Here is a 71504-nt window from a genome sequence, read left to right on the forward strand (position 1 = left end):
TTTTACTCGGACACCCTGATTCAATAATTTGCTGAAATGAGAGATTTTGGTTGTACAAATCAGCCTGCTGGTATGTATATGCAGTATGTTTTGTTTTTAAGTTTGTTATAAATAAAGGTACTTAACATGCAACTCCCCACTCACATTTTTTATCCATGAACCATTGTGATCCCCATAAATTATTTCCAAGGTCAAGCAGGGATTGGTATTGCAACTATAGGAACTAAACATTACAATGCAAAAAAAAATGCTCAGACGTTTGAATACATTTCAAGAGTAAAAGTAAGATTTTATTGACACACAAGTGGCATTTTTATACAGCATACAACACACAAGTTTTATGAGAACTAGAAGCTTTACAGAAGCTCAGACAATGAAGAGGGTTGAATGTGTGAACACTTCTCAACTGTGCTGTTCGTGATGGCAGACTATGGTGTATTGCCTTCTCTAACAGCACAACAAAACAATATTGTGTCAATTCTAGAGCAATAGAGGCAGACTTATTTACAAGTTTAGGAGCTAAGTAACTTTTTCATTCAAAAATATATAAGCACATTCAATGACCCATGTCTATTTTCAAAAAGTTTTAATGCCTTGATTTACCCCCCCACCCCTCCCAATTCACAAACTTCCAAGGATTTCAAGGACCTGTGGGAACCCTGTCAGGGCTCCAGACTAACTTTTTACACTAGGTGCACCAGCACATAATTTAGGTGTACCCAAATTTTTCACCACGCCTTTTGGACAACGCAATAATACATTTTAAGTGTTACCTTCTTTGTGATTTGGTATACATATTGGCAAATTATTAAATGATACGCTCAAAAGATTTTCATGCCAATAAACATCTGTTAAAGTCACTATCACCAACTGAGTTAACACAGTGAGGATTGAGCCTATGGCCCACTGATGGAAGCCTTTGCATTTTAAGTATTGCAGCATTTATGAACTGGGTGTCTGTGATGTGATTATCACCTTACATTATGCTCCTAAATTAAAAAAGGAGCACGAGAAAGAGAGACCCTACAAATTCCAAGGTGCACCAGTGAGTGTTATGAAAATATTTATACGCACTGGCAGATTTTAAGGTGGGGAAAATGCGTGTAAATACACACACTCTGGAGCCCTGCCTGTCCTGTATATACATCTGTATTTTTGTACAATGTATTCTACATCAATCACTCAATTCCACAAGCAGACATTTTGCCTCAAAGAATAACAATCATTCACTGTCGTTGCTGTCGCTGTCTGAATACGCCCCAAGCAGGCTGAGAGATGAACCATTTTGAGCGGGGAGGGGCTTAATTTTGGGGGAATCGGCTGTCAATGCCTTAGAATCTGTAAAGCAAGAAACAATAATTAGTTATTTCAAATCAAATGCAGATGTGATCTAGCTGAGTTGCGTTGCATGTAAAAACAAACCTTCAGATTTGTGCTTATAGTAATAATAGGAAACATTGTTTGGTGAGGCAAACCACATCACCAAATACAGTATAAATGCCTTGTTAACATGCAGTGTTAAAGTAATCAATTCAGGACAAGAAACAAAACACTGAATGTGTCACCTGTCTTTGAGCTGGGAGCAGCAGGGGGCAGCATAGGACCAGATTTGCCAACAGCTGCTGCTGGTTTCTTCCTCACAACCAGGGATCCCAGAGTCCCGCCACCTCCCAACTTCCCCACACTCCTCTCCCAGCTCTCCACCTTGGCCCTCTTCACTCCTCCAGGTGAGGGCCCCTGTGGAAACAAGAGACAGCCCCTTACTCCCTGCTCAGACTATCTTCTTTACAAGTGTTTGTTTTTACTTTGGTTCACAGCCTTTTTCTGATTGAACACTGACAATTTGGGCTGTTTCCTTGGAGTGGCCTTGTACTAGACTTCAATTCAAATAGATTTCACTTTCAATGGAGAGAGCTCCATTGGTGTAAACTTTTTAGTCTAGGCCTAATCTGTCTCCAAGCATTGATTCCTTCAAAACATTTAACCCCTTAAATGTAGATAATATATTTAGGATGTTTTCAGACTTCTAAATGACCTACAGATACTTTGAATTCAGGCAAGTTTTCATTCACAGAAAAGTTTATTAAATTATGATTGTCTGAACTTTCTAAAACATATTGTATTGTTTCATGTGTCTTTGCAAATACCATTTGATCCACGTCTCTTGCCATGGATTTAATTACAACACACATTTGGAAGTGCGATTGGTGACCGCACACGTCCCATGTTACTTTTGCCTTCTGCCCACTGCCCAGGGACTATGGATGGTAATTTATTTATTGAGCATTGCCTATCAAATAAACATTTTGGTGGACATGAGTGACCATACCTGTGCCTCTGTAGGTCTGTCAGTGGTGAGGATGTCTGTGGGTTTGCCTGTACTGGATGTGTTTGGCTGTGTGCTGCTCTGCTCCTCCTGGTCTGAATCCGAGTCAGAGTCCCTCAGTCTTTTCATTAGAGCGCGGTCCAACATCTCTCTGAGGCAAATGGAGGGAATCAATTTGAACTGAGTCAAATTACTTGCTTGTTGTTTATATTGAATATAAGAATTCACATGACAAGTATAATTTAGTGTCTGAGAAACATGGGCACAGATTTTTTTTCTTTTCTAAGAGCATTAGAGAATAAAGTTTTTGGAGGTGGTGGGAAATGTGGAATTTGAGGTGGCTAGTAAATGACTCATCTACTTCAACATGTAAGAAAGGCAACACATCTTAGATCTTTGTTTGAAATCTTCCTCACTCACTTTGTCTCTCTCTCATCCTCTTCTTTTTCCCTTTCCCTCTCTCTCTTCTCCAACTCTCTGTACTGGCCGATCATTCCCTCGAAGTCGACCTGCGCCTGCCTCTGGTTCAGCTCCTTCAGCTCCTGAAGATTCTCCAGAACCTCCATCTCCATCTTGGAGTCACGTGTGCGGTTCTCCAACACCTGGAAGACGATTGGAACACTATCAACTCCCCATTCCCCATGCCTGGGTTTTGCTCAACGAATGCAGTTTCAGAAAGTCCGACTCGTAACAGCAACTATGACAGGAAACATAACACGAACAACAGAAACAGTTGTTTACACCAACCTTCATGGGGTTGTTCAGCTCCTCCTCCTCTCTATTCCTCTGAATTTTCTTCTCTTCTTCCTCAATTAGTTTCTCTGCCTGGAAGTTTCGTGTGGCGCCGTGTTCCATGGCATAGTCTGTGTTCTCTGGGTCAGTCTATAATCAGGACATGAGATAAGAGAGAGTGAGAAATTATGTTACATAATGCTGGAGACGAAATGTAACAATTTGTATTTTGGGACAGAGATTATTATTATTAGTGCTATATTTGCAGTACATTCAAAGTACTTGTTTGAATTGCTCAATAATGTAATAATCAGTGTAATGAAAACTCTCACCTTAAAGGTAATCTCGGCCAGACATCTAGTACATTTGATGTAGAAACGGAAGATGGGCAGTCCCATGTACAGCTCATTCATAACAGTCTCTTTACGGGCATTGAACTTCTTCCCCTTGTAGATGTACTCACCACATGTTTTACACCTGCAAACAGCCAGAGAAGCAAGTATTATAGTAAGTAGTGAACAAGTATTACACTCTTAGTGACAGTGAATGATATCTCAGTCTACGGTAACAATTTACATTACAATTGCCTCATTCCAGTGTATTAACCCGTGGAAAAGTATTATAAGTACACACTATTATGACTGTGCAGTTCAGGTACTTGATGAACATTTACCCAATACATAATGTACTTACAATGGTCTAACACACACCGACACATGGACTAGATAGACATACCTCATATTGAATGGAGCCATCAATCTGACCACATATTGTCGATCTTTAGGGAGTTTAAGTTTTGGTATTTTTGATGGATCAAAATCAGGAGGATAGTATTTCTGTGGAAAGCAAAGCACATTGCATTAATATACAAAAACGGATAAAAAAAAGAGCCACGGCAAGCAGTTGCAACATAACTAGAGACTGAGTACAGTTTCCTACAGCTTTTAACATAGCCGCGACGCACAACTAAAGGAAACGTCCTTTATAGTTGTGCGTCGCGGCTACAGTTTAGAATGACAAGTTATAGTTGTGAGGACTAAACATAGCTAGCGTTAAGCCAACAAGCTAACAGTGAAGAAGTAGGCTAGCTAAAATGCTACATAGCGTTAGCTAACTTGGTCTAAATAAAGGCTAACGTTAACCCTTAAATTATTTTAAGAGAAGAATGTCGTCGACGTTGTAATACTGTAGCCTACTTACATTCAATACTTTTCTTTCAGACATGGCTGATTTTGGTAGAAACCCAACTTAGGAAACAAAAGTAGGTAAAAATGTATCAGCTCAGAGCTTCTCGCAGTAGTCTGTCTGATAAACTTCCGGTTCCGGGTGTCTCTTTTTTTTACTACCGTGGAAGAAGAGTTCAGGCTGCTGCTGCTCCCTGTAGGTGGAGGAGAGTACTTGTTACTACTAATAATAATACAACGACAACAACAACAACAATAATAAATATAGCCGCAAGCGGCGATGCGGGGTCCAAGCTTCCGGTGACTTGGGGGGTGTATGTCAGATAATATAGACACTGAATTGCACATTTAGTCAGAGTTGGTATGTGCACAAGTGCACAAAGTTTGGTTGAGATTTGGTGACCTGACCGGGTTCAAGCAGTAGTAGCAGTAGTAATAGTAGTGTTAGTGTATATGTGTGTAAGTGTGTATATGTGTGTGTGTATATATGTGTGTGTATATGTGTGAGTATATGTGTGTGTGTGTGTGTGTGTGTGTGTATGTGTATATGTGTGTGTGTGTGTGTGTGTGTGTGTGTGTATGTGTGTGTGTGTGTGTGTGTGGCGTGTGTGTGTGTGTGTGTGTGTGTGTGTGTGTGTATAGGTGTATATGTGTGTGCATGTGTGTGTGTGTGTGTGTGTGTGTGTGTGTGTGCATGTGTGTGTGTGCGCGATGTTATGTAGAGGAAGGATGACATCATAGATGACAGCATAGATGACATCATAGATGACATCATCAGTGATGTCACAAGACTGTCATCGGTGATGACATAGTGTCAAAGTTTAAACATTTATCATTTCAAGACGGTTTCACATATCCAAATTCTTTGTAAGTCTTTAGATCAGGGAAGTCCAGAGATGACACAGAAAAAGTTTGGGCTCATTCAGGCAAATGGCCTAGGACGAGTTCGTTTATCAAAAGTTTAAACATTTATCATTTCAAGACGGTTTCACGTATCCAAATTCTTTGTAAGTTTTTAGATCAGGGAAGTCCAGAGTTGACACACAAAAAGTTTGGGCTCATTCGGGCAAATGGCCTAGGACGAGTTCGTTTTTTTTTTTTTTTAGAAAGTCCAAGATGGCGGAAAATCTAGCAGACTTAAATGGGCGTGGTCTATATGAATAGATGCGTATTGATCCAGGGAATCCAGCAGATGTGGAATTTTGATTCTACGCCTCACGGTTCAGCAGTTATGGGTCAATACGCAAAAGGGTCTGTTATAGCGCCACCATCTGGCCAATATGGCTAATTTTTTGTCTTTGAGTAGTGGGGCACATTTCCAACCTATGTGCAAGGTCTGGCTACTGTAGCCCTTACAGTTTTTGACGTGCATGCTGTTTTAGGGCGGAATAATAATAATAATAATAATAAACGGAACAGATACAATAGGGATCCACGCACTTCGTGCTTGGACCCCTAATAAGACGTCATTGATGATGTCATAGACATTGTGACATCATAGTTCTGTCACTTTTGTGACTGACGGACAGACACCGTCCACCCACCCACTTATAGTATACCCCTGGGGTTGAGTACTATCAGTCTGAACACTTACTCTGGAGATGATGTACCACTTGTGCTCTTCTCCCTACTTATACTCCCACCACTTATAAAGCCTCAGCCAGGCGGTAATGCAACATAAAGGATGCCAACTGCAATAAAACACCACAGAAGAAGGATTTATTACATCACTGATGACATCACAATTGCTTGAGTGACATCACTGATGACATCACAATTGCTCAAGTGACATCATTGATGACATCACTGATACATGACAATCGTGGCATCACTGATACATGAATGATGATGAGCAAATTGCACTTGGAGACCTAACTGTGAAAATTGAACAATATCTTGAAGTGGTGATCAAATAATCATTACAGAAATCAATGGCAAACCAGAAGTGGTTACATTGAAGCCGAAGGCCTCAAATATATTGAGTGCATTTTTGCATGCATCTAGGAAGGACAATAGTGATGTTGATGAAGAAAAAGTGTGTCTTGTGAAAACCGCTGCCAGACTGGTAAAGACTGACATAAAAGATATCAAGATTCCCAGAGATGCATATCCCTCAAAATATATCATCTGCCAAAGGAAACATGGAAAAACCCTTCAGCTTCTCCTCAAATAACTGTTTGCTGGCAGGAACTGTGAGTGAACCATAGCTGCAATAGGACAGGCCATGCGGGCAGCAAGGGCAAGGGTTCTCATCACGCCATTACAGATAGGACTGACAAATGCATCACCAATTTGGATCTAGATTTTTGGTGAAAACACTTGGTAACCTTCGATTCTGTTCCTCATATCAGGAGGTGAAAATGTTGAGTCAAGTGCAGCTGCTTCGTAAGGAACATACTGTACATACCTCCCTGGCAATGTTGAAGGCCACTTCATTCAGTACATTGCTGATAATGTTGACCATAACATCAGAACCATTGATGGCCACAACACATTACATGGTATGGGCATTATAGCTGGAGTTACACCAGAGAGCCAAACCAGTACCTCTGATAGCTGTGACATCATAGCAGCAGTTGGACACATGAATATCCACATGTGAAAATCAGAGACCCCTGGCATTTCATCCATGTCATGGGAGGATTGAGAATGCCACAGGTGGGTGATTCTCATGAACATGGTACAACTCATAGCAAAACTCAAAGATATCAAGAAGATATCAAGTAGGATCTAATTTCACCATTCAAATTAAAATTATAATCCACTAGGCATCTTGCGCGCTACGCAAGCTCGCCTGCCTTGCAGCTCGCCGAGCTGGCCCTGCAGCTCACATAAGCAGCTCGGCCGCAATGCGGCCTCGCCCTGGTTGCTCCTTGATGGCATACTTCAGGGATGCTGGATCACCTGTCCTGGAGCTGGCAACATACAGCTGTCCATGGCTGAAGACTGAAGCCAGACTCCCACTTCTTTCAGTGTCTGCCCCTGGGACTTGATTTTGCTCTTATGACATCACTGATGATGTCACAACTGCTTTTATGACATCACTGATGACATCACAACCTCTTATGACATGACTGATGATATCACAATGCCTCTGACATCACTGATGATGTCACAATTTATGACATCACTGATGACATCATCACTGAGACTTTGTGTGTGTGTGTGTGTGTGTGTGTGTGTGTGTGTGTGTGTGTGTGTGTGTGTGTGTGTGTGTGTGTGTGTGTGTGTGTGTGTGTGTGTGTGTAAGAGTGAGTGAGTAGATTTATGATATCACTGATGATGTCATCATTGGGACAGATAGACAGACAAACAGACAAACAAACAGAGACCTAGCTCCCTTAGATAGATAGATGTGCTCATTTTTGATGTATTTCCAGACACTGTGAGGGAATAAATTAATTACCGGAACACATTTTTAATTGGAAATATGAAACAACAATTTATTTTTCAATGGCAAGCACTTCAATATGCTCAAGGGTAGTGGGTATCACCCAAAATGTGTATAATTAACAAATACGAAGTTGTAGCTAACATTGTGAGAAAAGCCATGTTGTATACATACTTACATGAGAAAATAAAAATCTGTTCTACTTAGAGACTCAACAACCATTTCTGTGGATTCCTTGCCCCCAAAAATGTGGAAATAGACACCAAATTTGTAATTCTAGGTCTAGTTGGAGTCAAGATATGGCAACATTTTTAATAATGGCAGGATTTTTACTACAGTGTTTCGGGCATCAATATAAACATAAAAATGTGAAAATAAATTCTGTTGCAATTAGTTTAAGGTCAAACCTTATTTCCCCTACACTGTAACAAAATGCTGTTAAAAAACAGCCAACCATAGCCTACAGTACTGTTTCCCATTAAAACAGTATTATACATTAGAATAACAGCATGCTGTTAAAAACAGTCACATTCTGATGGTAACATACTGTTTCCCATTAAAACAGTATTATTCTGTCAAATGCAATGCATTATGGGCAACATTGCCAGAAAATACTGCAATATACTGTTAGTGTTGCATTTTAGGGAATCAACAGGCAGGATACAGGAGAAAACACATGTGGAACACAGGTATGTGAATCAAACTTTATCCCTCTGAATCCTCCACTTTGTGAGCAAATCTTATGGTAAACGCTTTTTGGATTATTCTGTCTGCCGATGTTCTTATCTTTAAACAAAGTATCTTTAAACAAACTGTATTGTTTGTCAAGTTGTTTCGGTTTGGGAGTTGCCCTCTATTGCATTTTCAACTGAATGGCATTTACTTTAGTTGCTAAATTAACGTTATAACTTGGCATAGAAGTATTCAGTGACACACTCCACCAAGCACATTTGAAACTCAGCTGAAGTTGGACAACGTTAATGCCTTGTGTGCAGTGCATTTATTGTCCGACATTGTGTCTGATGCATGCGTATTTGGCTCCTACCTCTGAATGAACTCCAGTGTGCACGCTGCATCATGTTGATATTGAAGGTTGAAGTTGCAGTGGGAGAAGACACCTACAGTAAACACGCGGGCCATGGGGATATCATTCCCCGCCCACTGTGAGCCATTTGGAGCAAAGTCAGCCAAACATTAAGTGTTGCATAAAACAATTCTGGAAAAATCAATCGTTTGAGCGATGGCCAAAAACACTGTTCCAGAGTCGGTGGCCAGTTAGCCCCTAGCGAGAATGGATGTTTTGAGTGGGGTCCAAAGGCTTCCCAGGCCATGATTGTGAAAAACTCTTTGTGATTATACAATGCCAAAACACGCTTTGTTAGGATGATGTCATCATTCTTACTGTGATGTCATAGTTCACTCACTGATGATGTCATAACACAAGGTGATGTCATGTCCGGGACCTATAAAGGGTTTGCTCTCAGGTCCTCTGCAGTTGTTCATAGACTAAACTAATCTCGCGACAACACTCTGTAACCGTTCCCAACTTCGAACCTTGCAGACCCAGCGATCAAGTGCTTCAGCGTTCCTAGTTATCGAGACTTCAGTTACCAAGTGTGTCTTGGCCATCAAGTATCCGCGCGTAAATCCACCAGTCTCACAGCAAGTTACACTTGTTTAGAGGCCGCAAACCAATCAAGTGTGCAAAATCTGGCGTGTGTGTGTCCACAGTTAAATCACACAAACGCTTTTTCAGGAGTTTGCCCAGTCTGTCTGGCTCTTTTTTTTATTTTTTTATTATAGTGTTTTTTATTTTCAAACTTAGACAAGAAAATAACAGTATAATAACATTCAACAAAACATTCCCCAATCCCTCCTCCCACCCCTCCCTCACCACAGTTCATGGTCAATACAGTAGTTGTTTCCAACCATATGGCTGAAACCCCTGCAATACAGAGTCAAACAAAGAAAACAATACAAATTACATAATCTGAATGACTTTGTGTTGAGAGTAATAGTTGGGTATACTTATTACAGTTAGAGTGTGCGACATCAATTCTGGATCAATCAGTTGCAGATTAATGGTGTCCATATAGCTAATATACGGTTGCCATATGTTCGTGAACTGATTGTATCTATTTCTCAGAACATAGGTTATTTTCTCCAAAGGTATACATTTATTCATCTCTGAAAACCATTTTGACAAGGAAAGAGGGAAGTCTGATTTCCAGGTTGAAGCTACACACTTTCTTGCGACTGCAAGTGCAATCTCCACAAATTTAATACTATTGGAACTAAGATTCAAATCTGTGAAGTTGCCAAGTAGACACAGTTCGGGTTCTAAAGGAAAAGAGACCCCTGTAATACAGGACATGGTGTCACACAAGTCATTCCAAAAGTGCCGTAGTTTCACACATAACCAAGTGGCATGTAAAAATGTACCTTCTGTTGTACGACATCTGAAACACATTTCTGAGAGTGCACTATTGTACTTACAGTATGTAACTTCTGAGGAGTATAATAAAGCTGATGGAGAAAATTATAATTAATAAGTCTGAACCTTGAATTAATGGTGGCACACACACTTTCTCGACACAGATCTTCCCACAGAGCCTGATCTATGGTTGTGTTTAAGCATGACTCCCACCTTTCTTTTGATTTATGTATGTTTAACTTAGGGCGCTTTTCCATTAACAGTGAGTACACTCTACTTCTAAATTTGTATGAAACTTGGTTATCATGAAGTAGTTGTTCAACACTGAATAGTTCCGGCAAGGACATTTGATCTCCAAGCGTATTCCTAAGAAAATCCCTTAATTGAAGATATAAAAAGAAAATGCTTATTGTCAAGGTTGTAAGTATGTTTCAACTCCTCGAATGACATGAGTCCCCTCAATATAACAGTTTTCTAAATGGGTTATTCCCTTTTCATGCCAAAACTTGAATAGTTTACTATCATAAATCATAGGAAGGATTGTGTTTTGCCATAGCGGTGTTTTGGGCGATAAGTCTGTTTGTTGGCCAAAAAATTTACGAATTTCACACCAATTTCTTACTAAATGTATAGTGAGGGGATTCTTTGTTTTGACTAAGACACTTTTGGAATTCAGTTATGATGTTACATGGAAGAGTTTCACCTAATTCAAATAATTCTATTTGGGTCCAAGATGGCTGGGTCCAGTTCAAACAAAAAGGAAACAAAACGAATTTGTGATGCCCAGTAATACATTTTAAAGTTGGGGAGACGAAGGCCTCCAAGGCTGTAGTCCCATGTCAATTTGTCTAATCCTACTCTTGGAGTCTTGTGGTTCCAAATACATTTTCTTACTATTTTATCCAAGTGTTTAAAGAAAGGGCCAGATAAAGGTATAGGCAAAGACTGAAATAAATACATTAATCGTGGTAAGATGTTCATTTTGATACAGCTGATTCTTCCCAGTAACGATAGAGGTAGGTCTATCCACTTATTCAGGTCTTCTTCCAAGTTTTTAATTCAAATTGAATAATTCAACTTATAAAGGTTCTTCAAGTCTTTGTCCAGTGTTATACCGAAATACCTGAACCCCTGTGATGACCATTTAAAGGGTGTGGTCTGTTCCAGTCTACTGTAATCGAAACTATTCAAGGGGAGTATTTCGCTCTTGTCCATATTGATCTTATATCCTGAAAATGAGCTATATCGATCTAGTAATGTGTGAAGTCTGCTAAGAGAACTAGTTGGGTCAGTAAGGAACAAACAGATATCCTCAGCAAATAAACTTATTTTATGTGTTACCTGACCCACTTTAAAGCCCCTAATATTAGAATCTGTTCTAATAGCCTCTGCTAAGGGTTCTATTTCTAACACCAAGAGAAGAGGACACAAAGGGCAGCCTTGTCTGCTGCCTCTGAAGAGAGGAAATGTGGGTGATGTAGTACCATTACAATTAATCTTAGCCTGTGGCTTAAAGCCCCAATCAGTAAGATTTTTGACATTTTTTACTGTAATATAAGAGCTTTTTAGTCACAGGACATGGTAGATTGACTTGTAATAGGGAGACTCTCAAGTTTATTTATCCCACACCGCCCTCCATTGGCCAGCACTGGGACTAAGCAGGTTGTCTGCCACGTCCCGTGTCAATAAAAAAGAAAAAAGAAAAGGGTGCGCGCATGCGCTGTACAGCGGAAGCGCTGTCTTCAGGAAAACAAGGAAGTAACTCGATTCGGATTTGCTACGAAAATGATGTTTCACGGAACTATGGATTATTATTTCATCGCGTGGTGAGTACCCAATGTCACAACATGTACATAGAGCTTTCTGGCGCTGTGTTTTGTTGACTTTGAACGGCGATATCGTTATCGATACTATTGGACCCAGAGGGCGCAGTTTCCCCAATAGCAAAACTTGGAAAACTTACTGAATGGGGCTTTAAAGTAAAGAGTCTTAACCCAATTAATAAATGAAGTGCCAAAATTAAATCTGGATAGAACATGAAAAAGATATGGCCATTCCAGCCTATCAAAAGCTTTCTCAGCGTCTAACGACACTGCAATGCTTGGTTCGCAACTTGTGTTTGCCATATGTATTACATTAAATAACCTACGCAGATTGTTAGTAGAAAATCCTTTCTGTATGAAACCGGTCTGGTCTGTATTTATTAAGGTAGGTAAGTATTGCCCAAGTCTAATGGCCATTGCTTTAGAAATAATTTTGTAGTCCGAATTAAGAAGGGAAATTGGTCGATAGGATGAACATTTAAGAGGGTCTTTATTTTTTGGGGAATAACTGTAATGATAGCTGTGGAAAATGATTCAGGCTTTGCGTTTCAGAGGCCAGATTAAAGACCTTCATAAAAAGGGGTGCAAGTGCATCTTTAAATTCCTTGTAAAATTCGGGCGGAAAGCCGTCGTCACCTGGGGATTTGTTTGACTGTAGAGAGGATATTGCCTTATTTATTTCTAATAACGTGAAGGGTCTGTCTAGATTATCTCGATCCTCATTTGCAAGGTTGTCCAGTTTTATAGAAGAGAGAAAGGTGTCCATCTGCGAGGTGTCGTTAGACGCTTCAGAAGTATAGAGTTGAGAATAGTGTTACTTAAATAAATCATTTATTTCCTTAGGGTTAGAAGTTATACTGCCCTCATCTGTTTGAAGGGAGTTTATGAAAGCACCGGCCCGGGCAGGAGTTCGCCCAGTCTGTCTGGTTCTTTAAAGCCTTTGGTTGGTTGTTTGCAAACATGGAAAACGCCCGGCCGGGCAGGAGTTCGCCCAGTCTGTCTGGCTCTTTAAAGCCTTTGGTAGGTTATGTGCAAACATGGAAAGCGTCAAGCCGGGCAGGAGGCCGCCTAGTCTGTCTGGCTCTTTAAAGCCTATAGACTATTAGCCATTGTGCTGTAATATGAGCCAAATGTCAGAATCCACCCTATTACAGATTTATGATATCACTTATTATGTCACAATGTATGACATCACTGATGATGTCAAGAACTCGCGAGAGAATCCAGCTGGCTTGCAAGGTTAGCTAGTTTGGTTGCTAATACTCAGAACAACGCAAATAGGGATTTTCACCTATCTCAAGCGATGATTAGTTGTTGATTGCGATGTCGTAATATGTTTACAGTTTGACAAATCAAGGCAATCATTCATTGCAAGAGATTAATAGTCAGTAAACTGTAACAGATTTAATTAGGAAAGTAACCTACCTGTTTTACTGTCACTATTTTCATGATTAAGGGATTTTGCATGATTGTTCCAATCTGTCAGCTACCTATTCCTGTCTCACTTCCTACTTACACCTAGATGTGTGTGTGTGTGTGTGTGTGTGTGTGTGTGTGTGTGTGTGTGTGTGTGTGTGTGTGTGTGTGTGTGTGTGTGTGTGTGTGTGTGTGTGTGTGTGTGTGTGTGGTGGGGGGGGGGGGGGGGGGGGGAGCAAATGAGCGATCAATCATTATAATGAGATTAGGTGTGTCTGTCATGACGTGTGTGACGAGTGTGATCCCATCTTTTCTCTCTCTCTCTCTCTCTCTCACACACACACACACACACACACACACACACACACACACACACACACACACACACACACACACACCACACCACACCACACCAGACCCCCCCCCCCCCCCCCCCACACACACACACACACACACACCACACCACACCACACCACACCAGACCCCCCCCCCCCCCCCCACACACACACACACACTGCCCTGGGGGGGAGATTGAGGTTATTCATACAAGGAAATTGGATCCTGATTAGAGATTGGTGTCAATGAGGGTTAACCTGAGGTCTTTCAGCTTTATTGAACATAGGTGACATGAGGAGATGGACATAATAGGTTAGCAGCAAAAATGTACTGGCAAATGTACAAGGTGTGTAAGTATAGATGTAAAATACAGTTAACACCCTTTTTAGATTTGTATGTCAGTTTTCAAACCCCCCCCCCCCCCCCCCCCCCCCCATGACACACCAATCAAACATTCTCCAACAAACACAGACAAACACAGACGTGTGTTTGGTGTGCCATGTCTGTCCTTGTTGGGAATTGTTTGGCCAGATTTAGCATGTTCAATCCTTGTCTGTCCATGTTTAGCATAATGGTACACCAATCAAGGCGTAGGAGGAGTGACAGTAATGCATTATCCTCTCTCATTTTGTTCAGATTGAAAGTTTCAGATTCACAGCAGCTTGTGCAGCCATGAATTCACTTTTTACTGCTTTTCAATAATAATAAAAATCAGTAGGCCTACTTAGGCTATATCACACAGCACTAGACACAAAGACATAAACAGAAAATATAACAAAATAACAATAAGCTAAGGAAAGCTAAGGGGAAAGTAAAATATTAAGCATTGGCATCCGTCATAATGGGTTTATATAGGCTATGTGGTGAAAATTGTTACCCTGTATGACTCATCTATGAGTGAGATGAGATTGTTAAACCAAACAGGCGTAATTTGCATACATAGGCCACAGATTAAGATTATTTTAGGATATTCATGCTGTGAAAGTGATTTTTTTTTCTATATCATTAGCCTATTCTGAAACAATCTGAGAGCTTGTGACTGAAAATAGCATACATAATTTGCTTGAGTCAACATCAATGGTAACACTTTACAATACTGTAACACAAAAATTGGATAGTTACTGAGGAACGAGTCAGGAACGAAACTGTTCATGATTAGTTCATGAATAGTTAATAGGTAGTTCCTTAATGGTAGTTACTTAAGAACTGACCATTAGTTACCATGTTAACGAACCAGTAAGTAATGATTACTTCCTTAAAAAAACATTTGTTTTAATTTTTTTCTTTCGCTAGTTCATGAGTAGTTAATGGGTAGTTCCTTAATGACCCTTAATGGTAGTTCCTTGCTAGTTACTTAAGAACTGACCATTAGTTACCATGTTAATGAACCAGTAAGTAATGATTACAGACTATTAGTTACCATAGTTGTTACTAGGGAATTACTCATTAGTTAATGATTACTTCACCATTAGTTACCATATTTGTGCCCCCTCAAGTAAAGCAGGCCATCATACTTAGTTGTTAGTAGGGAGTTCATCATTACTTCATGATTACTTTACCATTAGTTACCATGTTTGTGCCCCCTCAAGTAAAGCAGGCGATCATACTTAGTTGTTACCAGGGAAGTCATAATTAGTTCATGATTAGTTACCATGTTTGTGCCCCCTCAAGTAAAGCAGGGCTTCATACTTAGTTGTTACTAGGGAATGCATCATTACTTCATGATTATCTTACCATTAGTTACCATCACCCTACCTATAACAAATAAATACAAGAGTTGTTCCAGGTGAGGTTTGAACCCTTGGCCCCAAGAACACAAGATTATTAGTCTCTACCAAATTAGCTATCTATTTGTTATAGGGTAGGGTGATGGTAACTAATGGTAAGATAATCATGAAGTAATGATGCATTCCCTAGTAACAATAAGCATGAAGCCCTGCTTTACTTGAGGGGGCACAGACATGGTAACTAATGGTAAAGTAATCGTGAACTAATGATTAATTCCCTAGTAACAACTATGGTAACTAATAGTCTGTTCTTAAGTAACTACCCATTAACTACTCATGAACTAGCAGAAAAAAAATAAGGAAGTAATCATTACTTACTGGTTCGTTAACATGGTAACTAATGGTCAGTTCTTAAGTAACTACTACATTAAGGATCTTTAAGGAACTACCATTAAGGGTCATTAAGGAACTACCCATTAACTACTCATGAACTAGCGAAAAAAAATATATATGTAGGCTATATATTTTTAAGGAAGTAATCATTACTTACTGGTTCGTTAACATGGTAACTAATGGTCAGTTCCTAAGTAACTACCATTAAGGAACTACCTATTAACTATTCAGGAACTAATCATTAACTATTCATGAACTAATGGTTAGTTCCTGACTAGTTCCTCAATCACTACCCATTTTTTGTGTTACAGTATTGTAAAGTGTTACCACATCAATTTGCCAATGACATTTAATAGCTAGGCCTACCTCAACATGTGTCCCGTAGCCTATGTGTTTCAGTGAACTGAGCATACTCTCAGGTGGTGGGGTTGATTCCCGTTGGGTTGCCCGTTTGATAAAAATGTATCCACGCATAATGGTGCAGTCCGGTGCTTTTGGATAAAAACCACGAAATAGCAAATGTTATGATGTAAATCCACCTCCAGCAACCGGATCCTTCCTTCCATCCATCCTGTTAGGTCAGCACCTCTCATAAACGTGCTTCCTGCGATATAACCAAAGATGCAAAGGTGCTGAACTGTGTCACTCGTGTCAAAGTCACCATGAATATTTCAGAGGCTGGCTGATGTCAACCGCAGCTGTAAAGCAGGTATAAAGAGTCGGTTCCTGTTTCCAAACCCACCGCAGACTTACTTTCTCCACCCGCCGAAGAGAAGGACTCCTCCCGCCTCCCTTTCAGCACCATGGTCAGCGCCCGGGCTCTCCTCCTCGCCGCCACCTGCTGCTGTGCCTATTTATGGGTCGCTCGTGGAGAAGACTCGTCCTTCGAGACGCGCTCGTTGGATTTCCCAATGAAAACCCAAGAAGAGAAGGATCTGGTAAGAGGTGTTAGGTGATATGGGTGAGATATGGAAAGCGAAATTAATGAAAGCTGTTGTGCTGTGTAGGAAAAGTTAATAGCCTAAAATATTTGGCTAATCTCTATAATTCCAAAATGTTCCAATGAATGATGGTACCTTTACTCTTAGTGATGAATTAATTAATTTATTAAGACAGTTGACAAATGAACATAATACAATCCATACACCGTTATTACAATTGTGAGGAATAAAACAAAGTCCATGACTTCCATGACTTGGGACTGTCTCCTTGGTCGACTGGTTAGTGTGTTCGACTTAAAAAAGAAATTGAGTCACTAATACCCCGGTTCGATTCGCCCCTACAGCCAGACTGCAGGGGGAGGTAGTGTCACTACCACCATCAACCCGGGTAGGCTATAGCACGCTGGCCCTTGGCCATTGAGATTGTCCCTTTATTAAAAACACTTTCCATTGTTGTCCTCGTATAAAACACTCAGTGGTCGGCCCAGTTGCACAAAATAATAATAATAAAACAATAACATCTATATAGCCTATATTTAAAGGGTAAGACGATACTCGAGTCTTTGGTAATCATCATCTACAGAGGTTGAATCATAAAGTTAAAGTACAACCCCCCCATGTACGTCACGTTAAAAACGAACTCTTCATAGCCTAGTTTTGCTAATTTCTTGTTTTGTATCGTTTTTTTCTCTATGCAGATTGAAGCTTTGCAAGAAGTTCTGGAGAAGCTGAGGAGCAAAGAGATGCCTTCAGAGAAAAAGCTTGGCTGGCTTCCTCAGGTGAGAGGACACATCAGAAATGAACTTTTAAATGTAGAATAAGAAAGTCTTTATATCTCCAAAATGGGTGTGTTTTCAGGACATGTCACGATGTGGTGGTTAAGCCACTTTACCAATAAATCAAGATTTCTGAATATTCTTGGTTGAGCAACCCATTGGTTTCTAACAGTAAAAATGTGCTTGAACTGAAACATTTATAACAAAATAACAAATGAATGAATGAATGAATGAATGAATAGAAACGTAATTGGATTGAACTTTTTGCAACATCATATTGGCTAATGCCATGTAGTAGATAATATAGATTTTTTTCTTTTAGCCTAATGGTTATATATCTGGTAACATATTTTTGCATTCTGAAAAAAGTCTATTAACAATATAAGTTCGCATGTTAATACATGTATGTTGTTTGTATCATTTCAGTGTGACGCAGGGGAGCAGTGCGCCGTGCGTAAAGGCGCGCGTATCGGCACACTGTGCGGCTGCCCTCGGGGGACGTCCTGTAACTTTTATGTTCTTAAATGTTTGTGAAAGAAAAAGATCACGGGGACGCATCAAAACACGAGGGAGTTGAGAGTGACATGAACACGTTCCCCTATAGGCTATAAGATATGAGGGCTGCTGATGCTGTAATTTCTGTTTGACACAAATAAAAATAGCTAAGTGTGTAATTTGTGAATTAATAAAGGACGCCTTTCTTTTTTAAATGTGTACTGGCATGAATTCAACGGTTTTATGTGTGCATCCATTCAATGATCTTGGCATAGTGCAAGCTAAAGCACTTTAATTGCAGGCTGTAGGCCTACATCAAATAGGAGCAACAATAATTAATAGCAGTAAAAGCAGGACCTGTGTGTGTGTGTGCGCGCGCGTGCGTGCACGTGCGTGTGTGTGTGTGTGTGTGTGTGGGGGGGGTCTACATGTCTCACAAATGAAAATGACCCGCATTATAGGTTCAAATCTACTAGATCTAGTTTATGTGCACAGACATAATAGCCTAGGTGTAACCTGCATTGTGACGGCACTTGCAGCAACCCATTTTTGAATAATGATCAGCAAATCAATCACTTCACACCATTGACAGTTCCGCTGCATTCCTGTAGTTGTCACCTCTATAATAAAATCTGCCGCACGGCTTTTCCAATGACATCATGCAAGTACAAGTTTCCAACATGGCGTCCAGCCGGGTGCTGGGGAGGGAGGTCCAGGAGGAGCAGAGACGCGCTGCGGCCACAAAGCTCGACGTCTGCCATCGCAAATTCTCTCTGCTCATCATCATCGGACGGGTCAGACACCCGAGCCTGACGGCGCAGATCACCAAGGACATTGAACGAGGTAGCCTATGTTTTTGTTATAGCTTCGTTTGGTTATTTCGGTGTAGCTAAATCATAAATTCAGATCCAGGACCCGTGATTCTTCCTCCGGTTCTCGTCGTGTGAATTTTCGCGGAAGATGCGAAACTGACCTCACAGCAGTGTTGGTGTAATTTCACCCGCCCAGGCAGCAACAGACAGCCAGGGCTGCGTCAAGCTGGTCCACCATCATCAGTCAGCATCACCCATTCCTCTGCCTCTGGGAATGATGTGATTAAAATCTGTTTGTCTCCTCTGTCCTCTGAGCTGTTTGCCTCAGGGTTTGGCTTATTTATATCATGGTTTCGGTGTAATGGCAAATGTTGCAGGACAGACATTCAGAGTAAACAGTCAGCAGCACTGTGAATGATAGGCCATCAACCTCTGTGTATTTATGTGCAGGCGTGCACACACAACATATAGTCAATATTAATATATGCCCTGCTGATTATACATTAGAGTATGCTTCTTTACTGTGTAGCTGTGGCTATAGATATGAGAGAGGCTCTCTCTGTGAGATACATAATAGATATGGAAAGAGAAATGGAAATATACTGAGAGAGAGAGCAAATAAAGACACAAGGGTGACAGAATGTGTGTGTGTGTGTGTGTGTGTGTGTGTGTGTGTGTGTGTGTGTGTGTGTGTGTGTGTGTGTGTGTGTGTGTGTGTGTGTGTGTGTGTGTGAGAGAGAGGGGGGGGGTGACAGATAGAGAATCTGAATTCTTAAACACCTTAATTTTGTCCTTCTTAAAACAGAAAGTCAGATATAACATTGATGATAACATTGAAAGAAATATTAATCAGTTAGGATAACAGTGATCCAAATGTTAAAAGGAGGGTTAAGAGACAGAGAGAGAGAGAGAGAGAGAGAGAGAGAGAGACATTGAGAGAGTGTGAGAGTGAGAGTGTAGCACCATGTGACCGTGTCTCTCGTGTCTCCAGGTATACGGTCATGGGACGTGGACCTGATAGCCTGTAACCTGAACCTCTATCTCCAAGAATTCCTCTCTCATCACACGGTCTCATTCAAGGGTGCAGGTAAGTTAAGTTGTGTGTGAAACAACAATGTGTCTGTTCCATAGTTGGCAGGCCGAACTCTTTTACCCTGTTGGGTTCAGAAAGGAACGCCGGTCCTCATGGTAACCTGCGAGGTCAGCTTGTCTGGGGTCAGTGAGGAAGGAAGGAAGGAAAGTGTAGGAGCGGTCTGTGGATTGTTAAATATGGGTGGGCCCTCTGGACAGTAAACAATAGAGACCAGCTCTCGCCCTATATGTGTGAGTGTCTACTGCCTTTTGGTCTACCAAGCCAAGGACAGGAATGGTAAATGCAAACAAACATCAGAGCCACATGCAGTGACTGATGCACATACTAGCCCTGTTCGAAACTGGTCCCTATTACAGAAATAGTGGACTGCATCGTGTGTTGGCCATTTTGTACTTGTGTCAGAATTCTCAACTGTAAATTTGATTCACAAATTGAGTCCACTATAAAATACCCACAATGCACTGCAATGTCTAGTGAACAGCAAATGTACCCTACATTTTCTCCCATATACCACAATGCAATGCTATCATGTTTACCAAAGGATAAGAAGAGTTAGGTAGTGCCCGAAACCCGTTTGATCATTCCCCAAGTAGTTCACTATGATAAACACTACATGGGGAATAGTGAATGAGTGAACCATTCCAAACACGGCTACTGAGCACAAAATGGCAGCCAGGGAGCCTGTATGTATTGTAGTGGATTTTGTATTGATATCTTTGGTAGCAAACTGAAGCACAGAGAGTTTAGTGCTGGTAAAATGAAGGATTTTGGTATTTTGTGAGAGATTGAGGGAGAGAGAAGGAGGGAGGCAGAAAGAAACGCGGTGACTTATGTGTTGAATCAAGTCAAGTCAAGTCAAGTTTATTTGTATAGCACATTTCATACACAGAGGCAATTCAAAGTGCTTCACATAAAATGGTTGACAGGAAAATAAAAGAATAAAAGAAGAGAATAAAATTGACATTTAAAAGCATCACAACAAAACTTAAAAGAGTATAAAAAGTGCATTAAGCAGCAGGAGCAGCAGTTGCAAAAAGAGCTAAAAACCTATAGAGGACTCATTGGGTTTGCATAATAGAATAAATCAATTTATCTATATTGAGTCCCCCGACATCATGACTATAAACATGACTAGTACACAAACATAAAACTCAGGTCTGGGTACGGTGTCCTCTTTTCCTCTATACTGCAGTTTGGCATCTGTTGCCCGTCGACAAACAGGCAGTTTTCTTCTCTAAACCTTGCTTAAAACGAGTACGGCTCTAGTAAGCTCCCCTTACGCGTGCATCCCTCCTGACGCATCACCTCACCCTCTTGTGAGTATATCCGTAACCATCCCCCAGACCTGCAGCGCAACACTCAGGTCTGGGTACGGTGTCCTCTTTTCCTCTATACTGCAGTTTGGACGCCAATCATACCCCCGCTTGTACCTTGCATCATCTGTTGCCCGTCGACAAACAGGCCGGTCTTTTTCTCTAAACCTTGCTTAAAACGAGTACAGCTCAAGTAAGCCCCCCTTACGCGTGCGTCCCTCCTGACGCATCACCTCACCCTCTTGTGAGTATATCCGTATTACGGAAACCATCCCCCCCGACCTGCAGTTTTTAGCAGTAATTGCAATCATCTATGTTTTAAAACCAATTGTATAATAGTGATTGAGAAGCAGCTGTCAGCAGTTAAAAGCGACGGTAAACATAAAAGTCTTTAGTCTATTTTTAAAAGTAAGTAAAGTTGGGGCAGATCTGAGGTCTTCAGGCAATTTGTTCCAGCTAGCAGAAGCATAGTGGGTAAAATGCGGCCTTCCCATAATTTGATTTGATCCTAGGGACAGTTAATAAACTGGACCCTGCTGACCTGAGAGGTCTAGACGGTTCATAGCGTGGGAGCAATTCAGCGATGTATTTTGAGCCTAGGCCATTAAGTGATTTATAGACTAATAACAGTATTTTAAAATCTATTCTATGACACACTGGCAACCAGTGTAAGGACTTAAGGACTGGAGTGATATGATCAGCTTTCTTAGTCTTCGTTAGAACTCTAGCAGCAGCATTCTGAATGAGCTGAAGTTGCCCAAGTTCTTTTTTGGAGAGACAAGAGAAAAGGCTATTGCAGTAGTCTAACCTACTATAGATGAAGGCGTGAATTAGTTTTTCTAGATCCTGTCTGGACATGTAGCCCCTAATTCTTGCTATATTTTTAAGATGATAAAAAGCTGATTTTCTGATTGACTTAATGTGGGAGTTAAAGTTGAGATCGGAATCAATAATAACGCCAAGATTTTTGACTTGATCCTTAGGCTTCAGGGATCGAGACTCAAGACGTGCAGTGATTTTAAGCCTTTGTTCTTTGGGACCAAAGACGATCACCTCTGTTTTGTCTTTGTTTAGCTGTAGGAAATTCTGGCGCATCCAGTTATTTATTTGGTCAATGCACTGGGACAATGATTCTATGGGAGCATAGTCAGCTGAGGAAAGAGTTATATACAGCTGAGTGTCGTCTGCGTAGTTATGATAGGCTACTTTGTTTTTTTGCATTAGGCCTAGAGGGAGCATATAAAAGTTGAAGAGAACGGGCCCCATAATGGATCCTTGAGGCACCCCACAAGTCATAGTAGTTAGGTCAGATGTGTAATTGCCAATGGAGACAAAGTACTTCCTGTCTTGAAGATAGGACCTGAACACTGGAGGACCATACCCGATAGCCCAACCCAGTTTTCCAGTCTGTCCAATAATATTGAGTGGTCAACAGTGTCAAATGCAGCACTAAGATCCAATAGCACTAGAATCGAATTTTTGCCTGAGTCTGAGTTCATTCTAATGTCATTTATGACTTTAGTAAGCGCGGTTTCTGTGCTGTGATGGGGCGAAAGCCTGATTGGAGTTTATCTAGGAGATCATTTGAGGTTAGGAATCTATTGAGTTGTAGGTAAACAACCTTTTCAATTATTTTGCCTATAAAGGGGAGATTAGATATTGGTCTGTAGTTACTGATTACCGATGCATCAAGGCTACGCTTTTTTAGTAGGGGTTTAATAACTGCAGTTTTCAAGGTCTCAGGAAAAGTGCCAGTCAAAAGGGAGCTATTAACTATTTGCAATAGGTCAGACGACAGGCAGCTATAAACGCTTTTAAAAAAGCTTGTTGGAAGGGTATCGAGACAGCACGAAGATGATTTAAGGCCTTGCACAGTTTCCTCTAAGACAGTGATCCTCACTATTTCTTCGATGAGAGCCGCACTGGCAGGACAAAGTCAATAGGAGAGCCACTTTTACCGCAAAACACCAAAAGCCACCCAAACCAAGCACATCTGCCTACCATTTTTTGTTTTTTTGTTTTCCACACACGCACGCACGCACGCACGCACGCACACACACACACACACACACACACACACACACACACACACACACACACATATATACCAGTTTCCCCTAGAAAATCTTTCAGGCCTGGAGGGATTTTGAAACCTACCCCGACCGCAACGATGGGGGCCGTCGCTGGCGACGCTGAAGTTTTAGCTAACCTGTTCACATCTATGTTCACAATGGCATCCCAAGTATCATCATACTATTATGGGATGCGATGCGAACAGTTGTATTATGGGATGTGCGTTTTCCAGGCAACGACACACGTTGACACGTTTTGGAACAGCGCTGCATGCTGGCACAATACTCCTAAAAGCAAAATGCTTATTGTTTTGAATGCTTTGGCACCTTCTATTACTGTCAACACCAGTATTGTTGTATTGTAATAATATGCCATAAAGGTTTATTGAAATTTTCGGGAGAGCAGGGGGGGGAAAAACCTTTTAAAAAAATCGAAAAAAAATCGGAAAAAAAAAGAAAAAAAGATCAATTTCTTAGAACCGCCAACTAAAGCTTCGAGAGCCGCCAGCGTCTCGCGGGCCGCGCAATGAGGAACTAGGCTCTAAGATGTCGTGGAATCAGAATTAGTATGTTTCATACTGCAGCGCATTCATGCCAGTGTCACAAAGCCACCATGGCAGAAAGCATAATAATTGGAAAAAATAGTCTCTCAGTGCTTTGGAATACCCATTGTTTTTGCTTCCTTGTGAAAGTTAGAGACTTTTCTTAGTTGGCTGACTCTTGTCTAGTTTGGCTGCATAATGGCCACCTCAGACACTCATCCAGTTCCCCTCAGAGTTGATTTCCTCTGCAGATTGAGTAGCTACATTTGGCACCTAATCCTCAAACTCAGCTGTTCCACTCTTCTTCCTTCCTCTTTTTTTTGCTCCGAGTCAATAAATCACTGAGCCTGTCTCTCTTTTAGTTCTCCTCTCTTCTCGCTCCCTGGTTGGATCTGTCAACATGATTCCTACATGACTCCCTCAGCTGTGACTTTCTCCATCTCCGTTTGCTTCTTTTGCTTCTCTCTATCCCCTGTGTCTCTCTGCCTCCTCAGGGCAGAGGTGTCTGCGCCATAACACCAGAGTGTTGGACACTCAGGTGCTGATCAGTCCGTCTCAGGAGCAGGTCCACTCAGAGGTGAGGGAGGGAAACCTGCTTCCTTAAAGGGAAAGAGTTTTTGAGACTAGCTTGTTGGTCAATCCAGCCGTTTAGTGATGACGAGAACATAGAAAATCATTCATGTTTCCCCTGTTAAGCTTTTTTAACCTCAGTGCTCCATGCTAAATCCTTAGCATACACTACCTTTCAGTAATCAAAAGCTATTAGTGTTTTCTATTATATGGTAATGTAGCCAGTTTGGAACTATTTCAGGTGAACAACCACCATGCGAGGGATTTTAGCTGTACACAGTCTCCCATTGACCACCACATTCCCTTCCTATCAAAACAATAGTCCCTGGTAGTTCAAAACACTGCACTATTTTATATCACATTTTGTGTAAATTTTTACCAATACCCTGCACATCATATCATAAAAAAACACTATTTAGCTTTCACTAAAGCTACTAAAAGTTCAAATTTTCTCACTTTTGAGATAATACAGTACATGCTATAGCCACAGTAGCCACCTATATTTTTTCTCTCTTTTGTGTTGATCTTTCCTTTTTCTCTACTTTTTTTTACTCACGGTTGGAAAGATAAAATTGTGAGACAATTATCTTCGGGAACTATACATTTAATAGCCCAGGCGAGGCACTCCCTACCCTGACCACACATTTCTCTCTCTCTCTCTCTCAGGTGTTTGGTCTGCTGACCAGTGAGTCGGCTCATAAGTTGTTGGTCTTGGCTGGCCAGAGTGTGGAGGAAAGTGGAGACCTGTTGTTTCACAGAGGACTGTTCTCGCCACACCAACTGAAACACATTCTCACAGAGCAGGTGTCACTCTTTTCCTCCCTGGTTCTTTATTTCTTTGCCTCCCACTTTGCCCACACAATATTTGTTACATTACATTTGCTGTACAATATAGACAGCTCATTGGCTCTAGCTATCATTTGATTAAATCACATGCTATTTTCCAAACATGGCCCTGTGGTGATGTAACAATACTAAGAATTGGTTGCTTGTAATTTTAGCGATCTACTCTTAGGCTTGCTAAGGCTTATTTTACTGTTGTACTTAGTCATTCTGATTAAGAACATTAACCAAATATATAAAATGTAAATGTACAAGCAAAATACCCCCCCCCATTTCAATGAAAAACTGTAGTCCATATGCTGAGGAATCCATTTCTGAGTCTCTGTCTTCCTCTCCTCAGTTCCGAGATCAAGAGAACGCCGTCTCCTCGCTCCCCTCCTCCAGGCTCAGTCTGACCCTCAGCTGTCCCAACATCGGCCAGTGGAGGAAGACCCTCCTGGGGCCCCAGCCCTTCCAAGGACCTGTCACACTCCACATCAATCCCCCCGAGGTGCTGCCCATCATGGAGGCCCTGGAGGACTTCACCTCTCTCGTCTCTGCTTCCCTCTCCTCCCTGTCCCCCTTTGAGCTTCTCCCGCCTCCCGGTACGGTGGGTTTCCTCAAGCTGTCGCGTCCCTGCTGCTACGTGTTCCCAGCCGGCCGCGGCGACTGTGCCTTCTTTGCCGTCAACGGGTTCACGGTGCTGCTGGACGGCGGGTCGGACTCTCAGGCCTGTTTCTGGAAGCTAGTTCGCCACCTTGACCGGGTTGATGCGGTTCTGTTGACCCACATCGGGACGGAGAACCTCCCGGGGGTGAACACCTTCCTGGAGAGGAAGGTGGCCGAGTTGGAGATGGGCTTGGATGTCAAAGGTAACAACAGGGATGGTGATAGTGATGAGGATGATGCAATTAGGAAATAATGTTATGAGAGTGAGATTGAGACATCTCCATCTGTCTTTCTCTCTCAGATGACTTGTCTAAGAGGCTGATCTCCCCAGAGCTTGGAGTTGTGTTCTTTAATGCCCCCAGCAGGCTGCAGGCGGAACAACAGCCAAGTAAGTGATGGATTACAGTCTATAATAAAACCCTTAACCTACTATAGTAAAGTATAGGCTATGTATAAGTGAATAAGCTATAGCTTATGGTAGCACCATGATTGAACAGGGAATGATTTTGCATGAGCTAGCATCCCTCTTGTTAAACAAATACATCTACCGCAACTGTTTTGCTAAATGTAAAAAGTATCAGTGATGATAGCAATAACAGACATACTACCATGTAATCTTGATAAATGCAAAAGTAAAGCATTGCATTACATTATGTCAATTAGCAGATGCTTTTATCCAAATCGACTTACAATAGCACATATTGTCACAACAGTAAAGCAATGGTGTTTCTCCTTTCAGATGTGGACAATGTGGTGAACAGCGCAGACCAGGCGACTCTAACCTTACAGCTGTTAAAGAAGCTAGACATCAGTCCACAGCCAATGTTTCGACCACGGGGGGTTCCCATCGAGCCGCTGACCCTGTTCCAGAAGATGGGGGTGGGACAGTTGGAGTTGTACATCCTCAACCCTGGAAAAACCAGCCAGGAGTACCAGACACTCATGCAAACCTGGCCTGACATGTCCTCAACGCCCGCATCCCAAACTCTCCCTGTCACTGCCTTGGCATCAGTGTGCGCCCTGCTCGTATGGCACCCAGCCTGCCCCCAGGAGAAGGTGGTCAGGGTGCTGTTCCCTGGCGTTACCCCACAGGTGAAGGTCCTGGAGGGGCTGGAGAAGCTGAGGGGCCTGGCCTTCCTCCAGAAGGCCACAGTGACCACTGGGGACTTGGAGGGTCTGGGGAAAGACAGACAGGCCAAGAGAACAGACAGCCAGGACAGCGATAGGTCAGTGGGAAAAGAGACAATACCCAGAGTAGGGAAAGAGAGAGGCATTAGAGAGACGGATGCACTGGTTCAGGAAAAGGTTAAGGGAAAAGGAAAGGATGCACAGGTTAAGGAAAAAGGAAAAGTGCTGAATGGAGCTGGAATGAGAGAGGAGAGCAAGAGAGATGCTGATAAAAGCCAAATCAAAGAGACAGGTGTAAAGCAAAAAGCATCATTGCCGGATAAGATGACTGCAAAGAAGGGTGGAGGGAGGGATGTGAAAAAGGATGAGAAGACTGTGAAGAGAGAGGAGAATGGCCCTAAGAGGAAAGAACAAGAGAAAAAGGAAGTTCTCCCTTCGAAACCAAAGAATGAAAACAAAACCAAGCTGAAAAAGGAAGCAAAAAATGGCTCTAAAACAGGGGGGAAGAAAACAAGCAAAGGAAAGGAGATGAAAACTGATTCTAATTTAGATGCAAAGAAGGCACATGAAGCACCAAATAATCAGTCAGCCATCCCCACCACAGGGTCTTTGTCAGAAAAACAAGAACCAGAGGGTGTTGATAAGGAGCAGCAGAATCCACAAATTGAGAAAGAGTCTCAAGAGAATCCCTGTGGCTCCAAAATGTCTACCCCTGAGGACATGACAGTTGATTTTCTCAGGCTCAGGGAGGAAACGGAAAGAGAAGAGGCAGAGGTGGTAACGGCAGATAAAGCAGAGGATAAAAGCAGTGAGTCAATAAATGAAAAGAACCTTGGAGGGCTCGCCGAAGAGACCGGTAATGATGCCCCTGAGATACTCGGGGAGGACGCTGCAGAGGGAGCAGGGATAGCAGACGCTGGAGAGAATCCTGATGTCAAGCTACTGATAGTGACTGCGACTGTTCACCAGCCTGGAACTGCTGACAAAGCAGAAAAGCCTGCCAAAGTTGTAGGCTTTCCATCTCCTTTGAACAAAACCCCCAGGAGCGAGCACGCTGACCAGCTAGACTTGACCCCGACTGAATACACTCTCCTGGACGGGGCTTTGAGAAGCAGCCCTGCCTCTCGGGCCTCTCCGGAGAACCAGGCTCACATCAGTCCCGACGAGGAGACGGTAGAGCCCGGCTCCTCGCCCGACTCACGGCCCAACAGCGCCGGCCACACTCCCTACTGTCTGTCCCCAGATGATGTGTGGTGCAACAGGGACACTCTCAGCAGGTTACAGTCCCAGACAGACACCACTGATGCCGCCCAAATATCTGGGTCCTCCAGGCAGAGCGAGTCGAAGAGCCACACGACATCAAACCCCAGAGAGAAGCACTTAAGTTTTCTCTCTCTGGGTTCATTTAAAGAAGGGGCCTCCGATCCCTCTCCCTCTGTCGCTACCACCACCACCACCACCACCACACACTCCATGCCGGCGGAGGTGAGCTCCCCCCAGTCTACAGAAGTGGACGAATCCCTGTCTATGTCCTTTGAGCAGGGCCCAACCACTGTGAGCCAGAGAGAGGGGGATGATAGTACCCATCACTCCCACTCCAACGGTGGCCATTTTGTGGACTGCGATTTCAGAGTGGGGATGTCTTTGCCATTGAAGAAGGCTCCCAGAACCGTGGGGCAGGGTTCGGAGATGGGGCGGCCACCAGGTCCTCCTAACGGCCTTCAGTTTGAGTCACCAGCTCACGACGTGGACCTGTGTCTGGTTTCGCCCTGCGAGTTCAAACATTTCAAGCCGCCCGACTCTAACTCAGGTGGCAGTGACCCCTCCAGAGGAGCCTTGGGTCCGCATCACCACGGCAACAACAACAACAACCTCAGAGACACATCCGCCAGCGAATCAAATGCCCCCCTCTGCACAGAAGACTGCCCGTCCACCACAGCGGACGGAGCTCTGGACTCGGATGAGGACGAGTCATGCAGCGAACCCACAAACTCCCTCCATGATCACCCCGCCCGTCATTCTCTGCCCCCGGACCCTCCCCCAGCCCCCCTCAGGGACAGCCCCCCTCTGCCCCCACAGCCAGATGCCTCCATGCCCGTTCCTCAGTCTGACTCTGAGGCTCATGGGAAGGGAGCAAAAGCAGCTGGCATACGAGGGAAAAGAACGCCCGGGGTGAGTTCCTCTTATTACCATTAGAGAAAAGGAAGTCTTCCTGTCTGTGTTTAACAGTGTAGTGTATGAGTTCATTCTCTCTGTTTTTGTAAAGTGGCTTTATTTTGGCTGCTATCAACACTTCCTACACTTCCAACACTTACTACAGATGAAACTGTTTTAAGAAATGTTATTATGCACTGGCAAATAAAGTAATAAACTAAACTAAACGCATTAGTCTAGCATTCCTCAGTTAAGAGATCATTGCTGGCATGAAAATAAAGCTTATAATGAGTTTTTGTGTCAGAACTTTTCTTACAGATTAGTTATGTTTTGGAGGATGGGGTAATCCTTATCCTTCATCTCCTCGCTCGAAGGAAATCCAACGTAAACCAGTCTATGCTCCAAATACAACTTTTTAATAGGGGACCTTATGAAGGCTAACCTTATGACGTAACTAAATAAAAACTGTTTGGGAGCATACTAGTGTTGCAGGGTCTAGGTTTGTGTTCACACTGTGTAAGATTTCACTCTTTCTTTACCAGGTTACCGAGGCCTCCCAGAGATCCGGCTCAGCGGGAGGCCCCACACAGACGGGGAAAGGCCGGATGGGGGCGCAAAGTGGAGGCATGAAGGGGGCCAGGGACAATCACTCTGTCACTCGTACCCTTTCCTCCAGCGGCCGCACCACACCGGCCAAGTCTTCACCCAGCCCAGGTACGAGCTGTGAAATGTAAACTTGATCAAATTGATTTCTTTGGTCTATTACTCTTTTATTTTCTCTCCTTTCTTTACTTTAATCTTAACGGTGTAGACTTAAATGTGCAGACCTTCACTAAAATCTTTGGTGTCAGTTCCTGAGTCTCCTCTCCTTTGTCTTACAGGCTCCAAGTCTAGTTCAGCTGGTGAAGTCAGTGTGTATGTGGACTTGGCCTACATTCCCTCTGGAGCCTCCTCTCCGACAGTCAGTGTGGACTTCTTCAGATGCGTTCGCTCTTCCTGTTACATCATCAGCGGGGACAGTCCAGAGAGGGCGGAGCTTATGAGACACACGCTGGACGCGCTGTTAGATGGCAAGGCATCCTGGCCCGACCCTATGCAGGTAGAGATGCATACTTAGATCAGCAATGCCCAACCTATGGGCCACGGCCCTCTGGTGGTCTGGGAGGTATTGCAAGTGGACCGCCAAATCATTACACTTTTTTTAATACATTAAACAACATAATACATAATAGAAATATTGTTTGTCTGCTTTCTTTATGGGGTAAAATCTAACAGCATCTGGACTGGGGTGAGAACCAGATATCAGGTTCATTCTGGCTTAATACAAAAGGCTAATTTCTTACTGAGTTCTTCAAGGTTGCGTTGTAACACTGCTCCCTTTATTATAAAATTGATAACCTTCTCAGGAACTCCATATTAGGACTTCCTTATGAAGAGGACAAGGCCTCAAAAAGAGAACTGCTAACACACACACACACACACACACACACACACACACACACACACACACACACACACACACACACACACACACCTGCCAACATTAGTTGGTAGTTGCTACACAGTACATATTTTAAGGCCCAATATAATAATAATAGTAGTAGGATAATAGTATAACTGCCTCCACACAAGGTAACAAGACAAACCTCCACTCTAATGCAACTCACAATGTAATAACAGTGCATATTGTATTTAATGTAACTAGAAACAGAGCGCGCTCCTTTCTAGCCTACCGTGCCTCGTCCTCATTGTCCTTCCCTTCATCTTCCTCATTGCTCATTTCTACCGATCATTTCTATGATCATTGATTTCCGTAAATCTCAACCTGCTATTTCTCATACCACCATTCAGGATATGGAAGTTGAGATCATCCCGGAGTACAAATACTTGGGAACCATTATAGACAACAAACTGAGCTTTGAATCAAACACTGATGCTGTCTGCAAAAAGGTCCAGCAGCGCCTGTTCTTTTTAAGAAAACTGAACACATTTAAAGTCTGTAATGTTCTAATGATTATGTTTTATCAATGCTTTATTGAATCTGTTCTCACCTACTGTTGTGTGGCCTGGTTTGGCTGCCTCACACTGTCCAGTAGAAATAGGCTGGCAAGGCTTGTCAAAGTAGCCAGTAAGGTGATTGGCGTGCAGCAAGCCCAGCTTCAGGACATCTACTTTCAGCGGGTAAGGAATAAGGCCAAACTTATTCTAGACTGTCCTGACCATCCACTTTACCAGGAGTTTGACCTCCTGCCCTCTGGCCGCCGTTTTAGAATGCCAAAAACAAGGACGCGGCACGCCAGAGCCTCCTTCATCCCTGTTGCTATCGACAGGCTCAATCTGCTAGGCTAGGATTATGGAATCCCTATTTCCCCCTGGGACTATGCACTCTTATGTTTTTATCTCTACTATTTTTACTATTTCTTTTACATATTTATTTAGCAGACTGATGTAAAATTTATGTTGCACTATTTACTATTTACTGTTGCTGCTTTATGGAGGCAATGTCCTCATTTTTTACTTGAACTCGATCACTCCTGGAGTGTGTGTCTTCTGTGTCACCCGATGTCTGCTGATGTTGACGTTTTTGTACTATATGTCCATATGCCTGCTGCAAACCAAATTTCCTTCGGGATATCAATAAAGTTGAAGTTGAAGTTGTACCGTACCTCGGTGATTTTCCCTTGAGTCGCAGTTCGCCCGGCCTCGCCTGCTACGCGTGCTCGCATACGCAGCTTGGCCGCTTTGCGGCCTCGCCTGCTCAACTGGTTAAGCAACGCAGTTGGGCAATTGTGCTCCACGCCACGCCATGCCACGCCTAGTCTCAACGCCAGACCCATGAGAGTTCTTACGCTGATACACTACGTTACTGCATGCTGCAAAGCTCTCTCTGGGTTTGGGACACTTTCCCTCAGCTGGCTGGTTATGGGAGGGAACCATTCACTTGGCCAGTGATATGCCAGTGGTGGATTCAGTCTTCCCCAATCAGTAACGACTTTGTGATCAGATGACACGGGAGGCGCAGCCCATTTTTCGAACCGCTCTATCATCTGTGCTACGAGCTGTCACTCATTCAATTTCAACCCGCCTTCAAAAACCAGCAGTGGTTGTGAAGTGTCACAGACTCACTTACAGTATGTACGGTAGTTCAAGATTCAAGATTCAAGATTTTTATTGTCACTCCGTGGTACAAGTATCACGTGTGAAATTCTTGTGCTGTGGACTCCGTTTACAACATAGTACAAATATAACAGGGCATATGAGTGCAAAAACAACAAGAGACACAACAAGCAATAAGGCAGTAGAGTGATACGACAAGTCAGAGACAGTGGCATATTCACTGCACATAGGTGCACATGTCATGTACATACTTGGACGTACTTAAACATTTTATATTTGACGTATTTGACGTACAGGTGCAAATAGTATACCTAATTAAACATACAATTAAACATTAGACATACATAATGGTAGCAGCTAGTGCGGTACAGTACAGCTACTACACTATTTGTGTATGTTAAGGAGTCTCGTGGCCTGCGGGAAGAAACTGTCCCTCAAGCGATTTGTGCGTGCTTTTGGGACCCTGTATCTCCTCCCTGAGGGTAACAGGGAGAACAGGCTGTTGTGGGGATGGTTTGTGTCTTTGATGATCTTCAGGGACCTCCTGAGGCACCGCTGGTTATACAGTTCCTGCAGTTCTGGCAGCTCACATCCTGTTACGTGCTGGGCCGCGCGTCTCACTCTTCGTAGCGCCCTGCGGTCCATGGTGGTACAGTTCCCGTACCAGGTGGTGAAGCAGCCAGTCAGCAGGCTTTCAATGGTGCCTCTGTAGAAGTCCCTAAGGATTTCTGGCCTTAGCCCAAATTTCTTCAGGCGCCTGAGTCCGTGTAGTCGCTGTTGGGCCTTTTTGACAACAGTGGCGGTGTGACCGGCCCATGTCAGGTCCTGGTGGATGTTAACTCCCAGGTACTTGAAGCTGTCCACCCTTTCCACCACTGTGCCGTGTATATGTATGTAGTATCTGGAGCACAGCGATTCAACATAATATTTGAGTCTGGGGGGAGACTACGCCATGACACGCAACACCACACCATCCCGCTCTCCAATTATAGGGTGGTGAGATACATTAGAGCACGAGTCGTCATGTTATGTGCAGTTCTTATGAGATGAGAGTAAAGTCACTCTGCCATTGTGACGCTCACACACACCTGCTTTTCCTCTAACATCTAAGTCAGGTTTATATAAAGACCGTCACCCTGGTTTAATAGCCTATACCACTTTATAATGGCGCTTCTTATTTCCTTGCTCTCCCTCTCCCTCCCTTTTCTCTTCCTCCTTCTTCATTCCTCTCTTCTCCTCTCCATGTTTCTCTAGGTGACAGTGATCCCCACCTTTGAGTCGCCGGCGATGCAGGAGTGGTACCAGCAGACCCTGGATAGGCAGAGGAAGCTGAGCATCACCGTCCTGGGCTCCAACAGCACCGTGGCCATGCAGGACGAGACCTTCCCTGCCTGCAAGATAGAGTTCTGAGACAGGCTAGGCGATGCAGAGGTGGGGGGACGGGGGAGAATGTGAATTGAAGGAGGGAACGTAGGGAGGTGTGCAAGAGAGAGACAGAGAGAGAGAGACACACACACACACACACACACACACACACACACACACACAATCAGGGCTGAGGAAAGAGGGAAATAGAGAACTAGAAACAGAGCAGGAGGGATTAAAGGGGCAGTAGATGAAAATATGTGGTCCTTTCTTGGAAGGACATGGGGTTAGAGACTGAAAATGCAATACTATGTAGATGACACCCTCCTGCTGCCTCCGCTCCCATCCCCTCCTCTTCCATTAGTTTTAGGCAGTCTGCCTTTGTGCTGAAGAACCAACATTTCTCTTTTATGTAGACACACAACTTTCCACAGTGAACACACATCCTAGTGAACACACATCCCAGTGAACACACATCCTAGTGAACACACATCCAGTGAACACAAATCCTAGTGAACATACATCCCAGTGAACACACATCCTAGTGAACACACATCCCAGTGAACACACATCCTAGTGAACACACATCCTAGTGAACACACATCCCAGTGAACACACATCCCAGTGAACACACATCCTAGTGAACACACATCCTAGTGAACGCACATCCCAGTGAACACACATCCTAGTGAACACACATCCCAGTGAACACACATCCTAGTGAACGCACATCCCAGTGAACACACATCCTAGTGAACGCACATCCAAGTGAACACACATCCTAGTGAACGCACATCCCAGTGAACACACATCCTAGTGAACACACATCCCAGTGAACACACATCCTAGTGAACACACATCCCAGTGGGGGAATACTGCATGGATTCTATGCCCCATGACCCTGTGCAAACAGGAGAGGAGAACACGTCGGCTGCAAGAGAAGCATGTTGCCGGGCTGCATTTGTACATCTAAATGAAAAAAGCTGATATCATAGATTAGTCAAAATACTTGGATGGATTTAAAGGCACTATGTGTAGGTTGTTTCTCCTCAATATTGTACACTACACTATTTCATAGAATTGTGATTGCAGTGTTTTGTGCATTTTCAGGCCTGTGTTAAGATTTCAGAGTCTCCCCATTCTGCTGCTTTTGATGCATCGCCTACCAGTCCACCTGAGAGATATTCAACAAGTATTCAACACATCAAAACACGCCTAAAATAAAGCAGCAAGCAGGTGATTGAATGTGTGTTTATAAAAGCATTGGTCACATCTTTCTAGAATTAGACTTGTGTGATCATCACCGCCCGGACACCTACTGTATTTTGTTATCAGAGAATCCTACACATGGTACCTTTAATGAAATCACATTCACGGTGTATGGTGAGGTGTTTGGTGTAAGCACTGTAAGCGGATATAACATGAGGTGCACTGTGTATTGTACTCGCTTTTCAGTAGCCTATATTGTTCCATTGTGGTTTCACTGTCGGCCGCAAGATCTATGTTGAGTTAACAGACTCACAAATATTCTCACCAGACATGATGACTGTCCACCATTAGTGATAATTCCCTGCTGATTATTCAATCTGAATGTGCATTGACAAATCAATCGACAAGGTTGGAAGTAACAGATTACATGTAGGCCTAATAGCATTACAGTAATCATATTAGAGTGGTAACCCTAATCCAGTACAGTTACTTTAAAATGGTTAATCAGTTACCAGGCAACAAATGCTGTTAAAAGTAGGTGATCAGTACCTTACTCAGAAACATGTTTAAAGGGTTAACATATATATTTTGATTGTGGATATAATCATGTATTATAGATTAAAAAAAAACTTTGCACAACATGAAATACTGGTTTCGTAATAGAGGGTGGTTGGAGTAATCAAATTGATTACACCACTAGTTACAATTTCAAGCAATTAATTGAATATCAATTTCCCCCTCACTTCCTGTCCCAGTCCTCGAGAATGGATGTAATATTCTGGCAGTTTGTGTGCGCGTGAGGGAGTGCATCTTTAGGACTATCTGTGTTGCTGTTTTGCCTTTAAAAGGAATACCTACTTCACACAAATGTGAATGTGACATATTTCCTTATTTCAACACCAAAGCATGAGATCGCAGACAAAAGAAAGAAGTTCAGTTCAGTTCAGTTCAGTTCAGTTTTATTATATCCCGAAGGAAATTAGATTTGCAGAGGTATCAAGACACAATGAACAAAGAAAACAAAAAAACAAACAACATTAGACAACATCAAATCAATAAACATGATAGCTGCAATATCTACAGGAATGAACAAGTTTGAGCAGAAGAAGGAGGACATTTCTCCTACAATGCACTGACAACGATGTGCAAAAATGCACTGTTAATGCAATCAAGTGCATCAACGGAGACAGTAAAAGTAGATTAAAATAAATACTACCAAAAAAATACTCTCAATAAAGTATGATACATTAAAGTGCATGGTAAAAAAGCCAGGACAATAAGGTGCATAATACTATAAAAAATGTTGATAATAAAAAACAACGATGTAGACTACTTCAAGTAGTATGGGGATGTACAAGTGTACAGACAGGGTGTACATACATACATACAAGTCTAGCCCAGGAGATTAAGCCTGTCAATAGCGACAGGAATAAAAGAGACCCTGGCACGCCGCGTCCTGGTCCTAGGCATCCTAAAACGGCGGCCAGATGGGAGGAGATCAAACTCCTGCAACAGTTTTATTCCAAAATGCTACTATGTATCTTTCTTTCTTTTCCTTTTTTTGGGGGGGGGGGGGGGGGGGGGGTCACTTCCTGCTTTCTCCCTGTACCAGTGCTGTGAAAAATATCAATGGCGGTGGACGGAGAATAAGGTTACTTTTTTGATCCCGTTTGAATTGTGCCACGGGGTGCGAACGCTAATTTTGTCAATTTAAAACATAACTTTGCATGTCAAAAAAGTCACAGTTTGTCATCAAACTGAAACGTAGGGGTTAGTTTCGTATAAAAACTACATTGCTCGTGGCATGTCACAGAAAGTGACGTCACTTAGGCGACAATGTATGTAGTCTTTCTGTTTTATAACTTCTAGTGCAACAGTTTGGTGACAAACTGTGACTTTCTTGACATGCAAAGTTATGTTTTAAATTGACAAAATTAGCATTGGCACCCCGTGGCACAATTCAAAAAGTAACCTTATTCTCCGTTCACCGCCATTCATATTTTTCGCAGCGCTGGTACAGGGAGAAAGCAGGAGGTGACGTTTCAATTTGGCTCTCTATTGCTGTTTCCCAGGTCCCTTATGATTCCCAAAATATATATAATATATCAACAGGGGGGAAAGCACATATCTGTCTTTTGTTTTTGTTTATCATACTGCTACAACTCTGTAATCATGGACAATGATTACTTTGAGCCCCTGCAGTAGCCAAGTGAATATGTGTGTCATGCATGTAAAAAATAATGTATGTTGTTTCATTCATGATATTCATGAGGACAGATAGCAAAGCACTGTGAGAAGGCAGAGGCAGAGTGGATCAGAAACTTTACTGCTAGCTAACATTGCAGGATGAATATTGAGAGGATTGAGAACATTTAAGATTTAACCTTTTACTTTGTATATTGTCTGTAAGTAGCCTACATAACAATGTTAAAATGTATGGGTTGTGGGGGCGGGGTCATTTATTGAATAAAGAATGTGCATCACAGGCTGTGTCAGTTATGTCATGCAAATTCATTTTTTCAGCATCAAAAGTTGTGGCTGAATGAACTGCAGCTGTGGTATTATGCAAAAAAGTTAACACACCCTTTTTTGGAAATAAGCATAATTTTAGATTCACCTTTAACCCCTATCCGGCCTGGGAGTGTGACGTCGTGGTCTGGTGACCCGCCCTCGACCCTGCCCCCTTCGCCATTTTAGTTGTTGTCCCACAGTTTTGGTTGAAATGCTGTGTTCTTGATGTAAACATCATGGGAGGAGACCACTGTTGTGTCGTTAACATGAAAACATGAAAAAGCTGTATAGATCTAATATGTCACCATTACAACGATGGCTTACAGTAACGTTATTCTAGGTAGCTAAAACGTTAGCAGGCTAACGTTTTAGCTACCTAGAATAACATTAATAGCGTTAGCAGGCTAACGCTAGCTAGGTTTAAGTTACCCTTGTAGCAAGTAAGACTCACTGGACATTTTTCGGTAACACTTTACAATAACGTACACAAATACTATAGTAGTTACTAGTAAACTAACCATTAACTAATAGCCAGTTAATGAGTAGCTAATGAAAAATTTGGCATTAGTCAATCACTAGTTAATCATAGTTAATGAGTAGGTAGTCATTAGTTAATGATTAGTATCTAATTTCCTGAGTAGAGTAGTTAATCATTACCTAATGATTACTAAATGTCAGCTCGTGAATAGAGTAGTTAATCATTACTTAATGATTCCAAAATGTCAGTGCGTGAATGTATTAGTTAATCATTAGTTAATCATTAGTCAAGGTCACATTGTGAGTATAGTAGTTAATCATTAGTTCATGATTAGTTGTTAGTTCCTTAGTAGAGTAATTACTCATTAGTTAATGGTTAGTCAATGGTCAGTTTGGGAGTATATAGTTAATTGTTAGTTATTCATTAGGCTACTTAATTACTTAATTATTACCTGTCCATTAGTTACTCTTTTTGTGTACCCTATTGTAAAGTGGTGCATCATACTCAGTAGTTTATGAATACTGAATCATTACTTAATTATTATCTGTCTATGAGTTAGTCTTTTTGTGTACCCTATTGTAAAGTGGTGCATCATACTCAGTAGTTTATGAATACTGAATCATTACTTAATTATTACCTGTCCATTAGTTACTCTTTTTGTGTACCCTATTGTAAAGTGGTGCATCATACTCTGTAGTTTATGAGTACTGAATCATTACCTGTCCATTTGTTACTCTTTTTGCACCCTAATATAAAGTGAAATATATCCTTATCAAATAAACACTCCCTCCAGGTGAGATTCGAACCCTGAACCCCAAGATTGTTAAATTGTAAGTCTGGTTCTCTACCATCTGAGCTAACCAGCCTGTTGCTTGTTAGAGCCATAGACCAGAACTGCGTTGCGTCTTCAAGCGCCCAGCTCCAAGGCCGCGCCCCTTTTTAGGGGAAACCCACCATAGTAAACGACGGTACAAGAAGCCGAAACCACTTCAAACAAACTATTTAAAACGGTTAAATTTGATAGAGATATGCCGAAGAGTTGCTGTGTTGTTATAGTTTCACTAACAATAAAAAAAAACAAAAAACTGGTCTGCTATAGGGTAGGCGTGACACCGTCAATGTGGACGATGCATGTAACCTGGTGGAAACTGGATACAGCGTTCATATAAGGCAAGTACCTCAGTGTCGATGTATCTTGCGCATTCTATGGCCGGCCGAGTTGAAATATATTGTCATGTCATGGTGTCTTTGGGTCATTTATAAAGGAAATGAATTCTGTTATTTTTCTATAGATGTTTTGGGTACTGCTATTTTATTTTACGCGGCCTTCAAGTTTAGCAAATTACCCGGATGTGCTGTTCTGGTCTATACTATCAAATGTAGAGCCGGAGACCAAGTATTATAGTTTAAAGGTATATTCCACCCAAATACTACTTTCTGTCCAAGTACTTACAATTACTTAGACATAAGTAGTATTTGGCTGAAACATACCTAAGTACTTGGACATGAAGTAGTATTTGGATGGAATATACCTTTAAAACTATAAGTATTTGGAGAGAAGGTAATATTTGGGTGGAATATATCTTAAAAACTATAAGTAGGCTACTTGAACAGAAAGTAGTATGTGGATAGGACATAATACTTAGTCTCTGACTCTACAGACCTATAGTATGGCTCTACCAAATAACAGGCTGGTTAGCTCAGATGGTAGAGAACCAGACTTACAATTTAACAATCTTGGGGTTCAGGGTTCGAATCTCACCTGGAGGGAGTGTTTATTTGATAAGGATATCTTTCACTTTATATTAGTGTGCGAAAAGAGTAACAAATGGACAGGTAATGATTCAGTACTCATAAACTACAGAGTATGATGCACCACTTTACAATAGGGTACACGAAAAGAGTAACTAATGGACAGGTAATAATTAAGTAATGATTCAGTATTCATAAACTACTGAGTATGATGCACCACTTTACAATAGGGTACACAAAAAGAGTAACTAATGGACAGGTAATAATTAAGTAATGAATAACTAACAATTAACTATATACTCCCAAACTGACCATTGACTAACCATTAACTAATGAGTAATTACTCTACTAAGGAACTAACAACTAATCATGAACTAATGATTAACTACTATACTCACAATGTGACCTTGACTAATGATTAACTAATGATTAACTAATACATTCACGCACTGACATTTTGGAATCATTAAGTAATGATTAACTACTCTATTCACAGCTGACATTTAGTAATCATTAGGTAATGATTAACTACTCTACTCAGGAAATTAGATACTAATCATTAACTAATGACTACCTACTCATTAACTATGATTAACTAGTGATTGACTAATGCCAAATTTTTCATTAGCTACTCATTAACTGGCTATTAGTTAATGGTTAGTTTACTAGTAACTACTATAGTATTTGTGTACGTTATTGTAGTGTTACCCATTTTTCCTCAATGAAAATTATTGTATTGCACTACTATGGAAGTTACCAAACGTAACAATGATGACTTACCATACACATGTCATGTTTCCAAGGAGTTGCCCTGCATTTATCTGGCTCTGAACCATGGATGGCTCGACAACAACAAAAACGGTGGCGGTATCCCACAAACCATTGCAACGATGACGTCAACTCATGGATGTGGGCGTCAACTCCCAGGCCACTTTCACTTTTAGTTCTGATTCAACACCGAGGCACAAACACTACAGCAGCTGTACTCCTCTTTCAGGTGAGTTTGACAGCATTTAGACAGCAACTGTCATCACTAATAGTGACTGACTGGATCATTTTATTGATAGTGACACTATCAATACAATTATCCAGTCAGTCCAGTTTTACACCAACAACAAATTAATAGATTCCGTTTTTGTCCATGTGGCAGTAGGCTTACTTTCACTTTCTGATGGTAGGCTATTGGCTATTTCTTTAGGCTATCATAGCTCAGAAAATGACTTCACAGTAGTTTCTTCAGCTCTTCAATGTTAAATGTCCTAAAAAGCCCTAGTCTGAAGTGTTATTCCCCCTTTCCCAAAGCGCTCTAAGAGCAATCCTCAAATGTGGATGATGTTTGTTGAAATGTAAAATAAAAATGTAAGCCTATTGCATATAGCCTAAATATATTCGTTTTTCTATCGAAACTTAGGATATAGCCACATTATTGTTTATTCCAATGTCAAATGAAAATTCGCTCAAACAACCTCAACTTGCAGAGATACTGTAGATATTGTAATTTTAGTAACAGGCCAATATCACCCCAATAAACAATATATATATAGGGACAGACATGATGATATATTGAAAATATCATCATGTCTGTCCCTATAAAACAACTTGCTAACATAAGAACTACATTTCCCAACACTGCATACCCTTTTTGACAATGCTGTATGAGCTGCATACACATGAAATAACTGTCAAGATGTTACCAGAAGGTCAAATTACTGTAAAATTCAGTAAGTCTCACTCATACTGAAATGAGTTTGTGCTGTGGGATATGTGTGCCGCTGAACTATGACCTTTGCCTCAGGTCTTCATATAGACAACCTGCTCCTCAATCATGACTGTGGTGACATCCAGCCTGTCTGAAGACCAGGAGAAGAAGCTGCTCTCTCTGTTTGGTCACGTCAAACTGCACCTGCTGTACAAAGCCAGTGTCCACGGCTTCACTGCTGCGGCCTTCCACGGCCGCTGTGACAGACAGGGCCCTACTCTGGTCGCAGCCTACAACAAGGCCGCCTTCGTGTTCGGAGCCTACACCTCCAAGGACTTCGCTCAGAGCGGGGAGGCCATCGCCGATGAGGAGGCTTTCCTCTACAGCATCAGCGCGGTGGGTGAAAGGCCATTGAGGGTGGCATGCAACAACGGCCAGAGCGCTTTCGCAGATGGAGCCACCGCTCCAAATTACGGTGCTTTGGTGTTCCTGCCTGGAGACAAACCAGAAATCCAGTCCAACCCAGGGACAGGCTTCAACTTTCAGCCCGCAGAGATGCATGGAACTGACCTAGCACTAACTGAGTTTGAAGTCTATCGAGTGGAAGGTGAGTATTTAAGGATTTAAGCACTTCTTACCCTCTCATTAAAAACAGCATACCACTGTCTCTTGGCAAACCTGGTCCATGAATATTTAGTTATTTACAAGTTTATAGATTTGGTTGCAAATGTTACTGTGAATTAGGGATGTGCGATGTCAGCCAAATAACCATCACGATGGTCCCACACTGAACCATCATGATGGACGATGGCATCGTCGTTGGCCGGGGGGGGTTACAAGATCAATAGGGTATGTAGCACGCACCCAGCATGCGTCCAGGGGCTGGTGTTGAAACCAAAAGACTAGCGCGCACCCAGCAGAGAGAGGGAAGGGGAGGAGGGACTGGTGTGGAAAGTTCTGGAAACAGAAAGTTAGACTGACCAGAGCGGAGGCTTTGTAATTGGCTGTGTTGGAAACTTGCCCTTCAATCATCTTCCATAATGGCGGAGGAGACGAACCTTGTCGCAAAAAAAGGGACCACTTTGCCTATCTGTAGGGATGCACCGATATGAAAATTTTGGCCGATGCCGATAACCGATATTAACATTGCTGTTATGGCCGATAACCGATATTTACCGATGTCGATATGATCTGTATAAAAACACAGTTCTATGATAATAAAAAAAATTACATACTGAAAAACACATGAATTTGAAAAGGTAATGCATTTCTTTATTTCAAAAACATTTGTAAAAGCCCATAAATCATAGATTTACTGCATTATTTCATCTCAATGTGAAGAATTTGGCTGATACGATAACCGATATTAACATTGCAACATCGGACCGATACCGATATGTTAAAAAATGACTAACATCGGCCGATACCGATATGATTGCCGATATATCGTGCATCCCTACCTATCTGGCAGCATTTTGGATTTCACCCTGATGAGGATGGACAACCCAAAGATACTACTAAAGCCGTGTGCAGGATTTTTTTCCAACTGCACTCCCCCGTGTGTCGCAGGGGAGTGCAGGTGGTCTTTTTATTATTCAATCTGTAAAATTTTAATTTGAACCGTTAATTAATCACGATAGTCCAATGTAGAAGGCTCAGAGGTCGATGGGTGTCGGAAACAATCACGATGGTCGATGCCATCGTCCATCGCACCAACCCTACTGTGAATTATTTAGTCACTTTATGCCACTTTATTGATCCTGGATGTAAGAAATTTGTTGCATGTTTGAATGGAAGAAGTTTGTAATTATTTTCCATACAGGTTTGGGAGGTCTCCTGACCAAACCTTGGAGGAATGTCCAGTGCACTGCTGAGTATGTAGAAATCTGTAGAAACCTTTGCCATTATTAATTCAATAAAGAATGTGAGTAGACCGTTTTCACAGCAGCCATTTTGTGTATCAAAAGCAATGTAAGTTTCCAACTTCCATTCCATTTAGGTGTAGCCTGGGTTAACCCAGCCTCCATGTGACCTCTATGTGCTATCAGTCACGAAGAAACCTACGCTACAGGCATAGCCTGTGACGTCACGTTGAAGGCTGGGTTTACCCAGGCTAATTTAGGTGTTCCAGTACCAGGGCCCTCATTAATGTTTTGGTTGCACCCGTGTTTACCCTGCCTTTGAGACACAAAATGGCTGCTGTGAAAAGGGTCTATATATTTAATTCCAATTGTATTTTAGCATCTGAATGAGAACATGGAGATTCAAATCCAAAGTGCTATGTTCTATTTTAGAATAAAGTCAATTCCTGGAATGCATCATCCTTCAATATCTCTCATATATACATATTTGAGTCTTAAAAAGTGGCATCAAATTGTCAATTAAAGACTTAGGTTACCTACTGCCCTTTAAAAAGTACCATAATTTGATGTACTATTGTGTTATCAAGATCACATTTCAAATAGTGGACATTTCCTCACAATGTTAATATCCATCATAGTACCGTAATCCTCAGCATTGCTTCCTTTCTCTAGGAGAAAACAGCAGCTGATGAAGACCATCCAGGACTATAAGCCTGACATCAGAGCAGTGTCTCAAGCCAAGGTGCTGCTGGTTGGTCCGGTCGGGGCCGGCAAGTCCAGCTTTTTCAACTCCCTCAGCTCTGTGTTTCGAGGCCACATGACGTCCCAGGCCATCTCTGGTACTGCAGGGAGGAGTGTCACCACACAGGTACTGGAACAGGCAATACTGTGTTAAGAATTTTGTCTTTTTGCTTCACAAAAAAGGTTGTGTTTTCTGTGATTATGGTGAGGGAACGCACCTATTTGCGGAACACCCCCCTCCCCCAGCACACGCACAGGTCCCCCCGCACGCACACACACTACACTGACACACACACATAATTTATTGTGTCCTCTAGACACTGCAGAAGTAGCCCATGACAGAGTCAGTTATCACAAACAGCTAAGCTAAACAAGTCTCAAGCATCACGCAAGTTGCACAAGGCTGCATAATTGATCATTTGGCACGGCGGCTGGCATTTTTAGCAAGTAACTTACCATTTTGTGGCGAATTCTGGCGTTGCAAATTGCAATCTGGTGATTAACGCTAACTTTTGATTAGCGTTAATTGAAAATAAATCTCGGTAATGTAACGTGCACTCCATAGTAAAATGTACACCGCTTGCGCATGTGCAGAAACTGAGAAACCGGACCGGTGTGCTTCCGTGTGTAGCTGATTTGGCCCAGGGGGCGTGTGCCTGCCTGGTGCCAAAACAGCTTTTAACATTGTTTCTAAATGATTGTAAACGTACCTTTTTCGCAACTGGTCCGAAAAATGAAAGGATGTTTGGCTGCCTTTTCATCTTTACTTGTTATCTCGTCAGGTACTGGGAGAAAAAAAACATTTTGATGCTTAAAATGCCACTACTAGCTAGTTAAGGTGGACCGGTGGAGTGTTTCCCTCTTCCTTCAAGCCAGAGTTGATACCATGTGAATCATTCAGCCCACCTTAAATTTAAGGTGGAACGTTTCCTTCTTCCTTCAAGCCACGACTCACGAGTTGATGCCATGTGAATCATTCAGCCCACCTTAAATATAGACGAATGACAACTTTGTCCAGATTCACTCGTTTTATTGGCTCCACATACACACACACGTTGACACACACAAAACACTGCTTGGAGAAGTATGGGAACGCCGTTCCCACGCGTTCTGCCGGGACTACACCACTGATTATGGGTAAGATACTGATGGAGCTACATATAAGGTGCTCTTCTGCTATCAGTAACATCAAAATCTCCATTATCACAGAAAATAACTTTGTCAGGGGTGTTTCATCAATAACTCTGGTTTTGTGTATCATCAACACTGTGTGATCAACCATGAGTCGGTAATTGCATAGTCATGCCTTTCCCCAAAACAAACCAAGTCATTTAAAACATAATTGAATTTGATGTTCAAGTGAGTGTGGGAAAATTGTTTAGGCTACCGCTAGCCACTAGTTACAGTAGCTTAGCAACTGATTTCTGAAACAGGCTATTGGCTATTTCTTTAGGCTATCATAGCTCAGAAAATGACTTCACAGTAGTTTCTTCAGCTCTTCAATGTTAAATGTCCTAAAAAGCCCTAGTCTGAAGTGTTATTCCCCCTTTCCCAAAGCGCTCTAAGAGCAATCCTCAAATGTGGATGATGTTTGTTGAAATGTAAAATAAAAATGTAAGCCTATTGCATATAGCCTAAATATATTCGTTTTTCTATCGAAACTTAGGATATAGCCACATTATTGTTTATTCCAATGTCAAATGAAAATTCGCTCAAACAACCTCAACTTGCAGAGATACTGTAGATATTGTAATTTTAGTAACAGGCCAATATCACCCCAATAAACAATATATATATAGGGACAGACATGATGATATATTGAAAATATCATCATGTCTGTCCCTATAAAACAACTTGCTAACATAAGAACTACATTTCCCAACACTGCATACCCTTTTTGACAATGCTGTATGAGCTGCATACACATGAAATAACTGTCAAGATGTTACCAGAAGGTCAAATTACTGTAAAATTCAGTAAGTCTCACTCATACTGAAATGAGTTTGTGCTGTGGGATATGTGTGCCGCTGAACTATGACCTTTGCCTCAGGTCTTCATATAGACAACCTGCTCCTCAATCATGACTGTGGTGACATCCAGCCTGTCTGAAGACCAGGAGAAGAAGCTGCTCTCTCTGTTTGGTCACGTCAAACTGCACCTGCTGTACAAAGCCAGTGTCCACGGCTTCACTGCTGCGGCCTTCCACGGCCGCTGTGACAGACAGGGCCCTACTCTGGTCGCAGCCTACAACAAGGCCGCCTTCGTGTTCGGAGCCTACACCTCCAAGGACTTCGCTCAGAGCGGGGAGGCCATCGCCGATGAGGAGGCTTTCCTCTACAGCATCAGCGCGGTGGGTGAAAGGCCATTGAGGGTGGCATGCAACAACGGCCAGAGCGCTTTCGCAGATGGAGCCACCGCTCCAAATTACGGTGCTTTGGTGTTCCTGCCTGGAGACAAACCAGAAATCCAGTCCAACCCAGGGACAGGCTTCAACTTTCAGCCCGCAGAGATGCATGGAACTGACCTAGCACTAACTGAGTTTGAAGTCTATCGAGTGGAAGGTGAGTATTTAAGGATTTAAGCACTTCTTACCCTCTCATTAAAAACAGCATACCACTGTCTCTTGGCAAACCTGGTCCATGAATATTTAGTTATTTACAAGTTTATAGATTTGGTTGCAAATGTTACTGTGAATTAGGGATGTGCGATGTCAGCCAAATAACCATCACGATGGTCCCACACTGAACCATCATGATGGACGATGGCATCGTCGTTGGCCGGGGGGGGTTACAAGATCAATAGGGTATGTAGCACGCACCCAGCATGCGTCCAGGGGCTGGTGTTGAAACCAAAAGACTAGCGCGCACCCAGCAGAGAGAGGGAAGGGGAGGAGGGACTGGTGTGGAAAGTTCTGGAAACAGAAAGTTAGACTGACCAGAGCGGAGGCTTTGTAATTGGCTGTGTTGGAAACTTGCCCTTCAATCATCTTCCATAATGGCGGAGGAGACGAACCTTGTCGCAAAAAAAGGGACCACTTTGCCTATCTGTAGGGATGCACCGATATGAAAATTTTGGCCGATGCCGATAACCGATATTAACATTGCTGTTATGGCCGATAACCGATATTTACCGATGTCGATATGATCTGTATAAAAACACAGTTCTATGATAATAAAAAAAATTACATACTGAAAAACACATGAATTTGAAAAGGTAATGCATTTCTTTATTTCAAAAACATTTGTAAAAGCCCATAAATCATAGATTTACTGCATTATTTCATCTCAATGTGAAGAATTTGGCTGATACGATAACCGATATTAACATTGCAACATCGGACCGATACCGATATGTTAAAAAATGACTAACATCGGCCGATACCGATATGATTGCCGATATATCGTGCATCCCTACCTATCTGGCAGCATTTTGGATTTCACCCTGATGAGGATGGACAACCCAAAGATACTACTAAAGCCGTGTGCAGGATTTTTTTCCAACTGCACTCCCCCGTGTGTCGCAGGGGAGTGCAGGTGGTCTTTTTATTATTCAATCTGTAAAATTTTAATTTGAACCGTTAATTAATCACGATAGTCCAATGTAGAAGGCTCAGAGGTCGATGGGTGTCGGAAACAATCACGATGGTCGATGCCATCGTCCATCGCACCAACCCTACTGTGAATTATTTAGTCACTTTATGCCACTTTATTGATCCTGGATGTAAGAAATTTGTTGCATGTTTGAATGGAAGAAGTTTGTAATTATTTTCCATACAGGTTTGGGAGGTCTCCTGACCAAACCTTGGAGGAATGTCCAGTGCACTGCTGAGTATGTAGAAATCTGTAGAAACCTTTGCCATTATTAATTCAATAAAGAATGTGAGTAGACCGTTTTCACAGCAGCCATTTTGTGTATCAAAAGCAATGTAAGTTTCCAACTTCCATTCCATTTAGGTGTAGCCTGGGTTAACCCAGCCTCCATGTGACCTCTATGTGCTATCAGTCACGAAGAAACCTACGCTACAGGCATAGCCTGTGACGTCACGTTGAAGGCTGGGTTTACCCAGGCTAATTTAGGTGTTCCAGTACCAGGGCCCTCATTAATGTTTTGGTTGCACCCGTGTTTACCCTGCCTTTGAGACACAAAATGGCTGCTGTGAAAAGGGTCTATATATTTAATTCCAATTGTATTTTAGCATCTGAATGAGAACATGGAGATTCAAATCCAAAGTGCTATGTTCTATTTTAGAATAAAGTCAATTCCTGGAATGCATCATCCTTCAATATCTCTCATATATACATATTTGAGTCTTAAAAAGTGGCATCAAATTGTCAATTAAAGACTTAGGTTACCTACTGCCCTTTAAAAAGTACCATAATTTGATGTACTATTGTGTTATCAAGATCACATTTCAAATAGTGGACATTTCCTCACAATGTTAATATCCATCATAGTACCGTAATCCTCAGCATTGCTTCCTTTCTCTAGGAGAAAACAGCAGCTGATGAAGACCATCCAGGACTATAAGCCTGACATCAGAGCAGTGTCTCAAGCCAAGGTGCTGCTGGTTGGTCCGGTCGGGGCCGGCAAGTCCAGCTTTTTCAACTCCCTCAGCTCTGTGTTTCGAGGCCACATGACGTCCCAGGCCATCTCTGGTACTGCAGGGAGGAGTGTCACCACACAGGTACTGGAACAGGCAATACTGTGTTAAGAATTTTGTCTTTTTGCTTCACAAAAAAGGTTGTGTTTTCTGTGATTATGGTGAGGGAACGCACCTATTTGCGGAACACCCCCCTCCCCCAGCACACGCACAGGTCCCCCCGCACGCACACACACTACACTGACACACACACATAATTTATTGTGTCCTCTAGACACTGCAGAAGTAGCCCATGACAGAGTCAGTTATCACAAACAGCTAAGCTAAACAAGTCTCAAGCATCACGCAAGTTGCACAAGGCTGCATAATTGATCATTTGGCACGGCGGCTGGCATTTTTAGCAAGTAACTTACCATTTTGTGGCGAATTCTGGCGTTGCAAATTGCAATCTGGTGATTAACGCTAACTTTTGATTAGCGTTAATTGAAAATAAATCTCGGTAATGTAACGTGCACTCCATAGTAAAATGTACACCGCTTGCGCATGTGCAGAAACTGAGAAACCGGACCGGTGTGCTTCCGTGTGTAGCTGATTTGGCCCAGGGGGCGTGTGCCTGCCTGGTGCCAAAACAGCTTTTAACATTGTTTCTAAATGATTGTAAACGTACCTTTTTCGCAACTGGTCCGAAAAATGAAAGGATGTTTGGCTGCCTTTTCATCTTTACTTGTTATCTCGTCAGGTACTGGGAGAAAAAAAACATTTTGATGCTTAAAATGCCACTACTAGCTAGTTAAGGTGGACCGGTGGAGTGTTTCCCTCTTCCTTCAAGCCAGAGTTGATACCATGTGAATCATTCAGCCCACCTTAAATTTAAGGTGGAACGTTTCCTTCTTCCTTCAAGCCACGACTCACGAGTTGATGCCATGTGAATCATTCAGCCCACCTTAAATATAGACGAATGACAACTTTGTCCAGATTCACTCGTTTTATTGGCTCCACATACACACACACGTTGACACACACAAAACACTGCTTGGAGAAGTATGGGAACGCCGTTCCCACGCGTTCTGCCGGGACTACACCACTGATTATGGGTAAGATACTGATGGAGCTACATATAAGGTGCTCTTCTGCTATCAGTAACATCAAAATCTCCATTATCACAGAAAATAACTTTGTCAGGGGTGTTTCATCAATAACTCTGGTTTTGTGTATCATCAACACTGTGTGATCAACCATGAGTCGGTAATTGCATAGTCATGCCTTTCCCCAAAACAAACCAAGTCATTTAAAACATAATTGAATTTGATGTTCAAGTGAGTGTGGGAAAATTGTTTAGGCTACCGCTAGCCACTAGTTACAGTAGCTTAGCAACTGATTTCTGAAACATAGCTCATGCTCATGAAGCAACAGTTGAAGGCCTCACTGCCTGCAATATGAATGTTCACTACAGTTGATTTAGAAATTAAGGTATTATATTTTCAGGCATTTTTCTTTCTTTCTACGGCGCCTGGAAAAACAGATTCCAGTGACAAGTTTTGTCTTGCTACATTCTAAGATTGTTACTATGGTTTTCTTCTGTAGTTCCGCACCTTTTCCATCAAGGCAGGGAAAAGTGGTAAAACGCTTCCTCTGGTTTTGTGCGACACCATGGGGCTGGAGGATAAGGCAGAATCTGGTTTGGATATGGAGGACTTGGTCAACATCTACAAGGGTCATGTACAGGACCGTTATCAGGTGTGTTTGTGTGTGTCTGTCTCTCTTGCTCTCTCTCTCTCTTTCTCTCTCTCTCTCTCTATCTCTATCTATCTATCTAAAATTACTGCACGCCTTGAGTCTCGATCCCTGAAGCCTAAGGATCAAGTCAAAAATCTTGGAGTTATTATTGATTCCGATCTCAACTTTAACTCCCACATTAAGTCAATTAGAAAATCTGCTTTTTATCATCTTAAAAATATAGCAAGAATTAGGGGATACATGTCCAGACAGGATCTAGAAAAACTAATTCACGCCTTCATTTATAGTAGGTTAGACTACTGCAATAGCCTTTTTTCTGGTCTCTCCAAAAAATAACTTAGGCAACTTCAACTCATTCAGAATGCTGCTGCTAGAGTTCTAACGAAGACTAAGAAAGCTGATCATATCACTCCAGTTCTTAAGTCCTTACACTGTTTGCCAGTGTGTCAGAGAATAGATTTTAAAATACTGTTATTAGTCTATAAATCACTTAATGGCCTAGGCCCAAAATACATAGCTGAATTGCTCCCACGCTACGAACCGTCTAGAACTCTTAGGTCAACAGGGTCCAGCTTATTAACTGTCCCCAGGCCCGGTTCTACGGGGGTGCAAAAGCATGCATTGCACCCTTATTTTAATTGTCTGCATGCTCAGTTGAAAAGTAAAAAAAAAAAAAAAAAAAATTAAATAAATGCTACAGCTGCACACTTACTGTTTAAACTTGAATTATAGTTGTTTTTCTTTGTTCGTTGATGTGATTTTATGGCTTTTACAGCTGCACACTTACTGTTTAAACTTGAATTATAGTTGTTTTTCTTTGTTCGTTGATGTGATTTTATGGCTTTTTGGCACCTATATGTAACCTTTTAAGGTTGAGATAATTGTATTATCATTATATGGTCCAAATATTTCAGTAAAGCACTTGAAACACTTGAAATATTCTTGCTTGGGTGGTATCATTCTACTTGAAATGATGGTCAAATGCATTATTTTTAGTAAAATAACATGTCAAATTATTCGGGCGGCCGGCCTTGGGCCGGCCACCCGAGTGGGCCCGGCCTTCGGCCGGGCATCTGCACCCCTTCCTATCTAGGATGCACCCCTAGTCATCTTGTTCTGGAACCGGCCCTGTAGGATCAAATCAAATCACGGGAAGGCTGCATTTACCCACGATGCTTCTGCTAGCTGGAACAAATTGCCTGAAGACCTCAGATCTGCCCCAACCTTACTTACTTTTAAAAATAGACTAAAGACTTTTATGTTTACCGTCGCTTTTAACTGCTGACAGCTACTATTCAAACCCAATGAGTCCTCTATAAGTTTTAGCTCTTTCTGCAACTGCCGCGCCTGTTGCTTATTGCACTTTTTATACTCTTTTTTTTTTAAAGTTTTGTTGTGATGCTTTTAAATGTCCATTTTATTTCTTCTTTTCGTTTATTTTCCTGTGTGCTTAATGAAGTTGCTTAATGCACTTTTTATACTCTTTTTTTAAAGTTTTGTTGTGATGCTTTTAAATGTCCGTTTTACTCTCTTCTTTTCTTTTATTTTCCTGTCAACCATTTTATGTGAAGCACTTTGAATTGCCTCTGTGTATGAAATGTGCTATACAAATAAACTTGACTTGACTTGACTTGACTATCTAGATGTAATCACACATAGATACTAAGACTGAGTGACTATGCTTTTCTGAGTGATTAATAAAATATTATATTTTTCTCTTAGTTCAGTTCCTCCACACCTCTCCAGGTGGACGCTCCTGGCTATAAGAAGCATGTGAACATGAAAGACATGATCCACTGTGTGGTTTATGTGGTGGACACCTGTAAGGTGTCTGTCCTTTCTGACAAGATGCTGGAGAAGTTAGCCGCCATCCGGAAAAAGACCAACCAGATGGGTGAGTAATGTGAAAAATGTACCGAAGAAGTATTGCTCAATTGGATACATTACATCAGGGATACTCAACTTGCTTTGCCCGGGGGCCACTTTCGTGAAATGATAGAAGGCCAGGGGGCAGTTAATAAACAATCAATATACATTTTTCTGTACCGGATTGTAGGTGTCAGACGGAGTTTAGTCTGACAATGTTGTGCACACCGGATAGTTACTTAGGTTAAGTACATACATAAGTGCCTGGGTAGCGAGCAGATGGCGGTATTTGACAATTTAGCAGCTAAATCATAGATTATTGAAAGATATTCCATATTCCAGACTGAAATGCTATAACAGAAGTGTGAGTATTGGCCAGAATTACATGAACATTTGAACACTTATTCAGTGGGTATCTTGCATGTTGCGTTCAGGTGCACTTTTTTTTGCAATTCCATTGCGGGCCACACAGGGGGCGCCCGCGGCCCGCGGGCCGCCAGTTGAGTATCACTGCATTACATAATTGACTTTACTCCATTCACCCCTAGCTTCTTTGCTGTTCTCTTATGCACATTTGCATGTTATGTATACTGCTATATGTTAGTATACCGTACTTATATTTATATAGTACATATTTATCATTCCATATTTTAATAAGCAATTCTGACTGCTAGCAACATCTGTAAATAACAGTAGTATGAACTTACTTACTTTTTACTGTTACTATATAGTATAGTAGTTGAAATTTCAGGGTTGAAATTGGGGGGTTAAATCACCATGTGATTCCCGAGCGCGGCGCACGCTGCCGCTCACCGCTCCCCCAGGGGATGGGTCAAATGCGGAGAACAAATTTCACACATTGTGTGACAATCAGTGGGACTTTACCTTTACCTTTACCTTAGTAAATAGTAATTCTATTTGTCTTTTCCCTGTTGAATCATGCATTAGTTTTGCAGCTGCAATGACCTGATTTCTCCATGGCAATAAAATCCCACCTTCTTCATCTCATCTTTAATCCCCCAGGCATTCCCCAGATTCTATTGATGACCAAAGTAGATGAAGCCTGCCCTCTGGTGGCAGAGGACTTGAAGAATGTTTATCACAGCGTTTACATCCAGAGGAAGGTAACTACAGCTACAGATGATTTAATATGTCCTTCTTAATATCACTATGATAACATGTCCACCAGTCAAGTCACCTGGCATAGAATCACAAGTTACTAAGCACCAGACTGTGTGAGCCAAAATGGCTGCCAATAAACCAGTAAATTCAAACAAAGCATATTTGGGTTATTCAAAGTATACAATGTTTACTCTTTTAGTTTGATTCGTTCCAGCAGATGAGAATGATGCCATTTGAATCTGAGTGGAAGTGTTATTAGTCAACACATAATCTGAATAAACTACAGGAAGAATTTATGGCTATAAGGTGATGGGTGTTGATAGTTGATAGTTAGCTTGCTTGGAAAGACTGCATGGCATAACAAAATTAACTGAGAACAAACAGCAGTATGCAATTACACTTTTCAGGTATTTATTTATCTATTCTTTCCTGCTATAAAAGGCTAAATTACAGCAAAGAGCGCAGAAGTCCATGCTTGGTTAAAGTTACAGTGACTCGAATTTGATTCGTTTTTACTTTCTCTGCCACCAAAATCTCTAACCTGCCGGGATGACAGGTTACCAAAACTCTGTCCAATGAACAAGCTACTGTACTTGTGAGTCTATGTGACTTTTGTTTACAAGTCCTGATTTGCTTGTAATTTTCACAGTGTGAACCTAAACAAATCAAATGCAAAGATGCAACAAAGTACATTTTTCAACGGTTGTTCAGTTTTTACATTAGGTGCGATCACAAACTCCTATAATGAATCTCTCTGTGGGAAGCCAGCTGTGCAAAATGCTAACAGCCTTAAGGTTCAGCACACTATTCCCCAAAGTACTGTAGTGATGAAGATATTGATGATGATGAAGAATGAGCCCATGCATGTTACCTAACCATGCACCAACAAGCTTCTCTCACTGCCCTCCAGGCCCAGGAGCTGAGTGCGTCTCTCGGCATCCCCCTGTCCTGCGTGCTGCCGGTGAAGAACTACAGCCAGGAGCTGGAGCTGGACCTGAGCACTGACGTGCTGCTGTTCAGTGCTGTGGAGCAGATGCTCAACTATGCAGACAGCTTCTTTGAGAATCAGGTTGTTGATGAGCAAGATGAGGTGGATGATCAGGCAGAGCATACATCTGGCAAGATTAAACATAATAAATAAAACATGTGGTTATGCAAATAAAACAAACAAACAAACAAACAAAACAAAACTGGACCAAATACAAAGCACTACTGAATGCATGCAAGCACACAAAGACAGATCCAGATCCAAACTGATCCAGATCTACAACAAATTGAGCATTCAGAATCAGAATCAGAATCAGAATCAGAAAGACTTTAATGATCCCCGGGGGGAAATTGGGACAAGTTACAGTTGCTCGTTCATATAACACAGATAGCATAAAATAAAATACACAGTAGTAATGCGATAGTAATAAGCAGAATAAGAAGAAGAAGAAAGAACACAACATAGCATGGAATAAACAGTATAAACAGTATAAACAGTATAAACAGTAAACAGTATTAAATGCAATAGGAGCAAAATAGTGGAGTACGTCTAAGTAAGCAATACGTAGAGTAAGTATACCTTACGTGCCAATTGTCTTTATTGCACACTGAACTTATATTATTCGGCTTGCCCCATACGTTACACGTGGCTCAGCCAGGCACTTTTCCAGTTAGCCTATCTTAATTGCACACTGAACTTATATTATTCGGCTTGCCCTATATGTTACACGTGGCTCAGCCAGGCACTTTTCCAGTTAGCCTATCGGCTGGCTCAGTCTCAGGGAGACTGAGCGTCTCCGAGGTGCTCTTTTAAGAGAGGCATTAAATAGACCAATGGCCACAGGCAGGAATGATTTCCTGTGCCTCTCCGTGTTGCATCTATAGGAGGAATCAGTCTCTCACTGAATGTACTCCTGTGTTTGACTAGCACGCCGTGGAGTGGGTGCGAGTCATTGCTCATGATGGAGCGTAGCCTGGATAACGTTCTCTTCTCTCATTACATGCCAACCTCACTGTTACTGCTCTTGCCCTGGCAAGATTGACATATTATTCTTTGCTAATATAGTGTATACATCATAATACCTCATAAGTGATCAATAAATTGCTACACACAAGTTTGTTGGAATGCAAAGCCCGAATTTTCTTTTGATTTAAAGTCGTGAGAACACAATTGGAAAGGGCATTGTTTTGAACATTTTTAACATTGGTTGTCACTATCTTGATACAAACATGTAAAAAATTATAATGGTGATTGTTTGTGCCATCATTGTTTGTGCCAATTTCTTGTTCTAAACCCATAAAGACCAACAGTGTGTGAAATCATTATTTGCTGAGGATGAAGTTCTCTGTTGATTGCAGGGTTCTTACACATTTTCCATTTCAAAATTCCATACTTTTTCCAGACTCAAATTTCCAGACTTCTCTTGTCAGACCATATTTGACCTGAGTACACAAGGGTGTCACTTTGTGTTGAAAAGTGGTGGGGACATGTCCCCATTGTAAATTAAACCTATGGCCGCACCACAATTTGGAGGTTTTGGGTTTGAGCCTCAGTGAAAGTTTGGACTTTGAAGAACTTCTCAAGTGATTTCCACAGAGATAGCAGGGGATTATGAGAGAGGAAAACACAGACAGCTGAACTTTTACCGACATTGAAATTATTTAGTAGGCTGCTGCTAAAGTGCGGTCTGCCCGGCGTACAACCCCCATTTGAAAACACAAAACACATCTAGACTGTCTATATATTACTCAGTTTGGGTTTTGGCATCTGATTTGAAAGCGTAAAGAGTGAGATAGGTGGGATTTGAACCAGTGAACAACTACACACCAAGCAGCTGTTTATCCTGAGCTAGAACCAGCAACTGTCCAGTCTCCTTCATCAGCTTATTGATATCAGTGTTCAAAATACTGATGATAAAGATACATCACGGCTGGCTGGCATCTTATTATGTGAACATTTCTGAAGCCAGATTGATGCAGGGATTAAACCAATAACCTTCTGCACCACATCCATATGTTTATCTGGGTGAGCTAAAGCCCAATTCCTCTGGCATAGAGCTGGGAAATATTATGGATGAAATCTGTATTGGTTGAACGGTGATACACGATATGTCTATTTTCTATAAGTGGGCTAAATGTTCAGTTGTAAGTTAAAGCCACATGGGAGCTGTAGGGCTGGATGATATGGACAAAATCAAATCTCAATATTTTTGACCAAATACCTCGATATCGATATTGCGACAATATTGTAGGGATGACTATTGGTGCTTTCACAAAATATTTACACTATGAGATTTCTGATAAGGTCGCCCACTGCATGGGCTCGCTGCACGCAGCTCAGCTGTTGCACAGCCTCGACTACAGTTCGGCTGCTGCGTGGCCTCGTCTGCTCTCTTGGCATGTGCAGCGCACAATCGCCTGCTCTATTGGCATGCGCAGCGCACATTTGCCCAACTTCGCATCATTGATGACATCACTGTCACTGATGATGTCACAGTGCCTATGACATGCATCATCAGTCGGACAAAAATTTAAACAGACAGACAGAGTCAGACAGATATTGCCCCCACTTGCTCACTTTTATATAACGATAATGAATAAGTGGTAAAGACAAATAATAGAACAGCTAAAACAGTCTGGTAAGTTCAGAAAATGACATCACTTTACTGTAATGCAGCCAGGAAAAGACTACGCTTATGCCGTATCACCATACCATATCCAAAATCTAAGACCATATCACCATATTACCATATCCAACATGTAGCCTACCATATATCTAGTCTCATATCACCATATGATATTAACCAAAAGCATCAATTGAGACTTATGCTGTCTCTGCCAATTAGATGCTGATGAACCCTTGCAAACACCAAAAGACTTGCATCACTAGTAGAAAGGGATCTCCTCGCTGGGCTACGGGAAATTAGAGTGCATGGGCAGCTTGAGAGGCAACAGAAACCCTGCATGGTCGCCCTCACCTTGGAGCCTGAACAGAATTCAGTTTCACTGTTGTAATGTTATGTAGCCTTTCCACAGCCACCCACTAGATGTAGCCATATCTCATAATCACTGATGTTATGAAAATAAAGGACATTGTGAAAAATGACAGCACAAGTTGCACCATTGAAGGCTCTGGTAATTTTTTCCCGAGCTTTTTCTGTTTCCTCTGTAGCCTATTAAGTAGGGTATTTTCTACATTGCAATGTTGTTATGTTGCACTGCACAGAGACAGGATATGGCAAAAAATAAACGTGTTTTGATGCAACTATGCTATAAAAACACCATGGCATGAAAGTAACCAAACAAACCAAACAACATTGAGCCCACATGAGAGAGAGTGGTTTCTTTTGAGCCAATTGCACAGCTCGGGTAGTTTCGGTGCCGCCCTCCAGACAGCGCCAGTATAAAAAGTGTGTCGCAACAACGCTGCCTAAAAATAAACGCCGCACACGCTCCTTCTCAAACTGGACCGGTCAGAGGGATATTCAAAGCATTGGACATCTGTTTCGCACTGGAATTATTAAGCGCAATTTATTTGAGATGCAAAAATGACCCCGGAGGAAGTCTTTGCGGCCAACATCATTGAGAAAAGGTTAGTTGTTTTACTGAAGGAAAATCGTGTTGGTGGACAGTATAGCCTATAAGTAGGCCTAACTCTTGAACTCAGCGAACACTTCGTGAACACTAGAGGAATAAAGTCGTAAAGATCATGACTCATGAGCCTATGTGAATTACTCAAATTGTGATTAAAAATCATAGCCTAGAATAGATCTTAGTAAGCTCACGATTTGCATCTTGTTTTGCATGCATCTTGCATCATAAAACTGAGTTGCAGTCTCTTGTGCACAGCCATGGTCTCGTTTGTCTCAATGGTTATAAAAGTCCAACTTCTCCTTTGTGTCTCGTCCATTGCTGAAATTGTTTTATGAGAAATTAAGAACCATTATCTTTTTACTTGACTTCACTTGGACATTATTTATTTTCTAGGCGACTGTGATAGTGACAGCTTGAGCCAATGAAATGCATGCAAATTATGGACCAATTAAAAGAACCACAGCATGCAACTGTATATTTGACTTAAACCTGTGTTTAATAGCATGTATTTGATTGCAGTATAGCCTACATTATTTTCTCTCTCTGTCAGGATGCAGTCGGTGGGTCTGGCTCTGGAGGAGCTGCTGGTCACGGCTCAGAAGCAGGACTGCCTCACCATGGGGATCTATGAGTCAGCTAAACTTCTGAATGCGTGAGTTGAACCTGCATCCAGCACTTGCTTTTTATGCACAAAAGATCAAATCTCGTATGCATTTATGTTCAGTGGTAAACATATGGGTCTGATTTCACTTGTGCTACAAATAGAGTTAATATTATGTAATATAGCATAGCTACATAATATGAGTTGATCATGTGTCTCTCAAAGGCTTGCATAGAGCAGTTTTGGATCCCCCAGGCTATATGTCTGGACCTCCTGACTGTATTTCTATCAATTCAGTTCAGTTCATTTATGTTTATAGCTCCTTATACACAAGCATGTCTCAAAGGGCACATATACATACTATTACACATTTTATTAGATTACATTATGATACTACACAACCACATCATATCTTTGGATTGTGGGAGGAAACCGGAGAACCCGGAGGAAACCCATGCAAACACGGGGAGAACATGCAAACTCCACACAGGGAGGACCTTGGTGGAGATTCAAACCCATGACCTTCTTGCTGTGAGGCGACCAAAGTGTCTAAAGCCTGACACCATTCTCTCCTCTCTCCCTGTTCTCCTCCTCAGAGACCCGGACAGTGTGGTTCTGTGTGTTCTGGCGGCTGACGATGAAGACGACGTGGCGCTGCAGATCCACTTCACCCTGCTGCAGTCCTTCTGCTGCGACAGCGGCATCACCATCCTGCGCGTCTCGGGGCTTCACCGGCTGCAGCGCGTACTGGCAGGCCTGGACGCCAACATAAACCAGGAGGAGCACGGAGACCTGCACTGCATGCTGGTCACAGTGAGTTCCGACCAGTCATCTCATCTCTAACTGACAGGTCAAACTAGCACATTGAGACATGTCATGATTTTGCCATTGGAATAAGACACTTGAGCATGAAGCATTACCATACATGTGCAGAGACATGACAGATGTATATAATTTTGCATGCAGCAGTTAAACTGGAGCTTTATGCTCTTGGCAGTATCTGACTTTGCGTTTTGCACAGATGAGAGCCTTTTATTGCACTCTGCTAAGCTATTGACTCCCTGTCCGGTCTTATCAGCTGATGTTTGCCTATAATGTTAACGGCAATTTATGATGTGCTTTACTGGAGTTTCACTTATGTAATTACTGTGGTTGCTGTATGTTCGTTTCTGCCAAGCTTGTCTACAAGCCACATTTTCCTCACAGGCCCGTAAAGTTTGAAGTTTGAACATGAACTTGATGTTGCTCCTCTCCTCTGCAGAACCCTCAGGCAGAGCACTGCAGGCTGCAGGAAGTGGGGACCTACTGCCAGGAGAGCCGACGCCTCGACCAGTGGGTGCCTGAACTGGTCCTGCAGGAGCGCTGAGGGGTCCCAGCACACAAAACACAGCAACAAATACAGGAGCTATCACAGGGTTCAGACACTGATGAACTGGAGGATCGGTTGTAGCTGAACAGCCTGTTGTGGACTGGTATGAGCTGTCCTGACTGACGAGCAGCAGGAACCGAGCAGGAGGGCTTCTCTTTCAGACCGGTGAAGACAGTCGGAGCATTGCAGAGTGGAGACTGATTTCTGGACTAGTCTAGAAATGTTGCACAACAGATACACACAGAAAAGCAGGGAAAGCAGAAAATAACAAGCAAGCAGGGTACACACTCGTAGATTCCCATCCAGGCCGTGTTTGTTTTAGATTGTCAACAAACCAAATCTAAACCTCTATTTTAGAGGCAATTTTTGTTTGGCTGCTCATTGCATATTAGTCTGTTTTTGCTGTCAGTGTGGTGTGAAATGAATTTACTGTATTGCTAACAGGTACCAAACTAGCAATGCAACGTACCAAATCCCGTACCCGGATGTCCTGTGTGTATCCATGGATCAGAGGGGAATGTTGCATTCATGTAACTATGCAGAGCATTCCTGTGTATTAGTTCACAGTACTCATTGGAAAGAAGGTGTGTGAGGTATGTGTGTGCTTACGTCTCTAGAGACGGGGGGGGGCAGGATCTGTTCTTCAAATTAGTAGTGGAGGATCGTCACCATGGAAACTGAAATGGAATTGATGATCAGGTTAAACTCACACAAGCTTTATTGGCATTGCAGGAGCATTGGAAAATGCATCATGTTCTGAGCAGAGGCTGAGAACATGACGTAGGATGCTGGTCAGAAGGACACTGACTGAGCAACACAATGAACTGATTTGATCAAAGGTCAGCAGTGAAATCTCATTGTAATGCAAAAGAAACCAGACATCTATGTGCCTTTAGGAGAGATACTTTAATACAATGCTGTAGATCAAAAGTTAAACTAATATTTACAGTGCTACTCCAATAATTTATAATTTTAATCATTTTAATATATCAGTGACTACATTGCACTACAAATGAATTCTCTATGTTGCTATTTATGATCTATTTTTGTGCTCTTGTCAGCTACGTCAATAAATTATTGCATTGATAATTGAGTACCTGCTTTGTCAGTTAAAGAGGTAGATTCCAAAACAAAAACCATGTATGCGTCATGGAACCAGGAACTATAGCTGACTCACGCAGCTTGTGTTTACACTGGATTGCAGTAATGGAAAAATGTCACGCACTTGGGGCAATGCCTTTGTCAGCCAAAAGGCCCTACGAATTTGCAGCCACGGCTTCCTATTGTTGTAAACATAGGAGAGTCATGCAGAAACTGGCGTGGGGACAGAAACGCATTATGTTTGAACAAACAAGCCAAACAAGCTGCTGATGCAGACCTGTTTACAAGCCAAGGAGCCAAAGTAGCTGCGGGACAACAAGTGTAGATGCAGGTTGCCTGTATTTTCAGTGTCAATTAAAACAATATTTCAATCATAGTGAAGCTTGATGGCATACATTTGCATATATGAAGTTTTGAGTACCTGCAACATTCTGTTTTCCCCCTCCTCCCAAGGCAGTAGCAATCTTGCTGTGCTGCGTTGCCATGCATGTATGTCACAAGATACAGTTAAATCTGCAATGCACATTCCTGATCGTTGAGAAGCTCTTGGTGTAACCCCACCCATACTATAGTATCTCCACATGATCAGGTACAAAACAGACTCACCCTCTCCCCTCCTTTCACTGCATGTTTTTCTCTCCACCCCGCCCTCTGTTCTCACATGGCAGTTACGCAGAGTGGAGAAGAGAGGGAACATTCAGGCACATGGGCCTCCCATTTGTTTACTATCAGCCAGCCAGGGGCAGTGACTGCCGAAGGGATTGGCTCAGGTCGTGGCTGTCTGGCTCTTCATTGGCTGTGGTTTATCCACCTTAAATCTGATTGGCTTTGGGTTGGAGGACTTTGGTTTGAAACTTGCAGGAGACTCGTGACTGTCCCAGCAGTGCTGCAAAGGGCACAGAGACGCCTGAGACAGGAACGGTAACAATAACATTCCTGCAAAATGGCCTAACTGGGAGGCTTTACCTGAACTTGCTCTTTGTTTAGTGTTCGGTTCAACACGTTTTTGTCAGGCTCTTTCCATATGAACTGCACACTATGTACCCATTAGGCTGGCGTGTATATGTATATGCATTTACGCACCTTTACAATCATTATGAGACAGAGCCACACATTCCTGTTTGCACGCCACTGCAGCCTTGCATGAGCTGCCAGCCACAGTATCAAAGACAAAATAGGCAACAGCGAAAGCATGCATTATTATATCATCTTTTTATTAATGTTATCTACTTCTCAATATCATCTTCTTTTAACAGCAATATCCACAAAATATTAACAGTGTGCAAGAAAACATGAGTTATGGCACATCAGAGAAGAACAGTTACAAAAAATAGATATATTTTCTTCATAATCAATCAAGGCAAAAAGATACATACTGTATGCATACACAGGAGATCAGAACAGAAAAGATGAGGCTCATATGTTTGATATGAGGTCCAGCAGTGAGGAGCCTCAACTCTCCCCACTTGACCAGAAATGAATTTAGACAGGGCTCTTTTTGTTCCATGGAACAATGTCACAATACCAGTGGATTTCCATCTCGAGCCATGTGTTCAGCTTAAAGACTGTTCACTCTATCAATCTGATGCCCCAAGACCAGCATTAACACAATATACGCCACTATAAGGCAAACTAACAACCAACCAATCAGACAAACTGTCAACCAACCAATGACTTTGATTGGCTGCCTCTGATTGTAAGCCCAAACAGCTATGGAATGATTGAAAATAAAAATAGCATCCTTCAGATTTCATCAGGACAACATCAGGAGTGTGTGCATGTCTGTGTGTCTATATGTGTGTTCACATGTATCCGACTTTGAAGACCTTTGAACGCATAGCACCCTACAGCTGTAAACCTCATGTTTTGACCTCTATTATGTCAGCTGTGCTCTGTGGAGAATTACCAACATAACTCGGGTTGCCCCCTAAACACTGGCACTGGAACTATTACTTCCTCATTCCTGAAATACTTCAGGTTGCTGTTGAGAGAAAGGACAACCTATCCCAGATCAGTAATTCTGGGTAACTTCCTACCTCAGTGTCACTGCAGTTTGTACTCCGATCTCAGAGTACAGATACTGAAATATTTGAGAGAAAAGCCTAATGTCTACAAAGGCAATTCTTGGGCAATTCTTTTAGGGCACTGTAGGATCTACTCTGCATTTGATTGGATACTCTCGCTTTTTATCCCGGCGAATCAACAACATTCAGCCCATACCAACCCTAACCATCCCTACCATGCAATCCCTTCCAGTTTCTTAGCTTACACAAGCCATGGAAATAACTGTAGATGATATACTGGAGGTCAAAGCAGTTTGAGACCCTGCTGCTCCTTTGAGGGCTGCTCTCTGTAAGCAAATGCTGCACAGAACAAAGGCAAAGAAGAGATGGAAGCATGGCTTTTTGTGTTAGGAACCATCGCCTATACACTGCAACAAAAAAAACATTAATGTTAATCAGTGATTCAATCGTGTATCGAGTCTAAAAATCATATTTTTGTTGAAACAAGTTGGGGGGGGGGGGATCTGCCTTATATTGTGCCTTATATTTCATATTATTACTTGTTTCAATAAAATTCAGGAAGCAAGTGAAACTGTTAAAAAAGGTATTCTCTTCTCAACACAGTGCCACATTTTTGTCCACTTGTTTTGAGAAAAATAAAAACGTAAGACTAAATGTAACATTAAATCACTTATTGAGGTGCCAGTTTATGTCTATCAACAGCCATAAGTCATGCCCAAGTGTCCGCGAGCAGGACACGGCTCAGTCACTGTAGATAAATAAATAAATACATGTCTAAAATGTAAATTTGATAGCACAAACTGCTCCTGTACAACAAACCGGCAAAACTTGCATCTAAAAGGCAGGCGTCAACTGCACACGAGTGTGTGTGTGTATGTGTGTGTGTGTGTGTGTGTGTGTGTTGTCCTGCTTCTACCCATCAAAACCAACACTTCAGAGAGAAAGAATTCAAACGACGGTGTAGCGGGATAGGAGGAGGTTGGTTCTTGCCACTGGAATGAGGTCCGATGTTGATTCATCCTCTAAAAGGATATGATCCTAAACATAGCAGGTCTTGTATTCCTATCTTCGATTAAGTGATACAGTATATCCTCATCAGGTGCTGTATTAATATCTGTGGTTATAACCAACCTCTAATACCGCAAGCCTTTCAAACCTGAATGACAAAAAAAAAAAGACAGACAGACAGACAGACAGAGAGAACAGAAACAATTAATTAAAGTAGTACTAAAAAAAATTAACATCCACAGAGGGGATTTTGTGTTTTGTATCTTACAAACACTGTACAGGGTAATAATACTCAACTGACCAGGTTCCATGGACTCCATAGAAAGAAGAAACTCAAACTAACCCAAAACAGCTACTCTCAAGTTATCACTTCTGCACATCTGAAAGAAAGTTTATACACTTAGGTCATTTTTCTTAGCTTTTTTGTTTTTCCCATCTTCAGTTTTTACAATCAGTTTGGTTTTGTTGAGAGGAGCGTTACGAAGGGGCGGGGAGACCGGAAACGGCTCACCGATGAGTCTTTGACCTGGAAACTCTCAAGGAGCCAATACAGTTAATTGGCGGGGAAGAGGGGGGGGGGGGGGGGGCACTGTCTCCCACTGATCCAATCCCTGACCAATCAGAGCCCATATTAAAATAGGATCTTCTACTGGGGGGAATGAAACCTGGCGAACACTGGTAAAGCCAGGTAAAGTTTAATCTGGTAATAATCTAATTAAAAGCCAAAACAGACAGTCTACTCCTCTATTGTCGAGGAAAACAGAACTGTAGACTATCCAAAGAAATCCCTTTACTCTGTTTTCCCCTCACTCTGATGCAGTTTAACCTAACATAGCCAACTGTCTATTCAAAGAACCAAAGGGGATGGGAGAAGGTATGGAGGGGGTGTGTTGTCGCGCTCTCTCTCAGGGTAAAGCACAGGGAGGCTTGATGTACAGTAGAAACCTTGATTTCTAGCAGGTAACAGGGCGCGCATCGCCCCTGCCATGAGATCATCTCATGATGTGATGTCATTCATGCATGACATCACTGGTCCACAGCTTAACTCAAATCAACTCTCAATAACTGTCAAACTAAATGAATGCCTGCAAAACTGTTTGCAGTTTTCCGATATACTACTGATTTTGTAATGATACAAAGCTGGTTGAAAATTGGCGTTCCTTTAAGTTTAAGGATCTGATCCTGCATCAGTCAGGGACAACGCCTGTGTCAAAAAGTAGGCTACTGCAAAACAATCAAGAAATGTACAGTATCATCTATCTGTTAAGTAATGCGTCAACAAAATATCAAAACATACATTGAATTCACAAGTATTTCTTAAGAAAAATGCAGTAAACGTCTGGGGTTAATAGCTTGAGTTCTGTGTAGAGCGCTTCACTATACGTTCTCCTCATGTCGGCTAGAGGTGGCCTCACCGGTGCAGATCTGAGGTCAGCTTACAAATGGATACCAACGGCAGTCTCAAACTGCAGTGGAAAATAGAAAGAGCGGCGCTGACCGCAGATCAGCATCCCAGAGGCGACTTTCTATAGAGATTGGCACAGTTGGAGTTTTGGCCAAAGGCTGCAGACAGCCATAGTGAAGCCACAGGCAGAAAGACCCCGAGCCAGAGGCAGGAGGTGTGTTGATGTAGGTTTGGGTGGGAACATGCTAACCCTATGAAGACCAAAGGCTTTAGCCACTTGCTCCAGAGTGAGTAGAAGCCACCGTGATGGGTTTGAGCAAAGCTCTCTCAGACCTGGTGAAGTTTTCCCTCCCACCAAAGAAGCACTTACTGAGCTTAATGGCATGATTGGCTGGAGTGTCCAATACCCATTTAGTCGCCCACACGCCTCCTCCCTATGCCTGCCGCCAATCTTTTATCTAACAGCCTCATTTCACAACAAAAGGTTGACACTTTTCTCTAGGACTTACTGTATGTAGGCTGAGCTCCTATTGATTATTAAGGTCCAAATCCCTTTTGCTTTTCCAACTTAAGCTGACACTTGTAGTTAATTTACCAGCATATATGAATATTACCAAAGCACCTTGGATCATACTCAGTGATATACTGATCTCAGCCACTGTGAGCACGAGATACCGGCCCCCTAGCTGTGGCTCTGGAGTATGGCGCTTTTCCAGAGTGGCTATTTTGGGAGTGGGTATGTCTACGTGTGTGTGTGTGTGTGTGTGTGTGTGTGTGTGTGTGTGTGTGTGTGTGTGTGTGTGTGTGTGTGTGTGTGTGTGTAGTCTGTGTGTTCGAAGAGAAAGAAAGGGGGAGGTCTGAGTATGAATCTTTGCATGTGTCTGTTTGTGTGTGGGTGCATATATGTTTGTGTGTGCATACACTTTGTGTACCTAGGTAAGTGTGTATCTCTGAGTGTGTGTGTGTGTGTGTGTGTGTGTGTGTGTGTGTGTGTGTGTGTGTGTGTGTGTGTGTGTGTGTGTGTGTGTGTGTGTGTGTGTGTGTGTGTGTGTGTGTGTGTGTGTGTGTGTCTCAGGGCGGGTTATGGAGAAGCAGAGCAAGGCTATAGGATGATGCAGGGCTTCTTGTCCTTGAAGGGGTTTTCAGAGGTGGGCACCCCGACGAGCAGGGGGTCGCTACGAGCGTGCTGCTCACAGTAACTCATCAGGTCTGCCGCTGCTTTAGACACCTGAGAGGAGAGGATGGGCAGGATAGGAAGGTAAGAGAGGGGCAACGGGCAGAAACACACACACACACACACACACACACACACACAGTAGTAAACGATCATCATTTTGTACCTTAATGCGTTCGATCCCTGCCTCAATCCTCAGCTGTTCCACCAGTTTCCGGGCCTGGGCGATATTATTAGTGGTAGACATACTGATCCATCAGAGTACACCAACACAGGAGAAAACTGAGAGAGAGAGAGAGACAGTGAGAGACAAGAGAGAGAGGCAGAGAGAGGCAGAGAGACAGAGAGAGAAAGGGAGGGAGGGAGATTATTTTCTCACCCAGACCAGCCTAACAGACGACATCGTCGTCCACTTTCACCTTCATTTCAACATCCAACACATCTGAATTTCCATTCAACCAGTGATACTCACCCTACGGCCCGGCGGCCAGATGCGACCCGCGATAGGGTGCACAGTGGCCCCCCAACCACTTTCTAATTCACAATGAAAACTAATGTTAAATAAAGTTTGACTGAGCTCCAGATAAATTGTCAAATATGGCCGTCTGCTCGCCGCCCAGTCACTTACAGCATTATGAGAGCACATAAAACACAAACACATAAAACATACACAGTGAAGTGAAGTGTAAACTGTAAAGTGCATTAAAAAGTACACAGGGACCCAAGCAATGACTACCTTTAGGAGGGAGATGGCAGAGGGAACCAGATGACAGAAACTGAAATCGTTGGTGTGAGGGATGGGAACAATTAACCTCCTTAGTTAGTACATGTTTGTGTTTGACCTTAAGAGACTGAAACCAGTAGATAGAAGAAAAAGTTTATCAGGGTCCTGTTGACCTGGAACTTAGCAGTGTTGCTCTCAAAAGTCAATTTATTGAAATCAAATCAAATCAAGTGAAAATGTATTCACACACACACACACACACACACACACACACACACACACACAAACACACACACACACACACACACACGCACACACATACATATCATCATCGTCGGCGTCGTCATCGTCATCGTCATCATCATCATCATCATCACAGTCATCATCGTCATCATCAGGTTTGCAATGTGTGTGTGCCAGGTCTTTAAAGCTTTTGGAGGGAGCGTGATCACATAAAAATGGCCTACAGGTATCAACAACAAACAGACATACATAGAACAGTGACACACATACCACCTAATGCAAACAACAGAATTCCCATTTCAGAGGGGTTTAGAATACTACATTACAAATAAGATTTGAGCAGTTTTTCTTTCAGAGACTTCCTAAAGGTGGAGATGGATTTCAACACTTTCATACTCTCATCTAGCTCGTTCCAGATCTGCGGGCCCCTGCATTAAAGGAAAGTTCCGGTTTTTACACCCTCATTTCCAGCTTTAAATATGGGGCTCTATTCTCACCCTGGCCTTAGGCGCTAAACTGGCATTAAACGCCAAAAAAACACGCTTTGCGCCTGCCTACCCGTGACTCGGGAAGATAGCGTCATGTTTTTACACCCTGAAATGCGCTTTACGCTGAAGAGGCGTGGCGCAGTGCCAGAATAGGCCAGAATGGGTGTTTCGGCCTTAAATACCACCCTAAAGCGATCTTCCCAACTGGCGTTAATTTTGCGGTTAGCGCTTTTCAAAACCAGGCCTTATTCAGTGCGGCGGCTCCCCTACCAAACGCCACACACAGACACACATGTGCATCTCTCCCAGCATGCAATGAGGCTTAATACATTTTGACAATAAAAACCAACCAAATCAGCCTAAGTAGGCTAAGTGGTAGATAGAAATAATATTTATGTTAACACAACATGCAATTCTAGAACATTTCAATATTGGACAAAATAAAACATAAAAATCAAAACACAACCCTATGTGAAACATACATGTAATTCAGGTCATATATACTGTATATCCGTCGCAAATACAACATGTTATAGTCGAGTTTGACAACGGTAACACGGTTGTACTGTGATGTCTGCTCCAACAAGACTTAGCTTACTTGACACGTAGGCTACTTTTTCAACAAAAACACATTTATGCCATGACTTTACATAATGTATATTTATGTCGCATCATTTAGCCTGTGCTGTGATGTGCAGGAGCAGCAGGTAGCCTACAAGTTATAAAACGCCTGCCCTGAATGAGCCGAGTGGGGGTGCTTGTTCACTATTGTGAAAGTTATGTGTTTACAACATATAAAGATCATGGAAGTGGATGGTAACAGGAATGTCACCGATAGTTAATGTTCTATTTTGTACAGGGAGACCATCAGCCGTGCTGAACAGATCTGTATTTGCTTGCTGGCTGTAGGTTGAATCGTTTTATTCAGGCTATGATCTGTGATGTGCTGAGATATCCAAATTGGCATGAAGAGATGACAGCATGCAGCTGCATCTGGACTGGATCGAGTGGATCGGAGCTTGGAAGGGAAGAATGTGATTGCTTTACTGCAGATCACCAATGGCCACAGTTGTGAATAATTCTATGCTTAAAAAGGCGTGGTTAAATGGTTAGCGCCGGCTTTAGAGCCGAGGAAAAATTAGGGAATGCGCCTGACTACGCCCACCAATAGCGCTGCGCCAGGCCATAAACACTAATTTAAGGCCAGGGGGAAGATAGAGCTAATGATGTTTAAGTCACCCAGACAACTTTTGTTTGATTAGCATCAGCAGAAACGATAATCAGTTTGAACTGCGACCTGAAAACGAGGCAAACAGGGCATGTGAAATGCTGTATTTATTTCTTGTAAATAGCTTATTTTCTGACACAGCAATTTAACGTACCTCCGTGCAGCTGGTGTAGCACAGCCTGCTCTGTTTGCTGTCTGTCACATAGGTATTTCCGGCTGCTGCTTATAATCCATATATGATGTTATTCCATATGGGCGGCCATTGAATTCAAATTAATCGTCTATATTCTCTAAAACATAAATATCATCAGTGTATATCATGCTAAGCTACATAACAGCTAACTACAGTGAACCCTGCAAGTCACCCGGATGTACTTATTTTCTTCTTCTTTTTCTGTTCCACTGTAAAACCAAACAGAAGAAGAAGAAGAAGAAGAAGAAGAAGAAGAAGAAGAAGAAGAAGAAGAAGAAGAAGAAGAAGAAGAAGAAGAAGAAGAAGAAGAAGAAGAAGAAGAAGAAGAAGAAGAAGAAGAAGAAGAAGAAGAAGAAGAAGAAGAAGAAAGAAATAAGTACATCCGGGTGACTTGCACCAAAATCTAATCAGTTCATCATTGAGTCCAAGTCGACGTTTGAGCCAAATTGGAAGAAATTCTGTCAAGGTGTTCCTGAGCTATCGTGTTAAAAAGCTTGGAAATGGGGTTCATGAGGTCAGAGTGACCTTGAACTTATAGCACCACTATGAGATGATGACATGTTTCCGGCGTGCTTCGGCATGCTGACTGACCGGGCGTGGCCGCAGCGCTACAGCGGGCGCTGGGTGAACGACCAATCCGGCATAATTCGGCGCGCTGACTTAGCATTAAGAAAGAAAACCCCCCTTTAGCATTAAGAAAGAACCCCCCCCCCCCCCCCCCCCCCTTAGCATAAACCCCCCCCAAAATGAGGAGGTGGGTGGGGCGAAACACAGCTTTCAGAGAATGGGATGCGATCAGCTCAGGTACAGCGACCAGAAGATCAGGGAAAGAGGACCATGACACGCTGAGCATGGCTATAAATACTGCCATGTCATAGCCTCTGCATTGACGACATTATCGGCGTCATATAGGCAAGTGCGTCACACGGACGTCACGCTAGGATTACACTTGTCGTCACACTGGGATTACATATGATGAGGTCACTAGGATTACATATGATGCGAGGCAGTGTGTCTGGTCTTCATCTTGAAACTAGGTCGAGACCACCATTTCAATCATGAGAGACCAGAGGGTAGAGTTAACAAGCAAGCTTTATTCAAGTATGGCATGGTGATAAGATCTATGGCATGAAACGGTATGGCAACTAATTCTGATGGCATGGCAGCATGGCGACTAGTTCTTTGGCGTAATGACTCCGTGGTAAGATGCCTCTCTTCTTGAGGTGAGAGAGGGCATCTGCTCGGACTAGAATAGAGAATCCCCCAAAAGAAAGAAAAACCCAAAACCGCCAACCAGTCTGCTTGCCTCAGCGATACAGCGGGCGCTGGACAGAATGCGACGCTTGTCGCCGACCGGTTGGCTTGGTGGCACGGCGACTTACGAAAATCACCGCCTGGGCGTGGCCGCAGCGATACAGCTGGCACTGGGTGATCGACCAATCCGGCATAATTCGGCGCGCTGACTTAGCATGTTTTGTGTTTTATGTTTTATGGGGACAACGGATGGAAATTAGCCTTGTGCTAAATCCGGCAATTTTTACACTTTTACTATGTTCCAGGTTTTAGTATCTGTTCTATGGTTTCTGTGTTCATTAATTTTGCACTGTCCCGTCCAAATTAACAAATAAATAAATAAATAAAAACCCCACAGCGGCTTACGAGAATCATCGACTGGGCGTGGCCGCAGCGATACAGCGGGCGCTGGGTGATCAACCAATCCGGCATAATTCGGCGCGCTGACTTAGCATTAAGAAAGAAAACCCCCCTTTAGCATTAAGAAAGAAACCCCCGCCCTTAGCATAAACCCCCCCCAAAACTGTATCTATCTATCTTATATCTATAAAATTGGGCTCTCTCCACTGTTTGTTTCAAGTTCTGTGTTCGGCCACACCTATGCCGTTTTACGTGCGATCCGGCTGAAACTTTCAGGGGGTGTAAAGAGCACCCGTGTGGGTGACCTGACAGAGCCGGATTTTTTAATTAGGGCAGATTAATTGCCCCAATTGCCCTAAGGCTGAGGCTATAGTTCAGTGATGATGTCATCTGTGATGTCATCAGTGATGACCTCACTCTCTCTCTCCCATCAGGATGATGTCATCAGTGATGCCAACAGTGATGATGTCATCAGTGATGTCATCACTCAGTCTGAGGCTATAT

The 71504-nt window shown here is 42.4% G+C and overlaps 7 protein-coding genes across 7 annotated transcripts; 5 read left to right on the forward strand and 2 right to left on the reverse strand.

Moving 5' to 3' along the window:
* Positions 1-268: 268 nt before the first annotated feature.
* On the reverse strand, positions 269-4376 carry LOC310772778 (splicing factor YJU2-like). Its single transcript, XM_083632698.1, has 8 exons — positions 4259-4376; positions 3794-3894; positions 3391-3535; positions 3074-3208; positions 2747-2928; positions 2330-2477; positions 1566-1737; positions 269-1338 (listed from the first exon to the last, which is right to left on the reverse strand). Exons 1-8 carry the CDS (start codon positions 4280-4282, stop codon positions 1223-1225), a joined length of 1023 nt encoding a protein of 340 aa, XP_083488824.1. The 5' UTR covers positions 4283-4376; the 3' UTR covers positions 269-1222.
* Positions 4377-16565: 12189 nt separating this feature from the next.
* On the forward strand, positions 16566-18013 carry LOC310773932 (cocaine- and amphetamine-regulated transcript protein-like; the record flags this gene model as incomplete). Its single annotated transcript, XM_083633940.1, has 3 exons — positions 16566-16700; positions 17402-17482; positions 17906-18013. The coding sequence occupies 3 exons, from the start codon at positions 16566-16568 to the stop codon at positions 18011-18013; spliced, it is 324 nt and encodes a 107-aa protein (XP_083490066.1).
* A 641-nt stretch (positions 18014-18654) lies between these two features.
* Positions 18655-33676, forward strand: LOC310773146 (microtubule-associated protein 1S-like; the record flags this gene model as incomplete). The annotated part of the gene is made up of 10 exons (XM_083633059.1): positions 18655-18817; positions 19778-19873; positions 24301-24383; positions 25043-25180; positions 25560-26070; positions 26169-26255; positions 26607-29167; positions 29692-29863; positions 30031-30248; positions 33521-33676. The coding sequence occupies 10 exons, from the start codon at positions 18655-18657 to the stop codon at positions 33674-33676; spliced, it is 4185 nt and encodes a 1394-aa protein (XP_083489185.1).
* Positions 33677-40536: 6860 nt separating this feature from the next.
* On the forward strand, positions 40537-44037 carry LOC310773147 (interferon-induced protein 44-like; the record flags this gene model as incomplete). The annotated part of the gene is made up of 4 exons (XM_083633060.1): positions 40537-40578; positions 41377-41887; positions 43103-43154; positions 43815-44037. Exons 2-4 carry the CDS (start codon positions 41407-41409, stop codon positions 44035-44037), a joined length of 756 nt encoding a protein of 251 aa, XP_083489186.1. The 5' UTR covers positions 40537-40578; positions 41377-41406.
* A 1913-nt stretch (positions 44038-45950) lies between these two features.
* LOC310773486 (interferon-induced protein 44-like) lies at positions 45951-55495 on the forward strand. The gene is made up of 7 exons (XM_083633373.1): positions 45951-46444; positions 47660-47711; positions 48372-48567; positions 50068-50220; positions 51943-52114; positions 53110-53210; positions 54119-55495. Exons 1-7 carry the CDS (start codon positions 45964-45966, stop codon positions 54347-54349), a joined length of 1386 nt encoding a protein of 461 aa, XP_083489499.1. The 5' UTR covers positions 45951-45963; the 3' UTR covers positions 54350-55495.
* Positions 55496-57666: 2171 nt separating this feature from the next.
* On the forward strand, positions 57667-60818 carry LOC310773931 (growth arrest and DNA damage-inducible protein GADD45 beta-like). Its single transcript, XM_083633939.1, has 4 exons — positions 57667-57787; positions 58340-58441; positions 58987-59203; positions 59652-60818. Exons 1-4 carry the CDS (start codon positions 57744-57746, stop codon positions 59754-59756), a joined length of 468 nt encoding a protein of 155 aa, XP_083490065.1. The 5' UTR covers positions 57667-57743; the 3' UTR covers positions 59757-60818.
* A 5581-nt stretch (positions 60819-66399) lies between these two features.
* Positions 66400-66718, reverse strand: gng7 (guanine nucleotide binding protein (G protein), gamma 7; the record flags this gene model as incomplete). Its single annotated transcript, XM_083633701.1, has 2 exons — positions 66400-66525; positions 66638-66718. The coding sequence occupies 2 exons, from the start codon at positions 66716-66718 to the stop codon at positions 66400-66402; spliced, it is 207 nt and encodes a 68-aa protein (XP_083489827.1).
* Between the last annotated feature and the right edge of the window lie 4786 nt (positions 66719-71504).

Source organism: Poromitra crassiceps (assembly GCF_964638095.1).
Source record: "Poromitra crassiceps genome assembly, chromosome: 3".
In the NCBI taxonomy this organism is placed as follows: Eukaryota; Metazoa; Chordata; class Actinopteri; order Beryciformes; family Melamphaidae; genus Poromitra; species Poromitra crassiceps.

What these genes read in the sequence shown, in the direction of transcription:
- LOC310772778 (XM_083632698.1), bottom strand. Translation starts at nt 4,282, where the DNA reads ATGTCTGAAAGAAAAGTATTGAAT. An exon ending in CTGAAAGAAAAGTATTGAAT is followed by an intron (nt 3,895 to 4,258) that starts GTAAGTAGGCTA and finishes TGCTTTCCACAG; the next exon opens with AAATACTATCCTCCTGATTT. An exon ending in ATGGCTCCATTCAATATGAG is followed by an intron (nt 3,536 to 3,793) that starts GTATGTCTATCT and finishes GGCTGTTTGCAG; the next exon opens with GTGTAAAACATGTGGTGAGT.
- LOC310773486 (XM_083633373.1), top strand. Translation starts at nt 45,964, where the DNA reads ATGACTGTGGTGACATCCAGCCTGTCTGAAGACCAGGAGAAGAAGCTG. An exon ending in ATGTACAGGACCGTTATCAG is followed by an intron (nt 50,221 to 51,942) that starts GTGTGTTTGTGT and finishes TTTTTCTCTTAG; the next exon opens with TTCAGTTCCTCCACACCTCT. An exon ending in GCGTTTACATCCAGAGGAAG is followed by an intron (nt 53,211 to 54,118) that starts GTAACTACAGCT and finishes ACTGCCCTCCAG; the next exon opens with GCCCAGGAGCTGAGTGCGTC.
- LOC310773931 (XM_083633939.1), top strand. Translation starts at nt 57,744, where the DNA reads ATGACCCCGGAGGAAGTCTTTGCGGCCAACATCATTGAGAAAAG. An exon ending in TCAGCTAAACTTCTGAATGC is followed by an intron (nt 58,442 to 58,986) that starts GTGAGTTGAACC and finishes TCTCCTCCTCAG; the next exon opens with AGACCCGGACAGTGTGGTTC. An exon ending in TGCACTGCATGCTGGTCACA is followed by an intron (nt 59,204 to 59,651) that starts GTGAGTTCCGAC and finishes TCTCCTCTGCAG; the next exon opens with AACCCTCAGGCAGAGCACTG.